Source organism: Lactuca sativa, chromosome 2, assembly GCF_002870075.4.
Source record: "Lactuca sativa cultivar Salinas chromosome 2, Lsat_Salinas_v11, whole genome shotgun sequence".
Lineage (NCBI taxonomy): Eukaryota > Viridiplantae > Streptophyta > Magnoliopsida > Asterales > Asteraceae > Lactuca > Lactuca sativa.
In genome coordinates, this window is record NC_056624.2 from 17,883,124 (window position 1) to 17,955,212 (window position 72,089).

The following is a 72,089-nucleotide window of genomic DNA, read 5'->3' on the forward strand; positions in this document are numbered from 1 at the left end:
CTATTATGAATGATAACTGATTTATAAAAGGTACTAACTTTTCATGTATTGTGTGAACTATACAAGAGGCTTATGTAGTCAAGATGATATTTGTTCTTCTTATGTGTTGAGAGTTGGACATCTAAGGCACCTTACCTAAAGTTTAACATATGTTCTTGGGTCATTGAAATTCTGCTAGATGTTTACAACTATCTATATCAGTCTAATATGAGTCTTGCACTAGTGGGGGATTGAAAGATCTTGTATACACAAGAGTCATATTAAAATGATAGTGCTAATTAACATATGATACTAATGGGTTACACTAACAACAACTTGATACAATTGATTATCTATTCGAAATTGTTTTTAATAAATATTCAATAAACTTTTATAATTAATTGAAAATTATTTATTTTTTTGAAATAATAATTTTTCATTAGCAAGTAACGTAATATATTACATCTATGATTTATTAACTCATGTACATTATTTTGGACGAGAAACACTTTTGTCTTTTAGCCAAAAGCCAAAGTTTATATTTTATAAAATAAGATTACAAAATTTATAAACTTTTGTCTTCTTTTATATATTTATAAGAAAGAATAAAAGAAGCATGACATTTTGATTTATTTAATCAAAAGCATGACTAGATTTTAAAGTCACGGGGGACAAAATCCTTTTATGACATGAGTGCCTAATTTGTTTAGGACTCATGTGTATTGTTTTAGGTTTAAGAGAGTGCATGAAAGATTTTCATTTTTAATCTTTTTACCTGCCAAAATCGTGATATTTTTGGCATACTCATTCTCTCTTCTTTTCGCTTTTACACTTGAAAGAACACTTGCATTTTTCTGTCTTTAAGTTCATACTTTAGTTATAAACTTAAAGCTTAAGAATTTGATGAGTTTTACAAGACTAGCATCTTAAATCAAGTTGAGTTCGTGTTGGTATCACAAAGGTTCCACATTCTCTATCAACTTTCAAGCCTCCCAAGAGGACCCAAAGAACTACAAAGGTTGTTACATATTCATTTTATTCTTTCGTTGTGCTTTTATCTTCCAATTACTTGCAAGATTATCCTTGGTGGGTGTAATTTGTTATATTATATTCAAAAAACACAAGCCTTCCATTTGCCATTTTACTAGTTTATAAAACTAATTTTGAAATAAAAAACAATTCAATCGAAGAAAGATGAACACGCCAATCAATCAACTCCAACATATCGATTTACAAAACCCTATAGATCTAATACCATCTAAAGAAACATAGACTTCTCCAACATCAACAGTTCTTTTACTGATAAGAAGAACAAGTTTATTTTTTATGTACTTACAATATTAAATCTGATACCATCTATTAAATCAACACCAACATATCGATGTACAAAACCCTATAACTTTGATACCATCTAAAGAAACTGTAACACCGTGAATTTCAAAATAATTTTTCGCATAATATAAAAACATTTTCATTTCATTTTCATAAAAACATCAATGTTTTTAGACTCCAATCCATATCATACAAAAATCCCAAGATCACATATCATAAAAATCTCATGCGTGTGTACAAATCAAGCCGACGCCTTCCCACGGTCATCACTAGTACCTGAAACAAACAACACTAACACTGTAAGCACAAAGCTTAGTGAGTTCCCCAAAATACCACACATAACACATATTAGCCACTCGAGGCTATAACTTTGTGGGTCCGTAAACCCTACTATGTGAACCCACTGGTTCTAACTCTGGGAACCTTCCGGTTCCAACTCTATAAACATGTACAACATAAATCACATAGAAATAATGCAGTACAACACATAACATACATATAGCATACAAATACTCTGTCACATAACTCTGATTACCTACTCAAGGTAAAGTATAGTCAGAAGACTCACCTCGCGTATCTCGATAACTTGCAAATCCCGGAAATCACTCGCGCTCGATCCTCCGAGCTATAATCCTCCTATAACACAATATATCTCTAATTAACATTTTCTCAACTAAGGTTGACTACCCTTATCAAGTCAACACTAGTCAACTCTGGTCAACGGTCAACTTTGACCAGACTCGGCGAGTGCACTAGAGCGACTCGGCGAGTCTATACATGTTCACAGACTCCCTAGGATCCTCTTTTGACACGTCGAGTACTTCCCTGACTCGACGAGTTCCACCTGGCATGAATCGCGGGGCCACCACGACTCAATTCCCCAAGTCTCAAGAACAACTCGGCGAGTTCCAGCTTGACTCAGTCCGTCTGTCAACCCTCTCTAACTCTCCCTGACTCACTGAGTCAACCTCTTAACTCGGCAAGACCACTCGCTGAGTGGTTAAGGACAATCTTCATGCTACTCGCCGAGTCTGTTCTTCAGACTCGGCGAGTCCATGCCATGCATCAACTCAATCTCGCTTCTGAGGTCAGATCCGCTCCAACAACTCATAGATCTGGCCCTCCCAAGCACATTCATCACGTAAAGTCACAAACTTGGCTACCATGCAACGCCTACAAGGCTTCTTTTGATGAAATGACCTCTAAAATGGTAACCTAAGTCTCCAACTCAAAAGGAAAGGCATAAAGCATGGCATTTGGGACTCTCTGGACCCACTAAGGTCCAGATCTAGGTACCATATCCCCATGGGACCTCTCACACACCAAATACAAGACAAACAAGGCATGAAGAAACCCTATATTTGACCATATCAAGAAAAACACGAGAATAAGCTCTGAATGTTACCTCAAATAGCTTCTTCTGCCGAAATGGGAGTAGATCCAAGCTCCCCAACTCTCCTAGTTTGGCCTTCCTCTTCCTTTCTTGCAAATACACACAAAAATGATGAATAATGACCTCTTATCTCACTCACAAGAACTCTCAGCTGCTCTGGTGCTCTCAAGGTCGAAGGTAGCCGCAATGAAGGGCCATAAGGTCCTTTAAATAGGGCTCACGATCGGGAAATTAGGGTTTCATTAAACAACGCGGACTCGCCGAGTCCAGGCGCGAACCCACGTCCAAAACCGCGATCCAACTCGGCGAGTTTGAGCTCCAACTCGCCGAGTCCCCTCACAAAACACCAAAAATATATGAATAAATAATACTTGGGAATCCGGGTTGTTACAGAAACATAAACTTCTACAACATCAATAATTATTTTACTGATTAGAAGAACTAGTTGGCTTTTTATGTGCTTACAATGTTAAATCTCACTACAATTCACTCAACCTAAATCAACTCTCAAAACATAATATGACATAGAAATTTATAGGAGAACAAGAGAAAACCCTAAGTTCTAACAAAGGAATCCTATATGTATATGAAGAAGAATAAGAGAATTATGCGTGAACTAACACTCTGAGTAATGAACCAAAAATACAATATATGATATAAATACAAGGATACTTGCCGGGTCATGTAAGACCCACATGTTTCATCTAACTTCCATAAAAAATGAGCCCAAGTCCAATACTTACATAGACTTGACACAAACTACCCGTAATGAAATAATTAACAATCTTGCACTTCCAAATATACTAAAAAGGCCCATGATAATAAAGATTAACACAAACACAACAAAGTACAATACCAATATTATCAACAATAAGATTGAACAATTTAATATCATTATTTCACCAAGTGGCTTAAAGAACGAGATGATGTTATTAACTCGGCATAAATATAATTTTTTGTCCTACTCGAACTTCTTGTTGAGGTAGTCCCTTTACAAATTTATGTTGTTGATCAAAAAAACTTCCGTTTAGGTTTAAATGTTGCTCCATAATATATATATATATATATATATATATATATATATATATATATATATATATATATATATGAGAAAAGTGAATATATATAACAGCCCCATACAAGCTTAGGTGTGGAACCAAATACCACGTCGTTTTGAGGTTGATTTGCCAATACCCTATTTTCCTACGAAATTCGCAGTACCCAATTGATGTAGCTTCTCAGTTGAACTTTCAAGATCTTCCTTTATTATTCTATCTTCATATTTAATCGCAATGTCATGATCATCTTCTCATTTTCGTAATCGCAAGGTAATAGTCTTCTTTATTGTTTTTCTAATTGCATATATGAAACCGAAGTCATATACACAGCATAACGCATTCAATTCTAAGCATTATTAAATTTTTCTGCCTCACTTATTTAATATTATTTACATATAACAAAATCTATATGAACGCATTCATTTTTGAGTTCTTCTTTGCTTGTCCCATTTGACATCGACATATATGTTTATTCAATTATCACTTTATTTACTAACCAAATCATCAAGTAATTAAAAATCAAAGTGGCACTAGGCATCATGCTAATCAATGGGGAAACAATATTATATTCAATTAATGGAGTCCAAACTAAGATGCGATCAAAATTAAAAGATTACACACAATTATTTCATGCCATTATAAAACAATAGCTTGTAATTTCACTTTTAAGATGTTGAGTGAGTTCTTATAAGTACTTGTTTTCGGTAGTATGTGCAATTTATTAGTGTTATCAAGTAATTAACTTGTAATTTCTTTCTCTTTCGTTTTTTTTTTCTTTTAATTTGACAGGATTTCTATTGTTTCCAATCTGTCTTCTCTTTGAAAAATCATTACAGGTAATTAATGGCATTATGTTCATCCTTTTGTTTAAATTTTAGTGCTTATATTTTTTCTCATGAGTACTACATACTTTGGCACTTTACAGATACTTACACATGTTGGTAGAACTCCAAGTATCAGATCGACCCTCAGAAACATGTATAACCGAAGATATTGACACTAATACCATCATGGATTTAGAAAAACAAGTAGCAGATCATTCGTTTGGAACACAAATAGATGAAGATATTGATGCAAATGGTTATTTGGAAGCAACATCTGAATCCGAGAAAATAAATGATGATGGTGTGAATCTTGGATGTGATGAAGGTGAAAATAATGATACATGTATTATTGGAAAGGTTTTCGATACACCCAACGATGCATATACATTTTACAATGACTATTCATTTTTACATGGTTTTGGTACACGAAAACATTGGATATTTAAGAACAAGTCAACAAATGAGCATTATCGGAGGATATATGTATGCAACAAAGAAGGTTTCAAACAATTGAAAGGTAATAATTCAAGTGGAAAGACAATAAAACGTCGTAGAGAGGTAAGAACTGGATGCAAAGCAATGATTCGCATTTCAAAACAAAAGGATGGGAAATGGATTGTTGACAAGTTTAATGACACACACAATCATGACTTAAGCATGACACCAACAAAGGTAATGAAGCATAGATCTCATGGGAAGTTCCACCGTACAATGGAATGTAAATCTCTTATGGTGGAACTTGGTCAATCGGGGTTGAAGCCATGTCATATTAAAAAGGCTATTAATGCATTGAAACCTTTAGATGAAGTTGATGTTACGTCAAAGCAATATGTTGATGTCTTATCCGAACAATGAAAACAATATAAGGGAAAGGAGTTTTATGGACTTATAAAGCATTTCCAAGATAAAGCATTATTGGATAACGACCATTATTTTGTCGTAGACTTGTGTGATGATGGGTGTCCTCGGAATATCTTTTGGGCTGATGGAAGATCAAGAGACGCATATACTAAGTTTAGAGATGTTGTTGTGTTTGATGTTACTTATATGACAAACAAGTACAAGATGCCATTTGCTCCCTTTGTAGGGATTAATCATCATGGGCAATCTATACTTTTTGGTGGAGCATTGCTAGAAAATGAAAAGGAAGAAACATTTGAGTGGTTATTTGAGAATTTTTTAAAATGTATGTTTACCAAGTATCCGAAGGCAATTATTACAGATCAGGATAAAGCTATGGGTAATGCGATAAAGAAAGTGTTTCCAAACACTCGGCACCGCTTTTGTGACTGGCATATTAAAAAGCATGAGTCTGAACACCTTCGACCATTTGTTACCCGTTATAGTGATTTTCAGGAATCATATAAAGATTGGGCGAATAGTGACACCATTGAAGAGTTTGAAAGCAAATGGGAAGTTATACGTATTAAGTATAATTTGGAAAATAATTGTTGGATAAGTCAAATGTATAGCCAACGGATACATTGGGCTAAAGCCTTTCTTAAAGATATTTTCTTGGCTGGTATGACAACCAGTGGACGAAGTGAGAGTATTAATTCCTTTTTTGATGGATTTGTCAATTCGAGCACCATGTTGAATGAATTCGTAATACAATATGACAAAGCAGTTAAGTCTCAAAGGGCAGCCGAAGAAGATGAGGACTTCAAGATAATGAACTCAAGAGCAGTTCTTTCATCTGTGCATCCAATTGAAGCAAAAGCAGGTGAGTGATATACTAGAAACATTTTTGAGATTTTTAAAAAAGAATGGATGGAAGCCAATAACAATTCAACTCATGAGACTCTAAAAAAAGTACAGAAGAAATAACATATCGAGTTGGGCAAATGAATATTGATAAAAAAATATTGGAGAATTGTTAGCTTCCGTTTGGTTGGTCAAATGAATGTTATATGTTCTTGTGCTAAGTATGAGATATATGGAATTTTATGCAAACATTGCCTATATGTGATGAAGAAGAGGCATGTTGAAACACTTCGGAGTCACTATATTTTACCTCGATGGACACTTAATGTTAGGTACAAAGTGGATAATAATAGTATTGGACTTGAAGAAATGAATACTGATAATGGGGTTAGTGCATACACTTTATGGTGTGTTCATTCCAACTTTACCAAAGTAATTGAACAAGCGAAATTCTCCCCTTTAAAGATAGAAAAAGTTAATAACGTATTGATAAAGCTTTTAGATGATCTAACGATTCAGGAAAAACCAATAGCATTTGAAAATTCATCGCAAGGTTATTCTGTGGGACTTTTAGAAATAAATATGACACCTCAGATATCTGTCCGAGATCCTCTTGGTCCAACTAATACGAAAGGTCGTCCGAAAAATGCAAGTAGAATCAAGTCTTCTCTAGAAATGCCGAAAAACGAACATGTTCTTACTGTCAGGGATTGGGTCATTATGCCACTAGTTGTTCAAAAAGAAAGGTAGTTATAATATTAATTTACATTTTTATGATTATATTTTTTTGAAAATTATATTAATTTGTTCCAGGTGGATGCATCGTTACAAGAAAAACAGTGACGAATGGTTGCTATTTTCTGGGATGCTGTGGGAAGAAGTTTTATGGAAAAAATATGTGCTTACCTTCTGTTTTGTTTTTTGGAATATGCTTTTGGAATAACGGATAGTTGTTATTTTTTGGAAAAGAAAAAATAGTGATGGAGAGCTTTTTTAGTTCTCGAACCTATTTTGGAATGGTTGAGAGAAACAATTTTATGTTTCTTCCTGTTTTAAATAATAATGAGCAAGTTGATGGCTAGTTATCATAAAAATATGAGCATTGCCATAAGTGTAAGTAGGTTGTTATTATCAGTGAAAAACAAAAGTACATTGCTACTACAAGTTAAAAATAAAAGTATATTGCTATTACAGGTTAAAAAACAAATGCATGATGCTATTCCAGGTTAAAAACATAAGTAGGTTGCTGTTACAAGTTAAAAACAGAATTACGTTGCTATTACAGGTTAAAAAAAAGTACCTTGCTATTACAGGTTAAAAAACAAATGCATGTTGCTATTATAGGTTAAAAATACAAGTAGTTTACTATTATGGGTAAAAACATAAGTGGTTGCTATTACAAGTTAAAAACAGAACTATGTTGCTATTATAGGTTAAAATGTATAAATAGGTTGCTCTTTCTGTAACAATGTAAATTACGTGGCAATCTTAATCAAAACAAAAATTTATAATGTGTCAAAGTTTACATTGATCACCAATGGATGCTTCTAATTTAGTTAATACAAGAAATGTAACATATGTACAACTTTGCTATTACATAAAAAAAATACAATAGAGTTGATATAATCCATTGATCTAGCACCAGCAATCAAGAAATTTAATTATATTTTCACCCACTAAATCAATTGATTGCTTCAGATTGTTAGTCTTAAGTATTTGATCTTTGTCAACTGCTATGGCAACTAGTCATGTGTTGAACATCTGGGATTCTTGTAGCTAGCAATTTGTGTTATAATCCATATTGATTCTCGTACGAGGAAATCAGTTGTTTGACTTGTATATTTGAACCGGATATCAAAATTAACTTCTCTTTTCAAACCTTATTATAAGGACAGTACTTTCACCTTCATCACATCCAAGATTCACACCATCATCATTTATTTTCTCGAATTTAGATGTTGCTTCCAAATAACCACTTGCATCAATATCTTCATCTATTTGTATTTCAAATGAATGATCTGCTACTTGTTTTTCTAAATCCATGATGGTATTAGTGTCAATATCTTTGGTTATACCTGTTTCAGAGGGTCGATCTGATACTTGGAGTTCTACCAACATGTGTAAGTATCTGTAAAGTGAAAAAGTATGTAGTACTCATGAGAAAAAAGATAAGCACTAAAATTTAAACAAAAGGATGAACAGAATGCCATTAATTACCTGTAATGATTTTTCAAAGAGAAGACGGATTGGAAACAATAGAAATCCTGTCAAATTAAAAAAAAACGAAAGAGAAAGAAATTACAAGTTAATTACTTGATAACACTAATCAATTGCACATACTGCCGAAAACAAGTACTTATAAGAACTCACTCAACATCTTAAAAGTGAAATTCCAAGCTATTGTTTTATAATGGCATGAAATAATTGTGTGTAATCTTTTAATTTTGATCGCATCTTAGTTGGACTCCACAAATTGAGTATAATATTGGTTCCCCATTAATTAGCATGATGCCAAGTGCCACTGTGATTTTTAATTACTCGATGATTTGGTTAGTAAATAAAGTGATAATTGAATAAAGATATATGTCGAAGTCAAAAGGGATAATCAAAGAAGAACTCAAATATGCTCAGAATTAAATGAGTTATGCTGTGTATATGACTTCGGTTTCATATATGCAATTAGAAAAACAATAAAGAAGATTATTACCTTGCGATTACGAAAAGGAGAAGATGATCATGACATTGCGATTAAATATGAAGATAGAATAATAAAGGAAGATCTTGAAAGTTCAACTGAAAAGCTACGTCAATTGGGTACTGTGAATTTCGTAGGAAAATAGGGTATTGGCAAATCAACATCAAAACGACGTGGTATTTGGTTCCACGCCTAAGCTTGTATGGGGCTGTTATATATATTCACTTTATATATATGGGAAAAGTGAATATATATAACAGCCCCATACAAGCTTAGGTGTGGAACCAAATACCACGTCGTTTTGAGGTTGATTTGCCAATACCCTATTTTCCTACGAAATTCACAGTACCCAATTGACTTAGCTTCTCTGTTGAACTTTCAAGATCTTCCTTTATTATTCTATCTTCATATTTAATCGCAATGTCATGATCATCTTCTCCTTTTCGTAATCGCAAGGTAATAATCTTCTTTATTGTTTTTCTAATTGCATATATGAAACCGAAGTCATATACACAGCATAACGCATTCAAATCTGAGCATTATTAAAATTTTCTGCCTCACTTATTTAATATTATTTACATATAACGAAATCTATATGAACGCATTCATTTTTGAGTTCTTCTTTGATTGTCCCTGTTGACATCGACATATATGTTTATTCAATTATCACTTTATTTACTAACCAAATCATCAAGTAATTAAAAATCAAAGTGGCACTTGGCATCATGCTAATCAATGGGGAAACAATATTATACTCAATTAGTGGAGTCCAAACTAAGATGCGATCAAAATTAAAAGATTACACACAATTATTTCATGCCATTATAAAACAATAGCTTGTAATTTCACTTTTAAGATGTTGAGTGAGTTCTTATAAGTACTTGTTTTCGGCAGTATGTGCAATTTATTAGTGTTATCAAGTAATTAACTTGTAATTTCTTTCTCTTTCGTTTTTTTTTCTTTTAATTTGACAGGATTTCTATTATTTCCAATCTGTCTTCTCTTTGAAAAATCATTACAGGTAATTAATGGCATTATGTTCATCCTTTTGTTTAAATTTTAGTGCTTATCTTTTTTCTCATGAGAGTACTACATACTTTGGCACTTTACAGATACTTACACATGTTGGTAGAACTCCAAGTATCAGATCGACCCTCTGAAACAGGTATAACCGAAGATATTGACACTAATACCATCATGGATTTAGAAAAACAAGTAGCAGATCATTCGTTTGAAACACAAATAGATGAAGATATTGATGCAAATGGTTATTTGGAAGCAACATCTGAATCCGAGAAAATAAATGATGATGGTGTGAATCTTGGATGTGATGAAGGTGAAAATAATGATACATGTATTATTGGAAAGGTTTTCGATACACCCAACGATGCATATACATTTTACAATGACTATTCATTTTTACATGGTTTTGGTACACGAAAACATTGGAAATTTAAGAACAAGTCAACAAATGAGCATTATCGGAGGATATATGTATGCAACAAAGAAGGTTTCAAACAATTGAAAGGTAATAATTCAAGTGGAAAGACAATAAAACGTTGTAGAGAGGTAAGAACTGGATGCAAAGCAATGATTCGCATTTCAAAACAAAAGGATGGGAAATGGATTGTTGACAAGTTTAATGACACACACAATCATGACTTAAGCATGACACCAACAAAGGTAATGAAGCATAGATCTCATGGGAAGTTCCACCGTACAATGGAATGTAAATCTCTTATGGTGGAACTTGGTCAATCGGGGTTGAAGCCATGTCATATTAAAAAGGCTATTAATGCATTGAAACCTTTAGATGAAGTTGATGTTACGTCAAAGCAATGTGTTGATGTCTTATCCGAACAACGAAAACAATATAAGGGAAAGGAGTTTTATGGACTTATAAAGCATTTCCAAGATAAAGCATTATTGGATAACGACCATTATTTTGTCGTAGACTTGTGTGATGATGGGTGTCCTCGGAATATCTTTTGGGCTGATGGAAGATCAAGAGACGCATATACTAAGTTTAGAGATGTTGTTGTGTTTGATGTTACTTATATGACAAACAAGTACAAGATGCCATTTGCTCCCTTTGTAGGGGTTAATCATCATGGGCAATCTATACTTTTTGGTGGAGCATTGCTAGAAAATGAAAAGGAAGAAACATTTGAGTGGTTATTTGAGAATTTTTTAAAATGTATGTTTACCAAGTATCCGAAGGCAATTATTACAGATCAGGATAAAGCTATGGGTAATGCGATAAAGAAAGTGTTTCCAAACACTCGGCACCGCTTTTGTGACTGGCATATTAAAAAGCATGAGTCTGAACACCTTCGACCATTTGTTACCCGTTATAGTGATTTTCAGGAATCATATAAAGATTGGGTGAATAGTGACACCATTGAAGAGTTTGAAAGCAAATGGGAAGTTATACGTATTAAGTATAATTTGGAAAATAATTGTTGGATAAGTCAAATGTATAGCCAACGGATACATTGGGCTAAAGCCTTTCTTAAAGATATTTTCTTGGCTGGTATGACAACCAGTGGACGAAGTGAGAGTATTAATTCCTTTTTTGATGGATTTGTCAATTCGAGCACCATGTTGAATGAATTCGTAATACAATATGACAAAGCAGTTAAGTCTCAAAGGGCAGCCGAAGAAGATGAGGACTTCAAGACAATGAACTCAAGAGCAGTTCTTTCTTCTGTGCATCTAATTGAAGCAAAAGCAGGTGAGTGATATACTAGAAACATTTTTGAGATTTTTAAAAAAGAATGGATGGAAGCCAATAACAATTTAACTCATGAGACTCTAAAAAAAGTACAGAAGAAATAACATATCGAGTTGGGCAAATGAATATTGATAAAAAATATTGGAGAATTGTTAGCTTCCGTTTGGTTGGTCAAATGAATGTTATATGTTCTTGTGCTAAGTATGAGATATATGGAATTTTATGCAAACATTGCCTATATGTGATGAAGAAGAGGCATGTTGAAACACTTCGGAGTCACTATATTTTACCTCGATGGACACTTAATTTTAGGTACAAAGTGGATAATAATAGTATTGGACTTGAAGAAATGAATAATGATAATGGGGTTAGTGCATACACTTTATGGTGTGTTCGTTCCAACTTTACCAAAGTAATTGAACAAGCGAAATTCTCCCCTTTAAAGATAGAAAAAGTTAATAACGTATTGATAAAGCTTTTAGATGATCTAACGATTCAGGAAAAACCAATAGCATTTGAAAATTCATCGGAAGGTTATTCTGTGGGACTTTTAGAAATAAATATGACACCTCAGATATCTGTCCGAGATCCTCTTGGTCCAACTAATACGAAAGGTCGTCCGAAAAATGCAAGTAGAATCAAGTCTTCTCTAGAAATGCCGAAAAACGAACATGTTCTTACTGTCAGGGATTGGGTCATTATGCCACTAGTTGTTCAAAAAGAAAGGTAGTTATAATATTAATTTACATTTTTATGATTATCTTTTTTTGAAAATTATATTAATTTGTTCCAGGTGAATGCATCGTTACAAGAAAAACAGTGACGAATGGTTGCTATTTTCTGGGATGCTGTGGGAAGAAGTTTTATGGAAAAAATATGTGCTTACCTTCTGTTTTGTTTTTTGGAATATGCTTTTGGAATAATGGATAGTTGTTATTTTTTGGAAAAGAAAAAATAGTGATGGAGATTTTTTTTAGTTCTCGAACCTATTTTGGAATGGTTGAGAGAAACAATTTTATTTCTTCCTGTTTTAAATAATAATGAGCAAGTTGATGGCTAGTTATCATAAAAATATGAGCATTGCCATAAGTGTAAGTAGGTTGTTATTATCAGTGAAAAACAAAAGTACATTGCTATTAAAAGTTAAAAACAAAAGTATATTGCTATTACAGGTTAAAAAACAAATGCATGATGCTATTCCAGGTTAAAAACATAAGTAGGTTGCTGTTACAAGTTAAAAACAGAATTACGTTGCTATTACAGGTTAAAAAAAAGTACCTTGCTATTACAGGTTAAAAAACAAATGCATGTTGCTATTATAGGTTAAAAATACAAGTAGTTTACTATTATGCGTAAAAACATAAGTGGTTGCTATTACAAGTTAAAAACAGAACTATGTTGCTATTATAGGTTAAAATGTATAAATAGGTTGCTCTTTCTGTAACAATGTAAATTACGTGGCTATCTTAATCAAAACAAAAATTTATAATGTGTCAAAGTTTACATTGATCACCAATGGATGCTTCTAATTTAGTTAATACAAGAAATGTAACATATGTACAACTTTGCTATTACATAAAAAAAAATACAATAGAGTTGATATAAACCATTGATCTAGCACCAGCAATCAAGAAATTTAATTATATTTTCACCCACTAAATCAATTGATTGCTTCAGATTGTTAGTCTTAAGTATTTGATCTTTGTCAACTGCTATGGCAACTAGTCATGTGTCGAACATCTGGGATTCTTGTAGCTAGCAATTTGTGTTATAATCCATATTGATTCTCGTACGAGGAAATCAGTTGTTTGACTTGTATATTTGAACTGGATATCAAAATTAACTTCTCTTTTCAAACCTTATTATAAGGACAGTACTTTCACCTTCATCACATCCAAGATTCACACCATCATCATTTATTTTCTCGGATTTAGATGTTGCTTCCAAATAACCACTTGCATCAATATCTTCATCTATATGTATTTCAAATGAATGATCTGCTACTTGTTTTTCTAAATCCAAGATGGTATTAGTGTCAATATCTTTGGTTATACCTGTTTCAAAGGGTCGATCTGATACTTGGAGTTCTACCAACATGTGTAAGTATCTGTAAAGTGCAAAAGTATGTAGTACTCATGAGAAAAAAGATAAGCACTAAAATTTAAACAAAAGGATGAACAGAATGCCATTAATTACCTGTAATGATTTTTCAAAGAGAAGACGGATTGGAAACAATATAAATCCTGTCAAATTAAAAAAAAACGAAAGAGAAAGAAATTACAAGTTAATTACTTGATAACACTAATCAAATGCACATACTGCCGAAAACAAGTACTTATAAGAACTCACTCAACATCTTAAAAGTGAAATTACAAGCTATTGTTTTATAATGGCATGAAATAATTGTGTGTAATCTTTTAATTTTGATCGCATCTTAGTTGGACTCCACTAATTGAGTATGATATTGTTTCCCCATTAATTAGCATGATGCCAAGTGCCACTGTGATTTTTAATTACTTGATGATTTGGTTAGTAAATAAAGTGATAATTGAATAAAGATATATGTCGAAGTCAAAAGGGATAATCAAAGAAGAACTCAAATATGCTCAGAATTAAATGAGTTATGCTTTGTATATGACTTCGGTTTCATATATGCAATTAGAAAAACAATAAAGAAGATTATTACCTTGCGATTACGAAAAGGAGAAGATGATCAAGACATTGCGATTAAATATGAAGATAGAATAATAAAGGAAGATCTTGAAAGTTCAACTGAAAAGCTACGTCAATTGGGTACTGTGAATTTCGTAGGAAAATAGGGTATTGGCAAATCAACCTCAAAACGATGTTGTATTTGGTTCCACGCCTAAGCTTGTATGGGGCTGTTATATATATTCACTTTATATATATGGGAAAAGTGAATATATATAACAGCCCCATACAAGCTTAGGTGTGGAACCAAATACCACGTCGTTTTGAGGTTGATTTGCCAATACCCTATTTTCCTACGAAATTCACAGTACCCAATTGACTTAGCTTCTCTGTTGAACTTTCAAGATCTTCCTTTATTATTCTATCTTCATATTTAATCGCAATGTCATGATCATCTTCTCCTTTTCGTAATCGCAAGGTAATAATCTTCTTTATTGTTTTTCTAATTGCATATATGAAACCGAAGTCATATACACAGCATAACGCATTCAAATCTGAGCATTATTAAAATTTTCTGCCTCACTTATTTAATATTATTTACATATAACGAAATCTATATGAACGCATTCATTTTTAAGTTCTTCTTTGATTGTCCCTGTTGACATCGACATATATGTTTATACAATTATCACTTTATTTACTAACCAAATCATCAAGTAATTAAAAATCAAAGTGGCACTTGGCATCATGCTAATCAATGGGGAAACAATATTATACTCATATAGTGGAGTCCAAACTAAGATGCGATCAAAATTAAAACATTACACACAATTATTTCATGCCATTATAAAACAATAGCTTGTAATTTCACTTTTAAGATGTTGAGTGCGTTCTTATAAGTACTTGTTTTCGGCAGTATGTGCAATTTATTAGTGTTATCAAGTAATTAACTTGTAATTTCTTTCTCTTTCGTTTTTTTTTCTTTTAATTTGACAGGATTTCTATTGTGTCCAATCTGTCTTCTCTTTGAAAAATCATTACAGGTAATTAATGGCATTATGTTCATCCTTTTGTTTAAATTTTAGTGCTTATCTTTTTTATCATGAGAGTACTACATACTTTGGCACTTTACAGATACTTACACATGTTGGTAGAACTCCAAGTATCAGATCGACCCTCTGAAACAGGTATAACCGAAGATATTGACACTAATACCATCATGGATTTAGAAAAACAAGTAGCAGATCATTCGTTTGAAACACAAATAGATGAAGATATTGATGCAAATGGTTATTTGGAAGCAACATCTGAATCCGAGAAAATAAATGATGATGGTGTGAATCTTGGATGTGATGAAGGTGAAAATAATGATACATGTATTATTGGAAAGGTTTTCGATACACCCAACGATGCATATACATTTTACAATGACTATTCATTTTTACATGGTTTTGGTACACGAAAACATTGGAAATTTAAGAACAAGTCAACAAATGAGCATTATCGGAGGATATATGTATGCAACAAAGAAGGTTTCAAACAATTGAAAGGTAATAATTCAAGTGGAAAGACAATAAAACGTTGTAGAGAGGTAAGAACTGGATGCAAAGCAATGATTCGCATTTCAAAACAAAAGGATGGGAAATGGATTGTTGACAAGTTTAATGACACACACAATCATGACTTAAGCATGACACCAACAAAGGTAATGAAGCATAGATCTCATGGGAAGTTCCACCGTACAATGGAATGTAAATCTCTTATGGTGGAACTTGGTCAATCGGGGTTGAAGCCATGTCATATTAAAAAGGCTATTAATGCATTGAAACCTTTAGATGAAGTTGATGTTACGTCAAAGCAATGTGTTGATGTCTTATCCGAACAACGAAAACAATATAAGGGAAAGGAGTTTTATGGACTTATAAAGCATTTCTAAGATAAAGCATTATTGGATAATGACCATTATTTTGTCGTAGACTTGTGTGATGATGGGTGTCCTCGGAATATCTTTTGGGCTGATGGAAGATCAAGAGACGCATATACTAAGTTTAGAGATGTTGTTGTGTTTGATGTTACTTATATGACAAACAAGTACAAGATGCCACTTGCTCCCTTTGTAGGGGTTAATCATCATGGGCAATCTATACTTTTTGGTGGAGCATTGCTAGAAAATGAAAAGGTAGAAACATTTGAGTGGTTATTTGAGAATTTTTTAAAATGTATGTTTACCAAGTATCCGAAGGCAATTATTACAGATCAGGATAAAGCTATGGGTAATGCGATAAAGAAAGTGTTTCCAAACACTCGACACCGCTTTTGTGATTGGCATATTAAAAAGCATGAGTCTGAACACCTTCGACCATTTGTTACCCGTTATAGTGATTTTCAGGAATCATATAAAGATTGGGTGAATAGTGACACCATTGAAGAGTTTGAAAGCAAATGGGAAGTTATACGTATTAAGTATAATTTGGAAAATAATTGTTGGATAAGTCAAATGTATAGCCAACGGATACATTGGGCTAAAGCTTTTCTTAAAGATATTTTCTTGGCTGGTATGACAACCAGTGGACAAAGTGAGAGTATTAATTCCTTTTTTGATGGATTTGTCAGTTCGAGCACCATGTTGAATGAATTCGTAATACAATATGACAAAGCAGTTAAGTCTCGAAGGGCAGCCGAAGAAGATGAGGACTTCAAGACAATGAACTCAAGAGCAGTTCTTTCTTCTGTGCATCTAATTGAAGCAAAAGCAGGTGAGTGATATACTAGAAACATTTTTGAGATTTTTAAAAAAGAATGGATGGAAGCCAATAACAATTTAACTCATGAGACTCTAAAAAAAGTACAGAAGAAATAACATATCGAGTTGGGCAAATGAATATTGATAAAAAAATATTGGAGAATTGTTAGCTTCCGTTTGGTTGGTCAAATGAATGTTATATGTTCTTGTGCTAAGTATGAGATATATGGAATTTTATGCAAACATTGCCTATATGTGATGAAGAAGAGGCATGTTGAAACACTTCCGAGTCACTATATTTTACCTCGATGGACACTTAATGTTAGGTACAAAGTGGATAATAATAGTATTGGACTTGAAAAAATGAATAATGATAATGGGGTTAGTGCATACACTTTATGGTGTGTTCGTTCCAACTTTACCAAAGTAATTGAACAAGCGAAATTCTCCCCTTTAAAGATAGAAAAAGTTAATAACGTATTGATAAAGCTTTTAGATGATCTAACGATTCAGGAAAAACCAATAGCATTTGAAAATTCATCGCAAGGTTATTATGTGGGACTTTCAGAAATAAATATGACGCCTCAGATATCTGTCCGAGATCCTCTTGGTCCAACTAATACGAAAAGTCGTCCGAAAAATACAAGTAGAATCAAGTCTTCTCTAGAAATGCCGAAAAACGAACATGTTCTTACTGTCAGGGATTGGGTCATTATGCCACTAGTTGTTCAAAAAGAAAGGTAGTTATAATATTAATTTACATTTTTATGATTATATTTTTTTGAAAATTATATTAATTTGTTCCAGGTGGATGGATCGTTACAAGAAAAACAGTGACGAATGGTTGCTATTTTCTGGGATGCTGTGGGAAGAAGTTTTATGGAAAAAATATGTGCTTACCTTCTGTTTTGTTTTTTGGAATATGCTTTTGGAATAACGGATAGTTGTTATTTTTTGGAAAAGAAAAAATAGTGATGGAGAGTTTTTTTAGTTCTCGAACCTATATTGGAATGGTTGAGAGAAACAATTTTATGTTTCTTCCTGTTTTAAATAATAATGAGCAAGTTGATGGCTAGTTATCAAAAAAATATGAGCATTGCCATAAGTGTAAGTAGGTTGTTATTATCAGTGAAAAACAAAAGTACATTGCTATTACAAGTTAGAAACAAAAGTATATTGCTATTACAGGTTAAAAAACAAATGCATGATGCTATTCCAGGTTAAAAACATAAGTAGGTTGCTGTTACAAGTTAAAAACAGAATTACGTTGCTATTACAGGTTTAAAAAAGTACCTTGCTATTACAGGTTAAAAAACAAATGCATGTTGCTATTACAGGTTAAAAATACAAGTAGTTTACTATTATGGGTAAAAACATAAGTAGTTGCTATTACAAGTTAAAAACAGAACTATGTTGCTATTATAGGTTAAAATGTATAAATAGGTTGCTCTTTCTGTAGTAATGTAAATTACGTGGCTATTTTAATCAAAACAAAAATTTATAATGTGTCAAAGTTTACATTGATCACCAATGGATTCTTCTAATTTAGTTAATACAAGAAATGTAACATATGTACAAGTTTGCTATTACATAAAAAAATACAATAGAGTTGATATAAACCATTGATCTAGCACCAGCAATCAAGAAATTTAATTATATTTTCACCCACTAAATCGATTGATTGCTTCAGATTGTTAGTCTTAAGTATTTGATCTTTGTCAACCGCTATGGCAACTAGTCATGTGTCGAACATCTGGGATTCTTGTAGCTAGCAATTTGTGTTATAATCCATATTGATTCTCGTACGAGGAAATTAGTTGTTTGACTTGTATATTTGAACCGGATATCAAAATTAACTTCTCTTTTCAAACCTTATTATAAGGACAGTACTTTCACCTTCATCACATCCAAGATTCACACCATCATCATTTATTTTCTCGGATTTAGATGTTGCTTCAAAATAACCACTTGCATCAATATCTTCATCTATTTGTATTTCAAAGGAATGATCTGCTACTTGTTTTTCTAAATCCATGATGGTATTAGTGTCAATATCTTCGGTTATACCTGTTTCAGAGGGTCGATCTGATACTTGGAGTTCTACCAACATGTGTAAGTATCTATAAAGTGCAAAAGTATGTAGTACTCATGAGAAAAAAGATAAGCACTAAAATTTAAACAAAAGGATGAACAGAATGCCATTAATTACCTGTAATGATTTTTCAAAGAGAAGACGGATTGGAAACAATAGAAATCCTGTCAAATTAAAAAAAACGAAAGAGAAAGAAATTACAAGTTAATTACTTGATAACACTAATCAATTGCACATACTGCCGAAAACAAGTACTTATAAGAACTCACTCAACATCTTAAAAGTGAAATTACAAGCTATTGTTTTATAATGGCATGAAATAATTGTGTGTAATCTTTTAATTTTGATCGCATCTTAGTTGGACACCACTAATTGAGTATAATATTGTTTCCCCGTTAATTAGCATGATGCCAAGTGCCACTGTGATTTTTAATTACTTGATGATTTGGTTAGTAAATAAAGTGATAATTGAATAAAGATATATGTCGAAGTCAAAAGGGATAATCAAAGAAGAACTCAAATATGCTCAGAATTAAATGAGTTATGATGTGTATATGACTTCGGTTTCATATATGCAATTAGAAAAACAATAAAGAAGATTATTACCTTGCGATTACGAAAAGGAGAAGATGATCATGACATTGCGATTAAATATGAAGATAGAATAATAAAGGAAGATCTTGAAAGTTCAACTGAAAAGCTACGTCAATTGGGTACTGTGAATTTCGTAGGAAAATAGGGTATTGGCAAATCAACCTCAAAACGACGTGGTATTTGGTTCCACGCCTAAGCTTGTATGGGGCTGTTATATATATTCACTTTATATATATGGGAAAAGTGAATATATATAACAACCCCATACAAGCTTAGGTGTGGAACCAAATACCACGTCGTTTTGAGGTTGATTTGCCAATACCCTATTTTCCTACGAAATTCACAGTACCCAATTGACTTAGCTTCTCTGTTGAACTCTCAAGATCTTCCTTTATTATTCTATCTTCATATTTAATCGCAATGTCATGATCATCTTCTCCTTTTCGTAATCGCAAGGTAATAATCTTCTTTATTGTTTTTCTAATTGCATATATGAAACCGAAGTCATATACACAGCACATTCAAATCTGAGCATTATTAAAATTTTCTGCCTCACTTATTTAATATTATTTACATATAACGAAATCTATATGAACGCATTCATTTTTGAGTTCTTCTTTGATTGTCCCAGTTGACATCGACATATATGTTTATTCAATTATCACTTTATTTACTAACCAAATCATCAAGTAATTAAAAATCAAAGTGGCACTTGGCATCATGCTAATCAATGGGGAAACAATATTATACTCAATTAGTGGAGTCCAAACTAAGATGCGATCAAAATTAAAATATTACACACAATTATTTCATGCCATTATAAAACAATAGCTTGTAATTTCACTTTTAAGATGTTGAGTGAGTTCTTATAAGTACTTGTTTTCGGCAGTATGTGCAATTTATTAGTGTTATCAAGTAATTAACTTGTAATTTCTTTCTCTTTCGTTTTTTTTCTTTTAATTTGACAGGATTTCTATTGTTTCCAATCTTTCTTCTCTTTGAAAAATCATTACAAGTAATTAATGGCATTATGTTCATCCTTTTGTTTAAATTTTAGTGCTTATCTTTTTTCTCATGAGAGTACTACATACTTTGGCACTTTACAGATACTTACACATGTTGGTAGAACTCCAAGTATCAGATCGACCCTCTGAAACAGGTATAACCGAAGATATTGACACTAATACCATCATGGATTTAGAAAAACAAGTAGCAGATCATTCGTTTGAAACACAAATAGATGAAGATATTGATGCAAATGGTTATTTAGAAGCAACATCTGAATCCGAGAAAATAAATGATGATGGTGTGAATCTTGGATGTGATGAAGGTGAAAATAATGATACATGTATTATTGGAAAGGTTTTCGATACACCCAACGATGCATATACATTTTACAATGACTATTCATTTTTACATGGTTTTGGTACACGAAAACATTGGCAATTTAAGAACAAGTCAACAAATGAGCATTATCGGAGGATATATGTATGCAACAAAGAAGGTTTCAAACAATTGAAAGGTAATAATTCAAGTGGAAAGACAATAAAACGTCGTAGAGAGGTAAGAACTGGATGCAAAGCAATGATTCGCATTTCAAAACAAAAGGATGGGAAATGGATTGTTGACAAGTTTAATGACACACAGAATCATGACTTAAGCATGACACCAACAAAGGTAATGAAGCATAGATCTCATGGGAAGTTCCACCGTACAATGGAATGTAAATCTCTTATGGTGGAACTTGGTCAATCGGGGTTGAAGCCATGTCATATTAAAAAGGCTATTAATGCATTGAAACCTTTAGATGAAGTTGATGTTACGTCAAAGCAATGTGTTGATGTCTTATCCGAACAACGAAAACAATATAAGGGAAAGGAGTTTTATGGACTTATTAAGCATTTCCAAGATAAAGCATTATTGGATAATGACCATTATTTTGTCGTAGACTTGTGTGATGATGGGTGTCCTCGGAATATCTTTTGGGCTGATGGAAGATCAAGAGACACATATACTAAGTTTAGAGATGTTGTTGTGTTTGATGTTACTTATATGACAAACAAGTACAAGATGCCATTTGCTCCCTTTGTAGGGGTTAATCATCATGGGCAATCTATACTTTTTGGTGGAGCATTGCTAGAAAATGAAAAGGAAGAAACATTTGTGTGGTTATTTGAGAATTTTTTTAAAATGTATGTTTACCAAGTATCCGAAGGCAATTATTACAGATCAGGATAAAGCTATGGGTAATGCGATAAAGAAAGTGTTTCCAAACACTCGGCACCGCTTTTGTGACTGGCATATTAAAAAGCATGAGTCTGAACACCTTCGACCATTTGTTACCCGTTATAGTGATTTTCAGGAATCATATAAAGATTGGGTGAATAGTGACACCATTGAAGAGTTTGAAAGCAAATGGGAAGTTATACGTATTAAGTATAATTTGGAAAATAATTGTTGGATAAGTCAAATGTATAGCCAACGGATACATTGGGCTAAAGCCTTTCTTAAAGATATTTTCTTGGCTGGTATGACAACCAGTGGACGAAGTGAGAGTATTAATTCCTTTTTTGATGGATTTGTCAATTCGATCACCATGTTGAATGAATTCGTAATACAATATGACAAAGCAGTTAAGTCTCAAAGGGCAGCCGAAGAAGATGAGGACTTCAAGACAATGAACTCAAGAGCAGTTCTTTCTTCTGTGCATCCAATTGAAGCAAAAGCAGGTGAGTGCTATACTAGAAACATTTTTGAGATTTTTAAAAAAGAATGGATGGAAACCAATAACAATTTAACTCATGAGACTCTAAAAAAAAGTATAGAAGAAATAACATATCGAGTTGGGCAAATGAATATTGATAAAAAATATTGGAGAATTGTTAGCTTCCGTTTGGTTGGTCAAATGAATGTTATATGTTCTTGTGCTAAGTATGAGATATATGGAATTTTATGCAAACATTGCCTATATGTGATGAAGAAGAGGCATGTTGAAACACTTCCGAGTCCCTATATTTTACCTCGATGGACACTTAATGTTAGGTACAAAGTGGGTAATAATGGTATTGGACTTGAAGAAATGAATAATGATAATGGGGTTAGTGCATACACTTTATGGTGTGTTCGTTCCAACTTTACCAAAGTAATTGAACAAGCGAAATTCTCCCCTTTAAAGATAGAAAAAGTTAATAACGTATTGATAAAGCTTTTAGATGATCTAACGATTCAGGAAAAACCAATAGCATTTGAAAATTCATCGGAAGGTTATTCTGTGGGACTTTTAGAAATAAATATGACACCTCAGATATCTGTCCGAGATCCTCTTGGTCCAACTAATACGAAAGGTCGTCCGAAAAATGCAAGTAGAATCAAGTCTTCTCTAGAAATGCCGAAAAACGAACATGTTCTTACTGTCAGGGATTGGGTCATTATGCCACTAGTTGTTCAAAAAGAAAGGTAGTTATAATATTAATTTACATTTTTATGATTATATTTTTTTGAAAATTATATTAATTTGTTCCAGGTGGATGCATCGTTACAAGAAAAACAGTGACGAATGGTTGCTATTTTCTGGGATGCTGTGGGAAGAAGTTTTATGGAAAAAATATGTGCTTACCTTCTGTTTTGTTTTTTGGAATATGCTTTTGGAATAACGGATAGTTGTTATTTTTTGGAAAAGAAAAAATAGTGATGGAGAGGTTTTTTAGTTCTCGAACCTATTTTGGAATGGTTGAGAGAAACAATTTTATGTTTCTTCCTGTTTTAAATAATAATGAGCAAGTTGATGGCTAGTTATCATAAAAATATGAGCATTGCCATAAGTGTAAGTAGGTTGTTATTATTAGTGAAAAACAAAAGTACATTGCTATTACAAGTTAGAAACAAAAGTATATTGCTATTACAGGTTAAAAAAACAAATGCATGATGCTATTCCAGGTTAAAAACATAAGTAGGTTGCTGTTACAAGTTAAAAACAGAATTACGTTGCTATTACAGGTTAAAAAAAAGTACCTTGCTATTACAGGTTAAAAAACAAATGCATGTTGCTATTATAGGTTAAAAATACAAGTAGTTTACTATTATGGGTAAAAACATAAGTGGTTGCTATTACAAGTTAAAAACAGAACTATGTTGCTATTATAGTTTAAAATGTATAAATAGGTTGCTCTTTCTGTAACAATGTAAATTACGTGGCAATCTTAATCAAAACAAAAATTTATAATGTGTCAAAGTTTACATTGATCACCAATGGATGCTTCTAATTTAGTTAATACAAGAAATGTAACATATGTACAACTTTGCTATTACATAAAAAAAAAATACAATAGAGTTGATATAAACCATTGATCTAGCACCGGCAATCAAGAAATTTAATTATATTTTCACCCACTAAATCGATTGATTGCTTCAGATTGTTAGTCTTAAGTATTTGATCTTTGTCAACCGCTATGGCAACTAGTCATGTGTCGAACATCTGGGATTCTTGTAGCTAGCAATTTGTGTTATAATCCATATTGATTCTCGTACGAGGAAATTAGTTGTTTGACTTGTATATTTGAACCGAATATCAAAATTAACTTCTCTTTTCAAACCTTATTATAAGGACAGTACTTTCACCTTCATCACATCCAAGATTCACACCATCATCATTTATTTTCTCGGATTTAGATGTTGCTTCCAAATAACCACTTGCATCAATATCTTCATCTATTTGTATTTCAAACGAATGATCTGCTACTTGTTTTTCTAAATCCATGATGGTATTAGTGTCAATATCTTCGGTTATACCTGTTTCAGAGGGTCGATCTGATACTTGGAGTTCTACCAACATGTGTAAGTATCTGTAAAGTGCAAAAGTATGTAGTACTCATGAGAAAAAAGATAAGCACTAAAATTTAAACAAAAGGATGAACAGAATGCCATTAATTACCTGTAATGATTTTTCAAAGAGAAGACGGATTGGAAACAATAGAAATCCTGTCAAATTAAAAAAAAACGAAAGAGAAAGAAATTACAAGTTAATTACTTGATAACACTAATCAATTGCACATACTGCCGAAAACAAGTACTTATAAGAACTCACTCAACATCTTAAAAGTGAAATTACAAGCTATTGTTTTATAATGGCATGAAATAATTGTGTGTAATCTTTTAATTTTGATCGCATCTTAGTTGGACTCCACTAATTGAGTATAATATTGTTTCCCCGTTAATTAGCATGACGCCAAGTGCCATTGTGATTTTTAATTACTTGATGATTTGGTTAGTAAATAAAGTGATAATTGAATAAAGATATATGTCGAAGTCAAAAGGGATAATCAAAGAAGAACTCAAATATGCTCAGAATTAAATGAGTTATGCTGTGTATATGACTTCGGTTTCATATATGCAATTAGAAAAACAATAAAGAAGATTATTACCTTGCGATTACGAAAAGGAGAAGATGATCATGACATTGCGATTAAATATGAAGATAGAATAATAAAGGAAGATCTTGAAAGTTGAACTGAGAAGCTACGTCAATTGGGTACTGTGAATTTCGTAGGAAAATAGGGTATTGGCAAATCAACCTCAAAACTACGTGGTATTTGGTTCCACGCCTAAGCTTGTATGGGGCTGTTATATATATTCACTTTATATATATGGGAAAAGTGAATATATATAACAGCCCCATACAAGCTTAGGTGTGGAACCAAATACCACGTCGTTTTGAGGTTGATTTGCCAATACCCTATTTTCCTACGAAATTCACAGTACTCAATTGACGTAGCTTTTCAGTTGAACTTTCAAGATCTTCCTTTATTATTCTATCTTCATATTTAATCGCAATGTCATGATCATCTTCTCCTTTTCGTAATCGCAAGGTAATAATCTTCTTTATTGTTTTTCTAATTGCATATATGAAACCGAAGTCATATACACAGCATAACGCATTCAATTCTAAGCATTATTAAAATTTTCTGCCTCACTTATTTAATATTATTTACATATAACGAAATCTATATGAACGCATTCATTTTTGAGTTCTTCTTTGATTGTCCCTTTTGACATTGACATATATGTTTATTCAATTATCACTTTATTTACTAACCAAATCATCAAGTAGTTAAAAATCAAAGTGGCACTTGGCATCATGCTAATCAATGGGGAAACAATATTATACTCAATTAGTGGAGTCCAAACTAAGATGCGATCAAAATTAAAAGATTACACACAATTATTTCATGCCATTATAAAACAATAGCTTGTAATTTCACTTTTAAGATGTTGAGTGAGTTCTTATAAGTACTTGTTTTCGGCAGTATGTGCAATTTATTAGTGTTATCAAGTAATTAACTTGTAATTTCTTTCTCTTTCATTTTTTTTCTTTTAATTTGACAGGATTTCTATTGTTTCCAATCTGTCTTATCTTTGAAAAATCATTACAGGTAATTAATGGCATTATGTTCATCCTTTTGTTTAAATTTTAGTGCTTATCTTTTTTCTCATAAGTACTACATACTTTGGCACTTTACATATACTTACACATGTTGGTAGAACTCCAAGTATCAGATCGACCCTCTGAAACAGGTATAACCGAAGATATTGACACTAATACCATCATGGATTTAGAAAAACAAGTAGCAGATCATTCGTTTGGAACACAAATAGATGAAGATATTGATGCAAATGGTTATTTGGAAGCAACATCTGAATCCGAGAAAATAAATGATGATGGTGTGAATCTTGGATGTGATGAAGATGAAAATAGTGATACATGTATTATTGGAAAGGTTTTCGATACACCCAACGATGCATATACATTTTACAATGACTATGTATTTTTACATGGTTTTGGTACACGAAAACATTGGAAATTTAAGAACAAGTCAACAAATGAGCATTATCAGAGGATATATGTATGCAACAAAGAAGGTTTCAAACAATTGAAAGGTAATAATTCAAGTGGAAAGACAATAAAACGTCGTAGAGAGGTAAGAACTGGATGCAGAGCAATGATTCGCATTTCAAAACAAAAGGATGGGAAATGGATTGTTGACAAGTTTAATGACACACACAATCATGACTTAAGCATGACACCAACAAAGGTAATGAAGCATAGATCTCATGGGAAGTTCCACCGTACAATGGAATGTAAATCTCTTATGGTGGAACTTGGTCAATCGGGGTTGAAGCCATGTCATATTAAAAAGGTTATTAATGCATTGAAACCTTTAGATGAAGTTGATGTTACGTCAAAGCGATGTGTTGATGTCTTATCCGAACAACGAAAACAATATAAGGGAAAGGAGTTTTATGGACTTATAAAGCATTTCCAAGATAAAGCATTATTGGATAATGACCATTATTTTGTCGTAGACTTGTGTGATGATGGGTGTCGTCGGAATATCTTTTGGGCTGATGGAAGATCAAGAGACGCATATACTAAGTTTAGAGATGTTGTTGTGTTTGATGTTACTTATATGACATACAAGTACAAGATGCCATTTGCTCCCTTTGTAGGGGTTAATCATCATGGGTAATCTATACTTTTTGGTGGAGCATTGCTAGAAAATGAAAAGGAAGAAACATTTGAGTGGTTATTTGAGAATTTTTTAAAATGTATGTTTACCAAGTATCCGAAGGCAATTATTACAGATCAGGATAAAGCTATGGGTAATGCGATAAAGAAAGTGTTTCCAAACACTCGACACCGCTTTTGTGACTGGCATATTAAAAAGCATGAGTCTGAACACCTTCGACCATTTGTTACCCGTTATAGTGATTTTCAGGAATCATATAAAGATTGGGTGAATAGTGACACCATTGAAGAGTTTGAAAGCAAATGGGAAGTTATACGTATTAAGTATAATTTGGAAAATAATTTTTGGATAAGTCAAATGTATAGCCAACGGATACATTGGGCTAAAGCTTTTCTTAAAGATATTTTCTTGGCTGGTATGACAACCAGTGGACGAAGTGAGAGTATTAATTCCTTTTTTGATGGATTTGTCAATTCGAGCACCATGTTGAATGAATTCGTAATACAATATGACAAAGCAGTTAAGTCTCGAAGGGCAGCCGAAGAAGATGAGGACTTTAAGACAATGAACTCAAGAGCAATTCTTTCTTCTGTGCATCCAATTGAAGCAAAAGCAGGTGAGTGATATACTAGAAACATTTTTGAGATTTTTAAAAAAGAATGGATGGAAGCCAATAACAATTTAACTCATGAGACTCTAAAAAAAAGTACAGAAGAAATAACATATCGAGTTGGGCAAATGAATATTGATAAAAAATATTGGAGAATTGTTAGCTTCCGTTTGGTTGGTCAAATGAATGTTATATGTTCTTGTGCTAAGTATGAGATATATGGAATTTTATGCAAACATTGCCTATATGTGATGAAGAAGAGGCATGTTGAAACACTTCCGAGTCACTATATGTGTGTGTGTGTGTGCGCGCGCATATGTTAATATGAGAACATTTTTGAGATTGAGATTGAGAACATTTTTTAGTTTATGAGTTCAAAAAACATGCCCCTTTGTTTTTTTAATTGCCTTTAGGGTATTTGGGTAATAAAAATCAATTATATCCATATTTTTTAGAAAAATCTGATATCAATATCTCATACACTCAATATCATCATTATCAATATTTCATACACTCACACACACATACGTTCTCCCCGCCCCCCACCCCACACACACACACACTCTCTCTCTCTCTCTAGATCTGGACCACCGGACCACTGGTCCTACAGAACCACCATAACAGCACCGAAATCACCAGACCAGCACCTCTTCACTCTATCCAGATCTGCTTATTTGGTATCTCACTCCACCTCTTACCTTGGAAACCACCCGACTGCCGCCTCTACACTCTCCAGATTTGTTTTTTCACCACCTCTTACAATAGAAAACTACCTACATCCACCTCCACTCTTCCCGAACCATTACCAGATCTTGCTTCACCAGCCACCACCTTCGGATCTCGTCTTGTGGGCATAAGATCTCATTTTGTTGAATCTCACCAGCCACTCATTAAATGTAATTTGAAGAAGGTGTCGCCGGAAGGCAGGATCATTCACCTGAATCATGGTTGAAACGATTAACGGAAGGCATGTCCATCAGCGAAGCTTCAAGGAATGTTTGGAGGCAAAATCACTTGGATTAAGTTAGCCATCGCCAGCCATCGCCGTCGTCGTCTTTGTTCCGTCGTTTATGTATCTGCATCACACTATACGGTATACACACTAGACATCATCACGAAGAATGTAGTTTGATCCATCTGCCTTTACAATGATTGGTACCTGACAACGCTTGACTTGATAACAAGCTTCCTTATATGGGGTTTGAACACGAAAAACACTATCAATGCCATCTCGGAGAGTATGAGAAAGAGAATTTGAATCATGGCTGTGAATCGACGCACTCTCCGCTTCACGGCCAGATAGTCGAGTTGGTGGTGAGACCGTAGTTTTGGGGGTGTTCATCATAGGGATGCATGTTGCAGGTTTACAAAGCCTTTTCGAACTCCACTTGAGGGGTAACTTATTATGAAGCATGAAGAAGTTGCTGCTCCTTACGGGAAGAAGAATAGCAGTGGAGGATTCGTACTTTGGAAAAGATAAGTAACTCCTTACAATTTTGACTTTTCAAATTAGGTTTTATTTTGCAAAAGCGTTAAAACGGATAAAAAGGCATTAGTGGAGTGGGCTTATTTCTCAAATAAATTACACATATGGATCATTTTTATATTACAAACCATTTTTATACTACATGTTACAAATTATCTTATTAATTTTATTAGATTTAATATAGGATAATGTAGAGTTCGTAAAATTTTATTTTCATATACTTTTTTTTGTGGGCGCATCGTATATTTTTTAAATACATATTTTTTTTTTAACTAATTAGTAAATATAATACAAGACTAAATATACTTTTTGGATGAGACTATTATATTTGATCATAGCATGGAGATTTTATTAGATTTAATATAAAATAAAATAAATGTGTATGAGAATATTATATCTATCCAATCAAATTTGAATTTCATGGACCATATTTATTTTTGCGTTTTCGACGTAATAGTTATTCTTGTATAATTAATCACATTTATCAACATGTATTTAATCACATATAATTTATATGGACACAGACAAAACTTGTCCATATAAATATATGTGATGAAATACATCTAATCACATGTGATGAAATACATGAGACCAATTATTCAATCAAATATTCAAAAATAAAATGTTGTCCACATAAATCATATGTGATTAAATATATTAGTCACATGTGATTATATGTATCTAATCACATGATTTATTTGGACAAAATTCGAGAAAAATTAGTCACATGATTATATGTATCTAATCACATGTGATTATATATAGGAAAAATTAGTGAATCGATAAAAAGAAAAAGAATCATGTCCACATAAATCATACGAGATTATATATATATATATATATATATATATATATATATATATATATATATATATATATATAATCACATTTGATTATATGTATCTAATCACATACAATTGATGTGAACAAGGTTCAATTTTGCGTTCTCGATTAAATAGTTGTTCTTGTTTATTCAATCAGATGTGATTATATATATATATATATATATATATATATATATATATATATATATATATATATATATAATCACATATGATTTATATGGAAAATATTCATTTTCACGTTCTCGATTCAATACTTGTTCTCATATGTTTAATCACATGTGATTAAATGTATTTAATCATATATGATTCATGTGCACAAGATTTCATTTTGCATTTACAATTCAATCGGTGTTCTTTGTCCACATTTGAAAATGAATATCGTATACATAAAATCATATATGATTTATATGGACAATATTCGTGTTGTGTTTTGGATTCAATATTTATTATCATGTATTTAATCACAAGTGATTATATGTGATTAGATACATATGAAAGTTATTTGATCGAAAATTCGAAAATGAATATTGTCTATATAAATAATATGTAATTAGATACATATAACCACATTTAATTATATGTATTTAATCACATATAATTTATGTAATTATATTTATTTAAATAAACGAGAACAACTATTGAATCACATATGATTTATATGGACAAGATTCATTATCATGTTCTGGATTCAATAATTGTTCTTAGTCAACTTCAATCATATGTGATTAAATACATGTAATCACATGTTATTATATATATATATATATATATATATATATATATATATATATATATATCTAATCACATATGATTTATAAAGACAATAATATTGTCTTTATAAATCATATGTGAATAGATACATATAATCATATATGATTATATACAAGAGAACAACCATTGAATCAAAAACGTAAAAAAAATATTTGATCACATTAATCATATGTTATTAAGTACATATAATAAGATATTATTAAATACATGATAAAATTCAATGAATGGAAAACATGAAAACTATTCTTGTTTATATAAATCATATGTGATTAAATACATATAATCATATATGATTATATGTATTTAATCGCATATGATTTATGTGATTAAAGACATATAATCACACATGATTTATGCCATTATATGCATTTAATAACATATAGTTTTGGTGGTTGTAGGTAGTGGGTGGTGGTCGCGCAGTGGAGATGCATAGTGATGTGTGGTGGTGGTGGAGTTAGGGAACGATGGTGATGTGTGGTGGTGGTGGAGTTAGGGAACGATGGTGATGGGTGGTGTTGGTGGGTAGTGGGCGATGTGCTGGAGGGTGATAGTTGGTTTGTGGTAGTTGCGGGTGGTGGTTATGGGTGGTTGTAGGTAGTGAGTGGTGGGGGTGGTGGGTTGTAGTGGTGGTGATGGATGGATGGTGGTCGTTTGTGGTGGTAAGTGACGCATGGTGATGGTTGTGGTGGTTGGTGGTTGGCGGTAAGGGTGGTAGTTTTAGTGGATGTTGGGTAGGGGTGATGGTTGCGGGTGGTGGTGGTTGGTGATAGTGAATGGTGGTGGGTATTGGTGGTGGCGTGTGGTGAAATTTGGTGGTTGTGCAGGTTGGTTGTAGTAAGTGGTGGGTGGTAACGGTGGTGGTAGGTGGAGGTTGTGGGTGGGGGTGATGGTGATGGGTGGTGGGTGAAGGTGGGGGTGGCAGTGGTTAGTGGTAGGGATGGTGGTGGCGGATGGTAATAATTGTGGTGTTTCGTGGTTTTGGTGAGTGGGATTATGGTGTTTGGTGGTTTTGGTGAGTGGTGGGTAGGGGTGATGGTGGGGAGTGGTGGGTGATGGGTGGTGGTGGGTAGTGGACAGTATTCATTTTTGCGTTCTCGATTCACTAGTTTTTCACGTTTATTTAATCACATATGATTATATGTATTTAATAACATATAAATCATATATGATTTTATACGTATAATCACATGTGAATTGATACATATAATCACATGTGATTTATATACACACGAAAAACTAATGAATCAAAAACACAATAACAAATCTTTGTTCATATTAATCATATATGATTAAATGTTATATAATCAGGTATGATTAAATGCATGAGAAAAATTATCGAATGAAGAATACGAAAACGAAATTGTCTATATAAATCATATGTGATTTGATACATATAATCATACTAGGTTAAAACCTGTGTACTATACGGGTGATAAGTTTAAATAACATATACTAACAAAAACATAGTCATTATCATGAACTTGCAAACACTCGTTTGTTTACACGTTCCAATGTAAAAACTTCTTTGTTCCAAGATTAATGCTCTCATTACTAAATATTTTCAACTGTAGAATCCATATCTACTCCTTTTATGTTTGAAATCTTTAAAATTTTTTTATGAAGTAGACTATTATAAATGACAATTTCTAAAAAATAAAATGATATGAATGATTTTAACATGAAAGTAAAATGTTATAATTCACATTAAATTAAAAATGCTATAATTAACATACAAATATTATAATTATCATTGAGATGAAATTAAATGCTATAATTGACATTAACATGAAAGTTACATGTTATATTTCAAAAATAAAATGAAAGCAAAATGCTATAATTAACATTAACACTAAAGTTGAATGTTAAAATCTAAAAAAGTGATAATTAACATTAAAATAAAAAGTTGAATGCTAGAATTGAAAAAAAAATGAAAGATATGCTATGATCAACATTGAAATTAAAGGCCAATGAAATATGAATGTTAAAATTGAAAAAAATGATATAATTGACATTAAAAATAAAAGTTGAATGCTAGAATTAAAAAAAAATGAAAGAAATGTTATAATCAACATTGAAATTAAAGGTCAATGCTATAACTGAAAAAAAAAATAAAAATAAAATAAAATAAAACGCTCCATCATTGTCGATAACATGAATGTTGAATGCTTAATTGAGAAATTGAAACTAAAACAAAGTATATTGATGATTAAATATGATAATGAAAAATAAATGATTTATAAATATTTATTAAATTAGTTTATTAAAAATATGATACATAAAAAGTTATCGTGTAAATAATAATGTATACATAAACATATATTAAACTTATAACAAATAAATAATTAAGACGTTCAATTTTTTTTATTAGATCGCCTCTATGGCAACCCATATGTTTGATTAATGCGTTATTGTAGCCTTTTAGTCAATAGTCAAAGGTAAACAAAATTTAGGAATAATCAAATGGTGTCAAATCCAAAATTATAAAATAAAAAGATCAACGATAACCAAAGAACCAGGTATATTGAGATACAAAATTTCAAGAAATAAAATTAAATGAACAGGTGTGTAATTCTTCTTTCGAATATATTGAATAGAGCGTAGCAAGATTAGGGGCATTGATACACGGGAGGAGTGAGTAATGACAAAATCTTTTATGTTGATATAAAAGAATAGCTTAAATGCTAGATATAACATTGTAATTATAATGAACTCACAATGTTACTTTCTAGTCTATGTATCTTTTTTAAAATTTCATTTACGGATACATTAGAAGGGAAAAAACCATATTTTGTATCTTAACCAAAAATTGAAATGATAAGTAAATTTTCATGATCTTTAATAGATAAAAAGGATTTATTAGAAGAGTAAAGAATTTTTATATATATATATATATATATATATATATATATATATATATATATATATATATATATATATATATATATATATATATATATATATATATATATATATATATATATATATATATTATCTCCTACATTCATCATTTCATCATTCACAAATTTTTTTTCCCACCGAGGGCACCCTCTTTTTTCAAAACGAAACCCGATGATGAAGTCTTGATGGTGGTGTTAATGTGAAGATGAACATGGCAACATCCTTATGACTTTGAAATTTTAATTTTAGTTACAAATTAGAGACCTGTCAAGAGAAAGAGATGAATGAAAAAATAATCATTGTTATTTCCTTCTTTAGTCCAAAAAGTACATTGTTACACTAAGACTATACATGATTCTTTTCTAGGGAAGATTTTTAATTCTAAACAACAATTTAGCTCAATATGCAAAAGATGAGGCTAAAATGATAGCGTATTCCCATGGTTGTTATTGCGTCCAAGTATTCTGGAATGTACTTACATAAACATTACTTTTTTATTTTTAAAATATCAACTTTATTTTAGGGAAAAAAATGTCAGAAGTGATTTTGTATGGACAAAAATGTCAATCTGTCAGGGACAAACATGTTAAAATAGAAGGAAAATTTTTAATCTTTCAACTAAAACCGATCCATGACAATTGAATGAGATTTACTTAGTCAAAACTTAAAAAGATGTTTCTAGTTATCAGGAACAAAAATGTCCAACCATCTTTTAATTAACAGTGATCTAAGATACTGTTTTATTGGTAAGTTTTGGAAAAAAAATATTGTGAGCTGCATAACAACTGCACATATTTGATGATCGTTTTTTTAGTTTTGGGACAAGAAAGAAGTTTGTAGTTGTTTCTTCTCCACCCACCCGTTAAACTCGCCTCAGTAAAAAAAATAATCACAAATGTGAACCACTGTAATTTACAAAAAAAAAAAAAATTTAAAAATTTTTTTTTGAATTAAACTCATTTAAATCTTATGTATACCCTAATTTCTCTTTCCAGTCTATTTCAATATGCAAATGATTTTGAAAAATTTCATTGTTCGATTTAAACTCATTAAATCATTTGTAAGCTATATCCCACCATAGATCTCCCCATATCTCTCCCCTTGTTTCTACTTTGTGACCAACTATTCAACATTCTTCAATATTTTTGACTATTACAAGAAAAGGTTTTAATGTATGGCCTCATTAAATGGATTTATCACCAACAATTTCAAATCGGATTATAGATAAATAGAACGTGAATCTTCATGGATGTTTGGTCTGAGGTGTTTGCCACTAAAGTCAATGCCAAATTTGAAAGTCGATCGTAATGCATCTCAAGAAAATAAGGATCTTGAATGCCAAATTGGCTCCTACTACATGAAAAATGCATGTATCTGCAAAAGGAAATATGATTAACATTTGAAGGCATTTAAAAAGAACAAATTTAAATTTTGAATCAAATATCTTTCTACAACCATAACATCTTCACCAACATCATGCATAGACTATGAAGAGTAGTTACTCCACAGCAAATATGAGTATTAACATAGAAAATGATGTACAAAATCATCATAGGCTAAAAAGATACATATGTATGTTTTCTATATTTTATAATCACAAAAATAATATATAATGAATACCTCTCCAATTATAGGACTTGAGGAAAACAATTTTAAACCCTCTTGAAAGTTTGGTGCCACATCATTTACTATATCAACAATATTTCTCTCCCTGGAAATATATAAAATGTGAGAAACATTTATTGTATAACAATAATAATAATTATTATTTTTTCAAGATGTGAAGTAAGAAAGTACTGGTAAATTTTGAGAGCTTCTACAACAACACAGAATACAGGATGCCCAGAATAGGTGAATCCATGAGAAAGTACACATAAGGAATATAAAATGTTGGGAAATGTAATTCCAGACAATGATGAGAATCACCAATTCTAACGAAACCACGGAATAAGTTATGGGATTTTATCGAGTTTATTGCTTTGTGAAGATATGACATCTGCAACTTCTGTGCTAACAAGAACAACGTATATGCAGAGGAAAGGGACTGAAATTTTTTGGCTTTTTTTTATTGTAATTCTTTTTGAGATTATATGGTATCTGATTTTAATCATTTTTATTTATATATGTTTAGTGATTATAACTTTGCTATGTAGACAAGATCGGGCTTAATCTTGTACTTATCACATCCAAACATAGTTCCAATCCTTCCAAATGCACAGATTACCGGTAAATTACAATTGCAAAATGTTATTACTTATTACTACTCAACAAAATAAAAATATAAAGTTAAAAATAAAAACTACCACTTTACCTCATAACCTATGAATAAAATATCATATTTTCTAACAACAACCTGGACCTGCATAATGGTTAAAAAGATATAACACATGTGAGAGTTATTGCTTACATTAACTATAATATAGGGGAAAATCTGTAAATTTATAAAAGCCCAACCTTCTCAAAATAACCTTCAGGTGGAGGTATCACACCTCCTGCTCCCATAACTGGTTCGATTACAATATCTGCGAATTGAAGATCTTCTAGATTCAAAGTATATTTCACTCGAGCATAAATTTTAATGGTTAATGCATGCGGTATCATATTTTATTTTGAAACATTATCCATTTGATTATACCACGGAACTTCTATCAAATATAGAGAGGTATTGAGCCGATATGTGCAATCCTAACACTAAAACCCTAAGGAGTGCTACCATACGTAGATAATCATTAGTGAATCAACAAATTCGAAACCCTATAACTATATTATTATCAACTAATTCGCAGAGCAAAATTCTGAAGAAATTTTGGGGCTTAGGATGATATATGGCTATGACGAAGTTTTGGATCACTACGACAAAAAAGTAACAGACATATAGAAGAAGAGTAGTTACTCCACAACAAATTCATAATCAAAAAGACGAATAAAAAAATCAGAAATCGAACCTGTTGGTGGAGGAAGCGCTGAAGTGATAGGTGATCTTCGGTTTCTTAAGGTTGAACTGAAACATGGAAGATAAGCTATCGAACCTAAACATGGTGATGAGTCCGAAGATTTCAATCGCTCTCTCTATTTTCTTTTCAATCGAACACTTGTGTGGAGGTGGTGGAGCGATCGATTCAATATTGTAAAGCCTAAATCCAGGAAAGTTTGTGATAATTAGGGTTTACATCAAAAGATATGGAGTGGGTCTTGCTGATTTAATGGGATTGCGCTCGATGAGCGGTTGAAGATTATATGATTAGCTGATTTTACGGGATTGATGAATACACCGGGTTCTAAAACATTTCAGAGGGGTGACTGTATGAGGGCAGAACAGGAATTTCATATAGATAATTTGAGCGGGAAAATTGGATGAGAGAGTGCTTGTGGCAGAACTGGTTTTATTTATTAGATTAGGGGATGTGATTATATGTATTTAATCACATGTAATTTATGTGACTAAATACATATAATCACTTATTACTTATATGATTATATGACTTTAATCACATATGGTGGTGGTGGGTGGTAGGTGATGGGGGTCATGGGTAATAACTGGTTGGGTGGTGGTGGTTGGTGAAGGAAGGTAGGTGGTAGTGGTGGTGAAGAGTGGTAGGCGTGGTGGGTGGTGGTTGGTGTATGATGGTTGTGTGGTTGGTGGGTGGTAGGTGATGGTGTTGTTGATGGATGGTGGTGGTAATGCGTAGTGGTGGTGTGTGGTGATGTTTCATGGTGGTGGTGGCTGTTTGTGGTTGGTGGATGGTGGTGGTTGGTGGTGATGTGTGGTGGTTTTTGTAGGTGGGGGTGGGGGTGGTGGCGACGGTTGGTGATGATGGGTGGTAGAAGCGAGATGGTGGTGATGGGTGGTGGTGGTGTGTAATGATAGGTAAGTGGTTGCGAGTGGTGGTGATAGTGATGGGTGGTGGGTGGGTGTAGGTGTGAGTGATGGTGGTTGGGTGGTAATTGTGGTAGGTGGTGGCAAGTGGTGGTTGGTGGTGATTGGTGGTGGATGGTGGTGGGTGGTGGTTGTGGTTAGTGGTGGGTGGTGGTTGTGGTTAGTGGTGTTGGTGATGGATGGTGGTGGGTCGTGGGTAGTGATGGGTGGTAGGTGGTGGTGGCGGGTGGTGGTGATGGGTGGTAAGTAGTGGTGGTGGGTGGTGTTAGTTGGTTGATGATGATAGGTGGTGGTGGTGGTTGGGTAGTGATGGTGGTGGGTGGTGATTGTGGTGACAGGTAGTGGTTGGTGGTGGCGGTGGTGGTGGGTTGTGCGTGGTGGTTTATAGTGGTTGTGGTGGGTGGTAATAAGTGGTGGATGGTGGTGGTGGTTGGTGGTGATGATGGGTCGTAGGTAGTGGTTGTGGGTGGTAGTGGTGATGAGTAGTGGAGGTGGGTGGTGGTGGCGGGTGGTGATGGTGGTGGGTGGTGATGGTGGTGGTGAGTGGTGGTTGGTGGTGGTGGTGGGTGGTGGTTGTGGTAGGTGGGTAGTGGGTGGTGGTGGTGGCGGGTGGTGGTGGGTGGTGGGTAGTAATAGGTGGTGGTTGGTGGTGGTGGTGGTTAGTGATGGGTGGTGGGGGCGGGTGGTTGTTATAGGTGGTAGGTCGTGGTGGTGGGTGGTGGGTGGTGTTAGTTAGTGAGTTTTTTAATTGTTTGTAACTTTTTTTTTATTTATATGAATATTATTTTGTAATTTTAATTAAAAAAATTATGTGGTCCAAATTTGTTCTCAAATGTTCTCGCGATAAGAAATGTTTTTGATTGAACGCTCCCTATATATATGGGAAAAGTGAATATGTGCCTATTATGTACCTAAGCTTTGATATACAAACTTTTAAACGACGTAGTTTTAAACAAAACAAATCTAATTTCATTTTCTCTTAGTTTGGTTTCAATAAATACCATTGAATTAAGTTCAATTATTGAATGAAAAAGATCAATTATATATATACTTTTATTGCAAATAATTCTTGAAGTTTCTAGAGAAAATAAAAACCAATATTTTTTAACGAATAATACTTAAGCGTTTTGTATTTTAATTGAAAAACTTTATCCAATGATTTTGTGAAAAGTTTGATTGAGTTATAATATGTTCTTCTTTTATCTTTTATTCTATTAGTTTTCATTTAGATTTTAGTAGGGTTGATTAAATGGTAGCGAATTTTAATGCTTTAAGTTCTTAGACACAATGAAAGAAAAAAAACATAAATTTGATCGATTTAGTAAGTTACATGACACTTGTGGTCATTGGAATGAAAATTTTTATATTTTTTAGGAACGTTTTAATATTCAAAGTTTAGCCTCAACACTTTAAGAAATTTACAAATTTGATCCATTTTCTAAAAACTTTCTAATTTCAACCCCTTTAATTTTTAGCCATTTTGACACTTTTGGTCCATTCAGTTAAAACTTTTACATTTTGTTCATAAAAAACACAAAAATGGTCCGGTGCAAAACCAGTGTTTTTCCGCTTCCCTTATGAATAGTAAACTTGCATGTTTTTTTTCAACTTTTCCCCTCATTTTTTAGCCATTTTGACACTTTTAGTTATTTCAATCAAAACTTTTACATTTTTTTGAAACCTTTTAATATTCAATGTTTTGCCACAAAACTTTAAGGAATTGTTAACTTTGGTCTATTTTCTAAAAACTTGCTAATTCCAGCCCGTTTAATTCTTTAACCATTTTGACACTTTTGGTCTTTACTGCCAAAACTTTTACATTTTTTCATAAACAACACAAAAAACGGCCCGGGGCGAAACCCAAGTTTTTTCTGCTAGTTATCTATGAAAATAATACAAAATACAATACAATTTCTACGATAAAAAATAAAGTATATTACACAATCAAAATAAGTATATTTTCTTTGTTTTAATTTTTAGTAGTGATATCGAAGAACAAGAAGAACTAGTCAATCATCAAAAAAAACATTTACGACATTTGAAAAATAATAAACTGTATTATAGATTAAACAATATCAAATATGTAACACAATATATCCATATATTTATCGAGAAGAAACATCACAAAAAAGTCAAGATTCAAATGCTAACACAAGGAAAGACGGGGAGTTTGGTAACATTAGCTAAACAACAAAATGAAGACTGCATTGTTTAGACTCATTGTTTGTTAAAGTTGTAAGCCTTCCTTTATTCATGAACAAAGGCGTTTTATCTAACATTAACAATTTAGCTACCAGTGCAATTCAATTATCTTAGAATAAACTATTAACTAAATCTGGTAGAACTTGATTTACAAAGATAATACATCCTTTCTCTGAAAGATGGATACTATCCCAGAACAAAAATTTAGAGTCATCATGGCATGTTGGGCTGAGTTTGTTGCATAGAAAGAGCACCTCTATCGCTCCAGTTCCACAACAACCTTTATCTGTAACCTCCAACCCTAGCAAAAGGTACAAAAATATAATAATAATAATAAGTAATTACTACAATGTGAATATGAAAAATGTAGTCTAAAATTATTTTAGAAGGTAACTCCAAATTAAACATAACTCATACTATCCGCTGTGTGATTACTTGTAATATCCACTCTAAAACAAAGGTAGATTGATCGAAAACTAATTGACACTTAGCAAAATACGATTTAGAGAAAACCGACATAACTAAAAACTTTGTAGCATCATTAAAATTTTGACATAAGTAGTCGTAAAACAATATTTTGGATATAGTGATACCATATTGGTGAGGGTTTTCAATGATGCTCATCAAAGGATTGTAGAAATCAACAAAAGCAACCCTGGACTGAAGAAGATTGCTTTCAAGAAATTTAAGTTGTTGTTTTAGCATGTCATTGAACAATTGTACTGCATTATTGTCGTTGTCTACACACTTTCTTAGTACTCCACCAGATAACGTTCTTTGAACCGGTAAACAGCCAACTGGGGGCCCGCTAAGGACAGCTATCTTTCTTGCTCCCAATTTGTGTATTTCCTTCAAATAATTTAAAACCAATCGTATGTTAATATATCTCATTTCAACGTTTTCTTTGAACTTTTATTGAATGCTTGAAGCAATGATCTCTTAACATTTATGCTCTGTCTAGTAAGAAAATAGAAATATCATATAGTTATTGATATAAAAACCATTCAAAAAATGATTGATAAAGAGTTATTACCTTTACAAAGTTTACGGCTAATTGTACCAACATTTTATTATAAGTAGGAACATCATATTGGACTCTTCTAACAGGAACAGTAGAGTAACTAATAAAAAAATCATTGGTGCTTGCTGAAATCAGGTATACACTTTTGGTAAGTATATTTTCGGTAGCATCTTCTCCAACGATCTTATTGAGCTTCCCAATGTATTGTTTGAACATCTCTAGTTGACTCGATAGTGGTATAACAGACTATTTACGATATATGCATCCGAGTTGGAACACACACACACACATAAACACATATGAGATACATTCAACAATTAGTTCAAAGGGTAGGAATGAAAATGTATTATTAAAAGAAAAATCAAAAAGCATACCGTAATTGTAGGGGTTATGGGATCATATCCACTGCCACCGGAAGCAAAACTTACACCAGTTTTAAGATCTTGGTCTTGTATGAGAGGGTCCAAATATGCTGGAAGATACTCTTTCACTCCTAGTGCATTGACTTATAATTTCATATGAAACAATTGCAGTTTTGTTAGTTGAAATGATCTATAAGTTTATAATACATGTATGGCGTATGACATTGCACTACACCCCTTCCAGTTTAATGAAAACATATATTATGCCCAATATAACAAATGAGGTTTTATTAATAAGTGCAAATTTCTTAGATTTTAGCAACTTCTATCTACTTTTGGTTATGAACTTTACAAGGGGGGCAACTATAAGAAATTGAGTTTCAAGACAAAATCTTTGGGGACGAAATTAGGTTGTTACTAAAGGTTAACCTACAAGGATGACATTTTCTTGCTAAGGTTATTATAAAAGTAGAGTGTTTTTCTTAACTTTCAATGCGTTTTTTAGAAAGACTACATATTAATAAAACGACCCAACAAGAACCGATGAAATAGTACTTTTAAATAATAAAAAGTATAAAAAGTTTATTTATTGTAACAAAATAATCTTTGTAATCCATAATGTAGATTTAATGAAATAGTTGAACGGAGCCGAGTGTGTAGTTCACATTCAATAGATTAAACTTAATTATACTAAGATGTTACGGCTAAGTTCAATGGATATAGAGTTTAATTACCATTAAACTTTTCTATATGAAAAAATATATTTTTATCTTAAATTAAATAAATGTTCTATTTAATTTTTCTAGAGTTCAATAAATTATATGAAAAAAACTAATTGAATTATATAAATTGTAGAATAATAATATGATAATTTTTGTATGCACTGTGATATGTCTAAACTTTTCTAAGTCCTTTAAAAATGATAAATTAAAAATAAATACAATGATCGGTTAATGATTAATATCATAAACGGATCAAAGATGTTTTTGACGAATCTTCTATTATGTAATTTCACCATAAGAGTATAGGTCTCATTTGGCCAAACTAACTAGTATCTATAAGGCTCAAACTGAAAAATGCTAGTTGATAGCTACAAACTTTGAAGTTATGGTTTTTATTTGTGAAGCATTGCTTAAAAGGCTAAAAGGTGGTAAGGTCACTTGAATTATAACTTTTTTGTATAAAATAAAAATTAAAAGATTGTATGGCTACAATTTGTTTTTTTAATTCTAGCTTGTTTTAAAAAGGTAAAAGCTTCTTAAAGTTCTAAAAAAATCAATGTGAATATATGGCTTAGTTGACTTTATCACTTTAGAAAATTAAATGGTTTGAATTTTGGATTATAAGTGGGAAAAGAGTGTATTGATAACTTTTGATTTAATGAAAGGTCACTTATTATCTTTTATAGTCGACCAATTTTTAAACCAACATCAAAAAAGTTAACTTAATAAGTGGATTTAGTGGCTACGACTTGAGACATACTTCCAGCACAAAAGGTTCTAAAATCTTTACGTCTACTAGATGGAAAAAGTGAGGTTGTGTATTACACGTGAAGAAAATGGCTTGCTTATATACACAATTACAAATCCATGGAGATAGTTTGCATAGAAGTTCTGTAATTTTGAAAAATATTTACCTAAAGATAGCAGTTTGAAATTTAATTACAATAAGATAGTAAACCAATTTTTTTTATGCGTTCTATTATTTTATTTTAATCTTTTTAATTAGACTTCAACATTCATACCGATCATATCATTGTTTTCAAACTATTACCATTTTTTATGGAGATCATTCTTTTTGGTGCTAAACAATCCTCAAAAAGTTAAAATTTTAGGAAACCCTAAGCTTTAACAAAATCAAATTCAACTTAAGTTTGAACCATGATAATTTTGTCAACCAAAATTTAATGTCAGATAAACATTTGACTTTCTTGCCGATCTTTATCTATGATAAAAGTGTGGTCGTGTCAACATGCCACCAAAAAAAAAAAAAGAAGGTTGGAGGAGGTTTTGTTGTCGGCATCCATTTTTTCCGGCAAAAGGAAACCATGAGGCAAGAAAAAACGCGAAGGACCACGTTTCCTCATTAATTAGTCAATGTTGACATTGTTTTTTTCGTTTATTTAATATAAAAATACGAGGCCCACCATCCTTTTCCTAGTATTTGGTGATTATATGGAAACTAACTTTATGTGGTAAATATTTTTTATTAATTATATTTTGGTATAAAACTCGTTTGCATAGACCATGATGAAAACACATGTGTAAAAGAAAAAAAAAAGGAGAGAAATACCGAAGAAGTCAGCTAGTGATTTTCCATCGGTGAACCTTCCTGTTGGTTTTCCATCAACGAAATCCTTTCCGTAGGGATGAAAATTGGCCTTAACGATAGTGTTGATATAATTATTATTACCCTGATCCAAGTAGGAGTCTCCGAATGTAATGACTGCTGGTATAGACACATTTTCAAGTAGATTTAGTGCTCCCTCGCTGTAGCATAAATAAATAGAGGAAAATAGATAGTAGACAAGAATGACATTTGTAACTGAAAGAAGCATTGGGAAACAATATATGTTCGAAATGGCATCAATCATTCGATTACGTAGAGATGATTTGATGACAGATGACTAGTAGTATTGGTTTATAAGTAGTATTTTTCTCGTTAATTGAATACTTCGTTTACCCATGGGATTTGATAAAGATGTTGCAAATCTTTAACTTAAAGTGTGGGATATATACTAGCTTAAGTTATGGGGTTATATAATATCTTGTTGTTTGAAATCCGCTGTGAAATTCAAAAGCTTTAAGCATTATTCTTCGTAGCATCTAAATTTTATATCAGTAAAGAAAAAACATTCACACACGGATTTGGAGTTATTCTGCAAAATTTAAGGTATAAACTAAAACTATGTTTTAGAAGACAGTTGTTACGCAATAATAAAGGATATAAGACCGTGGCTTATCTATCACAAAATTTACAATATTACGCATTGATTAGCTCTGAAATTATATCATGTGTAATTAACTTGGCAACCAAAGTCTTAGACCCAAATGTATGTTTTTAGAATATGTCATTTATTTAAAATAACTCTTATTTAATTTTATTTTGGATAATTTGTTGTGATTCATATTAACCAGAAGGAGGGTCCATATTTCGTATGGGTGGTGTATTTAATTATGTTGCTGCCCACTTATGTTAGTGTGTATAGACATACATGAATGTACAATAGAATATATGCATATGATTATGGTAATATGAATGTTATTTTCTGATCTTTTTCTCATTTTCAAATTGTTAGTCATCAATCTTTTTCCCCAACTGTAAGCTGCTTCATATTGAATTCAACTCGTGGTCAAAGATAAGGCATAATTACCTAGAAGCTAGAGCAGATTGTGGCAAAAAAGACTTAATTATTATATAAATAATGAAGTAATATGTTTTCTTCTTTTATTAAGAAAACATTAGACTAGAGAGAGTGGGTGTGGCCTGAACCGCACTCCCCTTTCCACATAAGCACAAACACCGCCCCTTGGGTGCGGTAGAGAGTGCAATGCGGCTTTCCAACAGAGCACTCCTTCAAACAACGTGACTGGTTCCTTTTTCTCACATTCATCTGATTGGTCTATTTTATTTATTAAAAATAAAAAAAATACCCAAGTGTAGCACCACTCCTTGGGTGTGGTATGAAACCATACTTTTGTGGTAACGGGTGAAGTGACACCTACGTGTCACTGCGGTTTCATGAGGGAGTGCGACACCACTCCCTCCAGCCTTTACCAATTACACTAAACTTCATAGTTATCTCCTCTCCTTATTCTAATAAAAGAATATATTTATTCTTCTTTTACTATTGTCACCTATTATGTCTCTTAATTAATGTTATGTCTTTTGTCAACCTATTGATTATCTATTTCATAGTTATCTCATCTCCTTATTCTAATAAAAGAATAAGTTTATTCTCCTTTTACTATTTTTACTATGAGTCACCTTTAACTATTCTTCTTTTATTTAAATCAATAATTATAATTTTATATTATTAATATATATATATATATATATATATATATATATATATATATATATATTTTAATTAACAATTTGTTTAAAACAACTGATTAATAAGCACTACAAGAAAAATAGGGGCTTTTGTGACTAAAATATCATAGACTGATTAATCAGTCTTGGATACTATGTATCTGAGACTGATAAATCAGTCTCAAATACAATTTAGGACCGATTTATATGTGTGAGTTATTAGGAACTAACCAAACTTATTTGACACTAAAAATCAGTCCCTAATATGTTTGCGTCGATTAAGGTTTGGTGAGAAACATATTGGGGACTGAATTTTAGTCTTGAATAGTCTAGTACCAACTTTGACTTTGGAGGGGAATTTATGTGGGATTGAATTTTAGTCTCTGAGAGACTTGTGCTAGTTTTATTGTGCATGCAACTTATGAAGGACTGAATTTTAGTCATTGATACAATTACACCAATTTTTCATTTGGATGGAAAAGTTTTTAAACACTAAATTTTAGTTTCTAATAGATATATACTATTTGGCATTTGAATAAAAACTTATAACTAACTAAATTTTAATATCTAAGACTGATTATCTAGTAATAGATTCTGTAAATAAGAGCCTAATGAATCAATCATGAATACTATTTTGAAAGAAACTTATTAGGGACTAAAGTTTAGTCTTGCATATAATAGCCACTTTTGAATTTGGAGTAAAATCACCATACACCGCTTCATCAGTCTTGGATACCATCTATATAGGACCGATGAATTAGTCTCAAATATCATCTAAGACTAATGTTAATGCATGTATCATTAGAGATTGACCAAACATATTCGAGACTACATTGAGTCCCTATTTTTTGCGCCAGTTTAGGTTTTGAGGGAATCATATTGGGGAATAATTCTAGTCTCAAATAGTCTAGCGTTAATTTTAACTTTTGAGGGAAACTCATTAAGGATTGATGAAAAAATTAGCGCTCATGAAAAAAAACATGAAAACTAAAATCAATTTCCTTTTTAAATCGCAAACAAAAATTGAAAATTAGCCAAATCAAAATCAAGCAAGAAAGAGAAAGACAATGAAATATAAGTTTTAACAAACGGAGACGTTGTCAAAATATAGGAGACATGACCGACAAAGATCATCAATGAGTTCTATACGGGAAGATGAAGTTGCTTCACCAATCCTCTCCATTTATATGTTGAACCGTATATATTTTAGAACTATACATTTATGTTTTATATTTTAATTCCAAACAAAATTTTAAAAAGAAAAGCTCCACACACATTTTATAATTATACATTTATGTGAATTTCATCAAACTACAGGGGCTATATATGTAATTTAATCTAAAAACGTTATTTTAGGAAGGAAACGAATAAAAAAATAACAAATTTTTTTATATCCAAATTTTTAAAACTCCGACTCTATATCTTATGTTTATGTTCCAAAATTTTAAAGAGCCAAAAATGTATTGAGGCAAAAAGAACCCTAAGTGTTGTTTCATAATTATTGTTGTTCACTATTTGGATAAAACCGAATTGTCAAATTAGACAATTTGGATTGCACTATTTGGTTCAGATATTCGAATTTTTTGTTTGGTTTTTCAATAAAACCGAATTATTATTTTGAATTTCGATTTGGTTTTTGGTTTATAAAATAAGAACCAAATATTTCAAAAAAACCGAATAAATATTTATTATTATATTTATCATATATATCTATAGTTATTTATTAATTTTGTAATTTATTTTTTCAAATAGGTCCAAAACGTTTCACCCGATAAAAAAACATTAATATGCATTTTCTCTCAAAAGTTATCTATCTATAAAATATTTAATTATAATATATGTTCTTAGTAGTTCTTTATAAATATCAAATCACAACTAAATAATTTGTTTTTGTTTCTTGTGTAAATTTAGGTAATGTTATAATTATATGTCGTTTTAAAATGTTTTGAAAACCGAATTATAAAAACCGATCCAACCGAATTGTAACTAAATTGGATCGGATCAAAGTTGAATTTAATTTGGACTATTCGAATCCATGTTTTGAAAACCGAAATCAATTTGGATTCACTTGATTGGATCGGATCAAACCGATCCATCCAAACGAACACCCCAATTTATAATCATAAAACTTAATTCCAGCTCACCTCCTTGGTTGTGTCTACTGCTAAACCGTCACCTGCTCTTTTCTATTCCGCCCTTCTTCTTTGTCTACTACATTGGCAAGATTCTATGTCTCTACATCGGCTCTAACAGGCATGTGAAATGTTTTCTAGTCTTCCCTTGATCCTCTATTTTCCCTTTCCGATTCTTGGGTTCATAATTTTCATAATGTTTTAATGGAAATTCTTGTTAGATACAGGAAAGTGGTGGTTATGGAGAAGGAAAATAAGAGGATTGGGGATGATACACCATGAGTCGGCAATTGCAATTGTTAAAAGACTTTAATCTTCCCATTTGTTTAATTACTTTTGATTTTCGCTTGGCTATTTTATAAGCACCCTACATGTAAATTAATCAGTACCTCCTCTCCTCAAATACACTATTTCAAAACATAGAAAGCGATTTAGGGTTCTATCTCCCATTTAAGTGTTATCTTATGAAATCAACTAATTAGATTCATGGAGGTGGTTCTATGCGACTAGATATTTGAAGTTATTTGTCTTTTTTTTGCGTTTCAGTCTCTTGCAAAATACGTTCTTTGAACTTCTCATTCGTCTAACAAGGAGTCTCTCTCTCTCTCTCTCTCTCTCTCTCTCTCTCTCTTTTCTCTTTCTCTTTGTGTGTGTCTATATATATATATATATATATATATATATATATATACACACACACACACACACAAATACATATATGTTTTTTTAAAAATTTTTGATTTATTGATCTAATACGTAGACTAAAACCAAATGACAGAGGTGAGAGACGTTCTCCTTTAATAAGTTAGATTTCACCAAACATATTAATCATCATCACTGTAAAATCCAAAACACCACACCTGTTTTGTTTTTTTTTTTCTTTTTGAGTTAAATTTTTAGGCTTGAGTGGAACAATGGTTCACTGAACTGGAGGAACATATTATATTAAGAAACTATAAACAAAGATTATACAAGATAACATATCTGATCATAATCTCTTGTATACATACAGATCAAAATTCCTATTATAGACGAATCCATTTTTGATGATAGAAAGCGAGCAACTCAAGGAGTTACCAACTTCTAAAGATGTCAGTACTGATGTTCAAAATAAGGTAAATCTTGTATTTTAGGTTCTGGAACAGATGGTTTTAAAATATAAAACAATACCACTTTGCTTTTGCTCATATTTCGAACTTTAATTATTGAATGGTAGTTCCACTTTTTGTTTCCTTTTAAGAATTTTAGATTTAAATGTATGGTTATACTTTATAGAGGGTAATTACTAAATTCCTTCATGAATTACTACTAAAGTTAACTAAGACAACTTTGTTGTAGTTGATTTCCATGCACAGCAGGTGTAAAAAGAATTTTCTATATTTTTTATGGCTAAAAATGTTTCAGATTTGGAGAAGGTATAGAGTTGCTGCTACAAGTTCCTATCTGCGATAAAGTGGTGTAGGTAAATGAATGATATTACTTTTCAGCAATGGTCTTGGTCAAAGAGAGAAGCCATCGACCATGTTTCCTTTATCTTAGTCTTCGTGCATCTTCTTTCATCACTAGCAATTGATGCCTCCATCCACAAGTGTTGCTTCAGGTCTTTTGTATCTTCATGAGGGTTGTCAACGAAGGATTATTCATAGGGATATTAAGGCCTCTAATATTTTGCTTTCATAGGATTTTAAACTGAAGGTAATCAAATAAAATTACAAAGGTTTAGACTATGCTTTTTGTTAGTTGTTTTCTTACGAAGATATTTTATTTTTAGTGATTGCTGATTTTACTAACATTAAAGTTTTTAACGGAATTATAGATTTGCAGAATTGCTACTAGATCAATGGATGCACCTCACTGTATCACAACTTGAAGGGACATTAGGTATGTGAACAAACGAATGACATGGTTTTTTTGTACTTTTATAGATAGTTTGTGGCATGATGGAATCAGGGAAGGAATGGCATGGTTGATTCTATTGGAATTAACAAAAATCTGTGTGTTTTCCCCAATGGAATGGGATGAACGATTACTTTCATCCCTTAGGCATGTTTTCTCTTAATCCATCAAGAAATGGAATATAAAATTGGAATGTAACCCATATTTAATTTTGTAGTTCTTAATAACACCAATCCTATTATATAATTCATTATGTTTAACTAAATACCATTTTCTAAATAGCTAAATAAATATAATTTTTATTACAACTTATTCGGGTTTTAATGAGCCTTTAATATATTTAGTTATTTATTATTTAATTAAATTTCATTAATTATAATTAAAATAATCTATAGAACAGGGATTGAATTATATATTGTATTTTACTAATAATATAAAAAAATTCATACAAAAATCTTTTCCATTTTTACATGACAACATATCATGGAATGCAATCTCTCATTCCATTACCTTGTCCATCCCATTCATTTTCTCATTTCATTCCATCCAACTAGATAGATTTTTTAGAATTTGGCTTACAAAGTACAATGCCATAATCTGTTTCGGGCACCTTCTCTCACAATTGACGATTTCTCACAATTGGCAATCGTCAGGTGATAGTTACAGAAACGAGAACCACAACACCATGAGAACCACACATCTAGTTGAGCACATTACCAGGAGAGGATTGATCACGTTTGAATTAGTTCATTTGTGCTAGGTAAATGGGTCTGAACATGTCTTAATTGGATATTGTGTTTTGTTAGGGAATTGATATAATATGATGAAAAAGTTAATGTATTACATTTGTTTAGCATTGGAATATTTTTTATATTTGACATATTACATATTGTGAAGTAAATTGTCTTTTTTTGTGTATGATGTTATTTTGTATTATGAGACATTAATTGTCATTTAATTTAAAAAATTAGTAAATTTGTGAAAAGTATATAACTATATTTAGTTTAAAAGACTTAACATTAAGACACGTAAATCGTGTATCTTTTTTTGTTATTAAAGACTAATATGATTTAAGTTGAACTTGAAGAAAAGACATTGGAGACTGAACATGATAGTATTAAAAACTAATATTTTGTCTTTGATAGATAGTATCAAGGGTTGATACGAAATAAACTAAAGATTTAAGTGAAAGTATTAGAGACTGAATGATATAGCATGAAAGACTGATATTCTGTCCCTAAAAGATAGTATAAGGGACTGATATGGCATAAAAGTTGGGATTCAAAGAAAACACATTAGAGACCGAATAAGATGGTTTCAAAGACTGATCTTCTGTCTTTGATACTTTCATATATTAGGGACTAATTTTCAGTCCCGAATACATAAAAAATCCACTATCTACGAGTAGGTTTCAGGGATTAGCTGGGGACTAACTAAATCAGTTTCTAATTCTCATCAAAGACTGATTATATCAGTCTCTGATACCCATTTTTCTTGTAGTGAAGTTTGAGTTTTTGTTATGAAAGTTTAATTAATTTTATAATAGTGATTTTCACGGATTATAAACATATGTCATTAAAATAACCAAAAATCCTTTTCCATAATTTTTGTAGTTGGAAATATCATTTTTTCCATTAATAGGAATCACTAAAAATAAAGAAACAAAATTGATTTCGAATGTGCATTATGGAATTGGATTTGAAATTTTCTAAACAGAGATGTTGCATTCCATTTTTTAGTATCTAATTAACATCGAGAATGTCAAATTAAGTTATTTTAGTACTAATATAATTAAACACTTGAAAAAAAACTATCACCCAAGTAACTATAGTTGCTTATGTACAGCTAGGTGTCAAGATTCCAACATATAACAGCCACCGCAAAGGACTAAGATCACTTATTGCAGATTAATCAATGATTTTTCGATTAAAATAAATATTATGTGCAAAAATGATTGCGTTAACGTGCATTACCATTATGAATTAGGCAAATCAAATATGTGTTTTGGGTTCAAGTGTTGATCTTCATGTGGTAAAAAACATAGGTGATAGGGTCAACACCTTCCTTCTTTTTAGCTTTTGCTATCTACAATCTAGCCCAAAAAAAGTACTTCTACATAGCAACATAAAGATCATAGATATGTGATCTTGAAAGTCACTTTTAAAATGTGTGTGGTTAAATGTTGAGAAACTTCTACAAGAAAGAGTCATACCAGCCTTCGTAACATCCTCAGTTTCATATTTTTTGTCTTGGCCAAAATCCAATCTTCGGCGCTTTTCTTTTTCTAAATTCGAACATTTGGTATAAAATATATTCATATTAAAAATCCATAATTGCAAATAAAAAAATACCAGTTGAACTAGCCTTCTTCATTTTCGAATCTAACATCTCACTCAACCTCTGACTGCCAACTCATAAACTTTTTCATGGTTGTATTGTAACACCATGTTTCAAGTCATTTCATAATTCGGGGGCGTGACCCGACGATCAAGAATCATAAGGCTTCGGGTTTTGGGGAAAGAGAGGTTTAGACCCATTTGGATGTGGGTAATGTAGATTATGTGATCCAAGAGTTCGGTTGTACTTTGGAGTCAAAGGGTGAAATACGAAAAGTGTTTCAGGCTTACTTTAAGAATTAAAGATTTTAGTTCAAGGTGTTTTAAGTCAAAATAAATTAGATAGGATTGTAGAGCTCCTGAATACCTTTCCATGGATATAATGATCGTCAAAAACGAAGAAGTTATGACCGTTTGAAGTTATAAAGATTTTGGGGTAAGTCGAGTACATGGGGCATACGGAGCGAACATTAGGCGTACTAGGCATAATTGATCCTGGATGACCAACCCAGTACGTGGGGCATACATAGGTCAGATGCAAACCCTAATGTGAGGGTTTTGAGCCATATTTAAGCTCATTAACTTCCCCAAACCATTTCCATTCTCAACCTTCATCCCCTCTAAACCTAAATTCAAAAACCTATCCCCATTAGGAAGGATATGGTGCATTTGGAAGAAGAATAACTCATTGGAGAAGTGTTGGTTGCCTTAGAGCTTGCAGATCCAGACTTTTTTTGTAATGCTTGTTCCAGGTATTATTTGATTTTCTAAGTTATTTTAGGGTTTTAGACTGGAAATCGACGAGTTGGGGAACTCCAACTCATCAAGTAGAAATCATTTTTGGACGTGGGACTTAGGATCTACTCGATGAGTTGGAAGACCCAACTCGACGAGTAGACGCTATAAAGGGAAACCCTAGATTTCAGGGATTTGTACCCTACTTAAAGAACTTATAGCTCATTTGTAGCCTCTCTCATCGTCCTTACAGCCTAGAGAAACCCTAGTTCGAGCCTTATACCTTCGTGAGTGTGTGAGAGACCTTTGGAGAGTGATTTTGGTGTGGTTGTGAAGGATTTTGAATGTAACATCCGGATTTCCAGGTATAATATTTTATGTATTTTATTTTGAGGCATGAGGAGTGACTCGACGAGTTGGTGCCTCAACTCGTCGAGTAGAGACGTGAATGGTGACGTGGATTAATGAATGGACTCGACGAGTCAGCGCTGGTGAAGGAAACCCTAATTTCTCGGGCTTGTGGCCTATTTAAAGGCCGTTATGGCCTACCTTTGCGGCCACCTTCCCCAGAGAGAAACCCTAACCTTCCTTTTCGTTATGTAGAGAGAGAGAGAGATTCCATTTTGAGCATTCTTGTGCATTTTGGAGGAAATATTGGAAGAGCTTGGTGGATCTAATCAAGAGAAGGATGTGGATCTTGCATTCTTTTGTCATTAGCTTCTCTTTTGAGATAAAAAGCTCTTACCCTGGCCACATTTTTGTTAGATCTCATTTTGGGGAGTTTCTAGGGTTTTCTCCAAAATCATCTTGTGTCTTTGAGTTATTTGAACATGGTTGAGGTTAGAACCTCAGAGCTGGACTAGAGAAGGTATTAAGAGTCCAATGATTCGAGCTTTATTGAGCTGGAGGCAAGCTCATGTGCATTTAACCTTTCTTGGGGCTTGTAATGGCGTTATGAAGCATATATGCCATGCATGAACATAAATATCGAAGCTTTACGTGACACTCAAGCCTAGGGATTCTAGATCTAGTGTTTGGAGTGATAGATTTGCCCAAAAACATCTGAATGGGAGTATGGACTGGATGGACTCGCCGAGTCCATGTGTAGACTCGACAAGTCGATTAGGATTTACTTGATAAAGTCTGATTACGCTGTAACTCGACGAGTAGACGGGTCTACTCGACGAGTAGAGTTGGTTTTCATAAGGCCTCTGAGGTAACGAGGGGACTCGACGAGTCCTCCCGGTGCACTCGGTGAGTTGAGTCAACATGGACTGTTGAGTCAAGTTGACTTCCGTTGACTTTTGGAGTTTAGACCAACTATGAGTAATGGAGACCCTGGAGGGGTAGAATAGTCTTTTAGCCTTACCATGAGTTAGAGAGGGGTTAGTAGGAGCATATTAGAATAATTGGTCTAATTAGAGATAATCACCATGTGTATTAGGCGGAGGTTGTTTCGGTGATTCGTGTACAAGGTGTACTAGCTTGCTTACTTCGAGGTGAGTCTTCACATTATACTTTACCTAGAGTGTTAGCTATGTGTGACCAGAGGGTCTTATGTGCTTTCTTGAGTTATGCATGTTTGTGTGATATATATTGTATGCTACATTATTTGTTGGTTAGACTGGAACAGAGGGTCCAACGAACTCTTAGGCCGGAGGGTTCTCAAACAGACCGGACCAGAGGGTCCAACGAGTTGTGGGACTGGAGGGTCCCACTTAGACACATTGACCAAGACGGTCTTCCAGAGTTGTAGCCTTGAGTGGCTAATTATTTGTACATGGTATTTTAGGGAACTCACTAAGCATTCGTGCTTACAGTGTTATGTGTTTTTGTGTTTCAGATACTTCCGAGGATCGTGGGAAAGCACCCGCTTGATTGTACTCACACCCACCGAGCCGGATATATATGTTTTATGGATCCTAGATTGTAATAAATACTTTTGAAAACTATATTGTTGATGGATAATTGGTGTTTTGAGAAATGTGATATGTGTTTTTATTATAATAAAAAAGGAAAATTTTGTTTCAAAATTTACGTTGTTACAAGTTGGTATCAAAGCCTTGGTTTGAGGGATTCGGATACACCTCTGGGTATCTTAGGACTCAAACTGAGGATTTGAGAAAAAATTTCAATAAAAAAATGATCTTTCATAAAAACGAGTAAGAGTTTTCAAGAGAAAAGCGGAAAGGAGTAGTGTGTACAATCAGCCAGCGCCCGAGCGGTGATTTCCCAAAATACCCTTATTTTATGTGCTACAAGATATTATGAGATATATATTATGCATGCTAGAAAGTAGGTTAGGTATTTCATATCCTAGGACTAGAGTGGCCTAATTTGTGATGCCTTAGACTAGGAATTAATGTTGCTGTGAGTCTCTGATTATTTTGTGTTGTGTTTCATATAGGGACATCATGGTGGGCACGCGCCACAACACAGGGGGCAGTGGTACCAGTGATGAGGAGATTCGCAGGATGATTCATGAGGAGGTGGTCGCAGCCATCTGAACAGAGATTCCCGAGATGTTTGGGTATATTAAGACCACCTTGATTAAGACATTTGATGAGTGTTACACTGTGATTACCAAGGCAGCTGCTGTTGCAGCCACCACAGCTGTCGCTGTTGCCAAGCCACCACAGCTGTCGCTGCTGCCAAGCCACATTGGGGTGACTCATTGCTATACCAGGAGCTCAACAACACAAATCCAGCGGAGTTTGACGGGACTCAGGATCCGATTGCCGTGATGAGATGGATCTATGACATTGAGCGGTGTTTCTACACTTGTTCTTGTCCGGAACATTTGACGGTATAGTTCGCGCTGAACTAGCTTCACTTGGGGCCGAAGGACTAGTAGAAGTTTGTGATAGCCAGCTTCACTCCTATAGCATCTTGGGAGAGGTTTACTAATATGTTTCGAGACGAGTATGTTCCCCCGGTGGAGAGGGAATGGTTGGCCCAGGAGTTCTTGTCCCTCAAGCAGAGGATAGAGTTTGTGACAGTGATTACAAGGATGTTCCATGAGAGGGCGATGTTCTGCCCTGAGCACGTGTCTACCAAGTAGGAACGAATGAGCCGGTACTTGAACATACTGAGGAGGGATATACGTGAGTTTATGGCGAGCTCGACATACCGGACATTTGATGAGCTTTAGGAAAATTCCCAGAAGCGGGAGATTGAGCTGGAGACTCAGGTCAGAGAGGAGGCGGAGTCTCAGGGGAGGGATAAGCGACCGACACAATATCAACCGGCAGCCAAGCGCGCAAAGCCCGCTGATTCGAGATCTGGGGGCCATAAGGGTCGCATTTGTGGAAAGTGCAGCAAGAATCATGAGGGGGGGTGTCGAGTTGGTGTTTGCTACAATTATGGCAAGGAGGGGCATATCGTGAGGGATTGCCCCCAAGGGGTTTGCAGTTTGTTTCCACTACAACTAGACTGGCCATCAGAAGGCCGAGTGCCCATAGCTGCTTCAGGGATCAGCACAGGGATCTGCCCCTACTACTACATGAGCTACAGAGAGCCGACCAGTGAAGGCCGAGGTACCGAAGGCTCGCGGGAGAGCTTTCCAGCTGACAGTGGAGGAGGTCCGCGCAGCACCTGATGTCATGGCCGGTATGTGTTCTTTTATTTATTTTATTTGAGTTATGTTATTCTTATATTGTGTTATGCTTAGATACTTTTCTTGTGAGTTCTATACCTGCCTTGGTGTTATTTGACTCAGGTGTGAGTCGATCCTTCGTATCATTAGCATTTAGTTGTCACATTAGTATCCGACGAGAAGCACTAAGTCGACCTATGAGAGTCTCCATAGCCGATGAGCATGCGGTGTTTGCGACTGATGTGATCCTGGGATGTGTACTTGAGATTTTTGGAGTTGAGTTTCCAATAGATCTGGTACCGATCGCGATGGGGGATGTCTGTGTCATTGTGGGCATGGACTGGTAGAGTCGATTCGGAGCTATGATCGACTGCGAGTGACATTTGGTGACCATACGAGACCCTAGTGGGGGAGTGCTTACAGTATACGGCGAGGGTACCCGATTTTGGTAGGCATTTTGCTCGGCCGCTAGAGCGAGACAGAGTCTGCAGCAGGGTTTTAAGGATTTTGTAGCGTATGTTTTCGATACGCGAGTTGCTATCGTGAGATCGAGTTCTATCGCTGAGGTTCCGATAGTGAGGGAGTTTCGAGATGTTTTTCCCGAGGAGTTACTGGGTGTGCCTCCCGAGAGGCAGGCGGAGTTCCGGATCGATTGGGTCCCGGGAGCGGCGCCTATTGCTGTAACACCCAAAGTTTTGAAGGCCAAGAAAGGAAAGAAAAACCCTAATTTTAAGGGGAGACTCGGCGAGTCCGAGCGGGATCCGGGTCGAGGTGTAAGTGACCAACTCGGCGAGTCGGCCAAGGAGACTTGGCGAGTCTGGTTTGTGCGAGGAAAACCCTAATTCCGGGAATTTGTATCCTATATAAAGGGTGTTATGTCCCTCCCTCAGCCTCCATATCATCCTAGAGAACCTGTAAACCCTAGATTTCGTGTGAGCTTCCATCATTTGAGAGAAATAGATTTGGAGGAAGGAAATTTTGGAAAGGAACTTGAAGATCAAGAAGGTTGCTTCAAAGGAGAGGTGGATATCCGAAATCTACTTCAGTTTGTGTTCATCTTGGAGGTATTAAGCTCCCATTTTCCCTTCTTTGCATCTAGATCTATTTTGTTATGAGATTTGGGGGTTTTATGGTTGATTGAGACCCAATTCGAGTTAGGGGCTTAGATATGTTGTTGCCACTTTAGATCTGGTGTTGGGATGGTCAAATATGTCATAAAGCATCAGGAGATGAGTAGGTTGTAAAGCCCTTTTGTCTTTAAACCAAACCCTAGTATGTTTTGAGCTTAGATCTCTTTAGTTATACGTAAAGTTTGCAACTTTACGTGGGGATTGAGCTTTGGAAGTATGGATCTATGGTTTGGAGTCCCTGCATGACTCAAAAGTCCTTTGCATGTTTGGAGATGTGAATGGACTCGGCGAGTCCTTTGAGTGGACTCGGCGAGTAGCATGAAGATTTGGAGAAACTGGACGAGTGGGATGAACAACTCGTCGAGTCAAATGATTTTGGGCAGGAACTCGGCGAGTTGGATGAACAACTCGGCGAGTATGTTAAAGGTTGTCCTGGAGTCGGCGAGTCTGTTCTTGGACTCAGCGAGTCAGGTCGCGAAATCCTAAACCCTTCGAGTTGAGACTCGAATCAGTGAGTCGAATGGAGACTCGGTGAGTTGGACAGGTCAAGACTCGGTAATCGGTAGAATTGGCGAGTCATGGACTAACTCGGCGAGTCGAGTCGCGAATAGAAGGACTCTGATAATATGAACTCGGCGAGTCAATAGGGTGACTCGGCGAGTAGGGTTGACCTGGAAGGTTGACTTTGACCAGGACTTTGACCTTGACCAGAGTGATTTGGTTGTCTTTCGGGGGTCAGTTAGACTCAGTGTTGCATTGTTATCGTTAGCTCGGGGAGCGGGTGGAGCAAGAGTTCAAAGAGTTGCCGGGCAGCGGCTAGTAGGATCATCAGCAAGTTCAGCCAGTGCAGGTGAGTTTCCCTTTGTATGAATGGGTCTACGGCCACAATGCCGGCCCATGTAGTTATGAGTAGAAGACCCGGGGGTTAGCCCTAGGCACAGTATGCTAGTATGATATCCGGGACGAGGTCCAATGATAGAGGGCGGGTGCCCAAGGAATGGTTTATGTGATAGTTTATACTTGTTGTCTGTGTGATACTTGTATGTGCCTGGTAGGGAGGTGAGTGTGGGCGAGGTCCCGTATCTCACCAATAGCAGAGTGTGGATGGTGTTCCACATCTCAGTAGCAGCAGAGCAGGGGCGAGGCCCAAGTTAGGGAAGGAGTGAGGGTGGGCTGGGCCCGTACCTCACTATCAGCAGGTGTATGGACGGGGTTCCATGACTCATCAGTAGCAGGACAAGGGCGGGGCCCATAGATAGGCGAGGCCTTAGGACAAGACCCGTTAGTATGTGTTTAGATTATGTGATGTGATGTGATATGCTTACGTGCTATTATATGTTAGTGGGCGAGGCCTAAGTGAAACAGATCTGTATCCGAGCGGGGCTCGAAGCCAGGCGGGGCCTGGAGTGGCGGGCGAGGCCCGAGGTAGGGGCGAGGCCCAGGATAGCGGGCGTGGCCCAGTATGTGCGGTATGTGGTTATGCATGGTATGTGGTAGGGTGGGGAACTCACTAAGCTTCGTGCTTATGGTTTTCAGTTTTGGTTTCAGGTACTTCCGGTAGCGGAGGGAAGAGCTCAGGGTGATCGCATGGCACACACCATAGTTTAGACAGCCTGGGAATGTTTACTCTGATAACGAACATGTATTTTGGAAACTAATACTCTGTTTATGTTTTGAAATGATGAATTTGCTTAAAGTAAGGTTTTATTAAAAGAGATTTTTAGGCTAAAATTTTGGGACGTTACAAGTTGGTATCAGAGCCTTGGTTTGAGGGATTCGGACATGCTTTCGGGTGTGTCTGAACTCAAACTGAGGAATTGGTATAGAAGTTTTCAAAATGAAAAGACAGTTTTGTAAAAGGAGAGTTTTGGGAAAGAAAACAGTTTTAGAAAAGCAAAAATAATTCAGAAAGAAAAGAACTTTGAAAAGAGAAAAAAAGGGGTGTGGTGCATGCAATCAACCGAGCTCAAGTAAGTACCCCAAAATACCCAGACAAGTTTATGTTATGATTATCAGTTGATAGAACAGCATGCTAGATTAGGACTATGGATCTAGGGATGATGCCTTATGTGCCTATTATATGTGCTTTGAGTTGCATGATAGTGCTGATTAGACAGTAGTAGGATAGCCTGTTTTGGTTATGCCTAATTTATGAGTTTTTGTTGCATGCTAGTTCAGATTTTTGCTATGTGTGTATGATTGCTTGAGTATGTTGTGGTTAGATTTTCCCCTTGTCTGAATGCTGCTTGCTTTGTGCATTGTGGGATTTTGAGTGATGGGAGTTAGCCATTAAGTGGATACGCCACGTCACATGTGATCAGGGTTGAATAATCTCAGAGTGCTGGATTTGGCCCTATTGCGCAGCTCTCGTCTGAGTCTAACCGTTGTAGGGACGAGTCTTTTACTCGAAGGATTATCTGAGCCTTGTCACATGTGATGGTATCTAGGTGATGGCTAATTGGCATCGCGAGGAGGCCTTCAGCAGCTGAGGACTGGTTTGAGTTGAGTCAGAGGATTCCCTAGGGCCAGCCTAGGATGAGATAGTGCTGGGAGCAGTAGTAGTGGATAAGGGACCTGGTGGAGTCAAAGCAATTCCGGAGGAAAGTACGGATAGATGTGGAAGGTAGTATGGGCCCGTACTACTGAAAGCAGAGGATCCGTACTCGATTCGGGAAAGGCTGAGACAAGACCGGGAACCTGGTAGAGTGTGTTTGGTCTCGCATCAGTGAAGAGTATTCTGATAGTGGTTGTGGCATATTGTCAGCATGGTGACGTTGCGAGAGAGACCAGCGGGCGGATCAGGTGCCGGAGAGGGATCAGGCTCGGGTTCAGGGGCCGAGCAGCTCGAGGAGCGAATGAGGGAGTTGATATCCGCCGAGGTTACGCACAGTATTTTGAATCAGACTCCTGTGATCTTTGGCACGGTCAAGGAGGGTATATTGGAGATTTTGGATGAGAGGCTGGGAGCCTTCCATACTGAGATGATGGCTTTGATGGGAGCGCATACCTTGACATTTCGGGAGTTCAGGGCTTGCGGGGCACCAGATTATCATGGGGCTAGGGACCCCATCGCTAGCAGCAGATGGTTGGCTGATGTTGCCAACGCATTCCGTACGAGCCGGTGCCCTGAGGGGGACAAGGTCAGACTCGCTTCCTGTCTTCTGAAGGACAGAGCGAGGGATTGGTGGGAGGAGATTGGTCATGCTTTGGGGGATGATGTCGCGTTGGACGTGATGACTTGGAGCGATTTCTCGGCCAGGTTCATGGTGGAGTTTTCGCCGATTATTGAGGTGCAGCAGTTGGCACGGGAGTTTCAGGATTTGACGCAGACACTGAGACTGTGGCGGAGATCACCGCCAAGTTCAGGGAGAGGGCTCTTCTTGTACCGCAGTATGTTGCGGATGAGGAGATGAAGAAGGCCCGATACCATGAGATGTTGAGGGATGACATTAGGGAGTTCGTGAGCAGATCCAACTGTAAAACGCTGGAATATATGATTTCTCGGGCTAGAGAGAAGGAAATTGATTTGGAGCAGATCCGGAAGAGGAAGCCGGATGAGGTTCAGGTAGCTGCAGGTTCGAGCAAAAGGCCCAAGGGATCAGATTCGAGGTCGAGGGATTATCAAGACCACAGCTGGTGCAGGAAGTGTGGCAGGGCGCACGGGGGCACGTGAAGGAGTGGTAGCGGTGGTGAGTCTGGCTGTTTCAAGTGCAGTCGGACTGGTCATTTCAGCAGTGATTGTACTGTTACCACCTCACAGGGATCAGACCTGTTATGTTTTCAGTGCAACCAGCGGGGCCACAAGAAGGCCCGGTGCCCCAGTTTGTTTTCAGCAGGACGGGTGATGGCACCTGCCCTTGCAACTTTGAGGATCACAGACGGCCGTCGGGGCCGTGCAGAGGCGCCTGCGGTAGGAGGCAGAGCTCTTCAGATGACTACCTTAGAGGCGCGATTAGCACCGGACGTTATAGGTATGTGATTGCTGTTTTCAGTTCTTTTATTTGTGCATGATTATATTGTTATGGTTCTGCATCATTATCGGTATGAGTATTTTATTTTTGAGCGGTTGATTGTGATCGAGTTATATGCCATCTGCATACCTTGGATATTCGAATGGTAGTGAGGGGGTGTGCCCTATTGGAGAAGGTTACATAGGATGCAATAACTGTAGCATGCCTGGGAGGGAATTGGTATGTCTCGTTAGATCGGAATTGTATAGTGTTAGAGATGGATTGGTTAGATCCGTAGCTATGGTAAGCTTGGGTTCCTCAGCAGATTGATTATGGAATGGTAGCAAGGATTTCTTTTGAGTATTGAGCAACAAGGGGTAAGCAGGATCGAAGTGGGGGAGAATCCTCCGAGTGTGCAAAGGTAGGAGCACGCAGATCCAGGATGAGTGTGCGACCTCCGAGAAGGAAAAGAAGTAGTTCAGCATTTGATGGATTGAGGATTTCAGGGTTGGAAGTTTGAGAAACTCCCCATCAGCTAGTGTGTGCGATGGTAATGGTTAGTATGTGGTTGGGAATTCAGGTTGTGGATCGCCCGTAGGACTCGAGGGAGTCGGAATGAGGATCTTGAGAGCTAATGGCACGTGGTTGCCTTCGTATTAGCAGTCAGTGGTGGAAGTGTTGTAAGACTACGGGGCAGTCGTAGCATTCACTAGCAGTCAGCAATGGAAGATGATGTAAGGCTATGGCTAAGCCATAGCATTCCTTAGTAGCTTCGTTAGCGGAGTTGGGGCAAGGCCCTTATCTCCTAGTGACCAGATAGGAATCAGGAATGGGTAGTGGATGAGAATGATAGGGAGTTTGCCTGTATAGCCCTAGAGAGGTGAGACCTTGGGAGAGGCCGCTCTAGGATATAGTTGTGTGAGACCCGTGGGCGAGGCCCGTATGAGATTAGCAGTGTAGATGAGACCTGGGAGCAGGGTTGCTCAGTAGTATGGTTGGGTGAGACCCGTGGGCGAGGCCCAAGCGAGAGTGATTAGACTAGTGGGACTAGAAGGATAGAGGTGGGTGGGACCCGTGGGCGAGGCCCATGAGTTTTAGCAGCACAGGTGGGACCTGGTAGGGACCTTAGTGTCAAATTAGGGGATTGGGGATCCTAGGTTTGTAGTGCCTGAATAGCAGAATAGATTGAGCAGTTATAGGTGGTCGAAGTTTCTTCGGAAGTCGCTGGGAGCGACTAGTGGTGGTGTTGGGACTAGCTACCGGTGGGAGCCGGTAATCCAGGCATTGATAGGTTGGTAGGGACCAAATTGGTCTCAGTTCATCCGGAAGGAAGACAAGGAATAGCAGAATTTTCAGTCAATGGTACTACGAGCAAGCAGTGTATGGTGGAATTTAGTTAGTTGAATCGAGGGGTGCTCGGCACCAAGTTTTGGTAGAGAGGAGTGTCAGTGGTTATTGATGGTGATGACTTGTACTGGAAATAGCGGGGGTGATGGGGTTTGTGAAGGATAGGGCCTTCACAGTGACAAAGGAAATAGTTGGTTATGGAGCTTTGCCTTGGGAAGGCAAGGAATTGTGCAAGGAAAGAAGGGGTGAACCCCTATAGGTTCAGTGCAGTACTCGGTGAGTACCAGAAGGATTGTCGGTAAGTAAGTTGTGTTTCCAGGATGTTCAGGGTCAGGGTGACCTGAGTCTATTATTCGCAAGGATTTGTGTTAGTCGGAATGACCGAGCGGGAGGCCAGCGAAGGTAGGCAGCTGGTGTTGGATTAATTGGTGAGTTATTGGAGGCATATCGTAGGCGGTGGGCCATAGCAAACTTCGAGGACGAAGTTTAGTTTAAGTGGGAGAGAGTTGTAACACCCAAAGTTTTGAAGGCCAAGAAAGGAAAGAAAAACCCTAATTTTAAGGGGAGACTCGGCGAGTCCAAGGAGGAACTCGGCGAGTCCGAGCGGGATCCGGGTCGACGTGTAAGTGACCAACTCGGCGAGTCGGCCAAGGAGACTCGGCGAGTCTGGTCTGTGCGAGGAAAACCCTAATTCTGGGAATTGTATCCTATATAAAGGGTGTTATGTCCCTCCCTCAGCCTCCATATCATCCTAGAGAACCTGTAAACCCTAGATTTTGTGTGAGCTTCCATCATTTGAGAGAAATAGCTTTAGAGGAAGGAAATTTTGGAAAGGAACTTCAAGATCAAGAAGGTTGCTTCAAAGGAGAGGTGTATATCTTAGATCTACTTCAGTTTGTGTTCATCTTGGAGGCATTAAGTTGCCATTTTCACTTCTTTACATCTAGATCTATTTTGTTATGAGATTTGGGGGTTTTATGGTTGATTGAGACCCAATTCGAGTTAGGGGATTAGATATGTTGTTGCCACTTTAGATCTGGTGTTGGGATGGTCCAATATGTCATAAAGCATCAGGAGATGAGTAGTTGGTAAAGCCCTTTTCTCCTTAAACCAAACCCTAGTATGTTTTGAACCTAGATCTCTTTAGTTATACGTAAAGTTTGCAACTTTACGTGGGGATTGAGCTTTGGAAGTATGGATCTATGGTTTGGAGTCCCTGCATGACTCAAAAGTCCTCTACATGTTTGGAGATCTGAATGGACTCGGGGAGTCCTTTGAGTGGACTCGGCGAGTAGCATGAAGATTTGGAGAAACTCGACGAGTGGGATGAACAGATCGTCGAGTCAAATGATGTTGGGCAGGAACTCGGCGAGTTGGATGAATAACTCGGCGAGTCTGTTGAAGGTTGTCCTGGACTCGGCGAGTCTGTTCTTAGACTCGGCGAGTCGGGTCGCGAAACCCCAAACCCTTCGAGTTGAGACTCGAATCAGTGAGTCGAATGGAGACTCGGTGAGTTGGACTGGTCAGGAATCGGTAATCGGTAGACTCGGTGAGTCATGGACTGACTCGGCGAGTCGACTCGCAAATATAAGGACTCTGAACATATGAACTCGGTGAGTCAATAGGGTGACTCGGCGAGTAGGGTTGACCTGGAGGGTTGACTTTGACCAGGACTTTGACCTTGACCAGAGTGATTTGGTTGTCTTTCGGGGGTCAGTTAGACTCAGTGTTGCATTGTTATCGTTAGCTCGGGGAGCGGGTGGAGCAAGATTTCAAAGAGTTGTCGGGCAGCGGCTAGTGGGATCATCAGCAAGTTCAGCTAGTGCAAGTGAGTTTCCCTTTGTATGAATGGGTCTAAGGCCACACTGTCGGACCATGTAGTTATGAGTAGAAGACCCGGGGGTTAGCCCTAGGCACAGTATGCTAGTATGATATTCGGGACGAGGTCCAATGATAGAGGGCGGGTGCCCAAGGAATGGTTTATGTGATAGTTTATACTTGTTGTCTGTGTGATACTTGTATGTGCCTGGTAGGGAGGTGAGTGTGGGCGAGGTCCCGTATCTCACCAATAGTAGAGTGTGGATGGTGGTCTACATCTCAGTTGCAGCAGAGCAGGGGCGAGGCCCAAGTTAGGGAAGGAGTGAGGGTGGGCTGGGCCCGTACCTCACTATCAGTAGGAGTATGGACGGGGTTCCATGACTCATCAGTAGCAGGACAAGGGCGGGGCCCAGAGATAGGCGTGGCCTTAGGACAAGACCCGTTAGTATGTGTTTAGATTATGTGATGTGATGTGATATCCCAAGATAGATTTGAGGTCCGGATACCATCAGAAGAGAGTCCTCGAGGAGGATGTTCGGAAAACAACCTTCAGGACTCGCTATGGGCACTACGAGTTCGTGGTGATGCCTTTTGGGCTCACCAACGCACCGACAGCGTTCATGGATCTCATGAACCGGGTGTGCAGGCCTATGTTGGATCGTTCGGTGATCTTTTACATTGATGATATCTTGGTGTAATCGAGATCCAGAGCGCAACATGAGGAGAATTTGCGAGAGATTCTCGGAGTGTTGAGATTGGAGAGGCTTTATGCCAAATTCTCCAAGTGCGATTTCTGGTTACAGGAGGTCCAGATCCTAGGTCACCTCATTAACCAGAATGGGATATTGGTCGATCCGGCCAAGATTGAGGCAGTTATGAGGAGGGAAGTGCCGAAATACCCTACCGAGATCAGGAGTTTTCTGGGTTTGGTCGGCTACTATCAGAGATTTATCAGGGATTTCTCCAAGATTTTCGCCCCCTCACCAAGATAGATTTATCGATGATCTGTTCGATCAATTGTAGGGTGCATCTTGGTTTCCCAAGATAGATTTGAGGTCCGGATACCATCAGAAGAGAGTCCTCGAGGAGGATGTTCGGAAAACAACCTTCAGGACTCGCTATGGGCACTACGAGTTCGTGGTGATGCCTTTTGGGCTCACCAACGCACCAACAGCGTTCATGGATCTCATGAACCGGGTGTGCAGGCCTATGTTGGATCGTTCGGTGATCTTTTACATTGATGATATCTTGGTGTAATCGAGATCCAGAGCGCAACATGAGGAGAATTTGCGAGAGATTCTCGGAGTGTTGAGATCGGAGAGGCTTTATGCCAAATTCTCCAAGTGCGATTTCTGGTTACAGGAGGTCCAGATCCTAGGTCACCTCATTAACCAGAATGGGATATTGGTCGATCCGGCCAAGATTGAGGCAGTTATGAGGAGGGAAGTGCCGAAATACCCTACCGAGATCAGGAGTTTTCTGGGTTTGGTCGGCTACTATTAGAGATTTATTAGGGATTTCTCCAAGATTTTCGCCCCCTCACCAGATTGACCCAAAAGGGCGTTGCTTTTTCTTGGGGTCTTAAGCAGCAGAACTCTTTCAAGACTCTTCACTAAAAGTTGTGTGAATCCCCGATGTTAGCACTTCCTGAGGGGGTGGAGGATTTTGTGGTTTATTGTGATGCATCCATATCTGGGTTAGGTGTGGTGTTAATGTAGAGAGGGCATGTGATAGCCTATGCATCGAGGAAGCTAAATCCTCATGAGATAAGGTATCCCCCACGATCTAGAGTTGGGGGTGGTGGTGTTCACCCTCAAAATCTGGCGCCACTACTTGTACGGGGTTCGGTGTACCATTTACACGGGCCATGAGAGCCTGAAATATCTCATGGTTCAGCCTAACCTAAATATGCGCCAGAGGAGGTTGTTGGATGTGGTGAAAGACTATGATTATGAGATCCAATATCATCTGGGCAAGGCTAACGTGGTAGCCGACGCCCTAAGCCGCAGATCAGAGTTTTCCCCGATCCGTGATGTATGTATGAGGATGACCATCATGACGCCGGTATATGATACCGTACGAGATGCCCAGGTGGATGCCATGAGACTAGAGAAACGCAAGAGGGAGCGGGTGATAGGGCAAGTGTCTGACTTTGACAGTCGAGGACTTATGACTTTTCGAGGGCGGATTTGGGTGCCCTATATAGGCGGAGCTCAGCGTATACTGACGAAGGAGGCGCATAGATTGAGGTTCTCGATCCACCCCGAGGCCACTAAGATGTATTTGGACCTGAAGAGAGATTATTGGTTACGTTGTATGAAGAGGGACGTTGCCTGAATAGTTGAGAGATGCTTGACCTGCCGTCGGGTCAAGGCGGAACACCAGCGTCCGCATGGTCCATTGCAGCCTCTGGAGATTCCCCAGTGGAACTAGGAATAGATCTTGATGGATTTCATCACCAAGTTAGCGAGAACTGCGTGTGGAGTTGATGCGATCTGGGTGATTGTGGACCGGCTAATGAAGAGTGCTCACTTTCTTGCTATCAACAAGAGCTCTTCTCCGGAGCGTTTGGCTGAGATCTATGTGAGGGAAGTGGTAACACGACATGGAGTGCCGATCTCTATCGTTTCAGATCGAGACGTGTGTTTTACTTCCAGGTTCTGGAAGAAATTTCACGAGGAGTTGGGCACACGCTTGCATTTCAGTACTGCGTATCTCCCTCAGACAGACGGCTAGAGCGAGCGGACGATCCAGACGCTCGAGGACATGTTGCGGGCATGTGTCATGGACTTCAGAGGAAGTTGGGACACCTACATACCATTGGCTGAGTTCCCCTACAACAACAACTATGCCTCCTTTCGAGCTCCTGTATGGGAGGAGGTGTCGGACTGCCATTTGTTGGGGAGAGGTGGGGCAGGGGGTGAAGAGCAACATAGAGATAGTGCTGAAGACGACCGAGCAGATTCAGCAGGTCAGACAGAGGTTACTGATAGCCCAGAGTCTCCAGAAGAGTTATGCTGATAGGCGGAGATCCGAGCTAGAGTTTCAAGTCGAAGATTTCGCACTCCTGATGGTATCTCCATGGAAAGGGGTGATCCGGTTCAGGAAGCGGGGCATGCTGGGGCCCAAATATATCGGCCCTTTTAGAGTGACCACTAGAGTAGGTAGGGTAGCATACCGGTTGGAGCTACCTATAGAGTTAAGTCAGATTCATAACACCTTCCACGTGTCCCAACTAAGGAAGTATTTGGCCGACGAGACGGCAGTAGTACCGCTATAGAACATTCAGGTGGATGCGAGCTTGAATTACATTGAGTGGCCGATCGCGATTTTAGACCGAAAGGTGAAGGTTATAAGGAACAAAGAAGTGCCCCTGGTTCAGGTCCAGTAGCAACATCGGAGGGGATCCGATTTGACTTGGGAGCCAGAGTCAGAGATGCGGGAGTAGTATCCCAAGTTATTTGAGAGTCAGGACTTCGAGGGTGAAGTTTGATTTTAGTGGGGGAGAATTGTGACATCCGGATTTCTAGGTATAATATTTTATGTATTTTAGTTTGAGGCATGAGGAGTGACCCGACGAGTTGGTGCCTCAACTCGTCGAGTAGACACGTGACTGGTGACGTGGATAATTGAATGGACTCGAAAAGTCCGTGATCCGACTCGTTGAGTCAGCGCTGCTGAAGTAAACCCTAATTTCTCGGGCTTGTGGCCTATTAAAAGGCCCTTATGGCCTCCCTTTGCGGCCACCTTCCCCAGAGAGAAACCCTAACCTGCCTTTTCGTTGTGTAGAGAGAGAGAGAGAGAGAGAGAGAAAGAGAGTCCATTTTGAGCATTCTTGTGCATTTTGGAGGAAAGATTGGAAGAGCATGGTGGATCTAATCAAGAGAAGGTTGTCGATCTTGGATTCTTCTATCATTAGCTTCTCTTCTGAGGTAAAAAGCTCTTACCCTGGCCACATTTTTGTTAGATCTCATTTTGGGGAGTTTCTAGGGTTTTCTCCAAAATCATCTTGTGTCTTTGAGTTATTTGAACATGGTTGAGGTTAGAACCTCAGATCTAGATTAGAGAAAGTCTTAAGAGTCCATTGATTCGAGCTTTATTGAGCTGGAGGCAAGCTCATATGCATTTAACCTTTCTTGGGGCTTGTAATGGCATTATGAAGCATATATGCCATGCATGAACGTAAAGATCGAAGCTTTACATGACATTCAAGCCTAGGGAGTCTAGATCTAGTGTTTGGAGTGATAGATCTGCCCAAAAACATCTGAATGGGAGTATGGACTGGATGGACTTGCCGAGTCCATGTGTAGACTCGACAAGTCGATTAGGGTTAACTTGATAAAGTCGATTAGGGTTTTCATAAGGCCTCTAAGGGAACGAGGGGACTCGACGAGTCCTCCCGGTGCACTCGATGAGTTGATTCAACATGGACCGTTGACTCATGTTGACTTCCGTTGACTTTTGGAGTTTAGACCAACTATGAGTAATAGAGAACTTGGAGGGGTAGAATAGTCTTTTACCCTTACCAAGAGTAGGGGTTAGTAGGAGCTTATTAAAATAATTGGTATAATTAGAGATAATGACCATATGTATTAGGCGGAGGCTGTTTCGGTGATTCGTGTATGAGGTGTACTAGCTTGCTTACTTCGAGGTGAGTCTTCTCATTATACTTTACCTAGTGTTAGCTATGTGTGACCAGAAGGTCTTATGAGCTTGCTTGAGTTATGCATGTTTGTGTGATATGAATTGTATGCTACATTATTTGTTGCTTAGACCGGAACTGAGGGTCCAACGAACTATGAGGCCGGAGGGTTCTCAATCAGACTGGACCAGAGGGTCCAACGAGCTGTAGGGCTGGAGGGTCCCACTTAGATACATTGACCAAGAGTGTCTTCCAGATCTATAGCCTCGAGTGGCTAATTTTTTGTACATGGTATTTTGGAGAACTCACTAATTATTTATATAGAAGGAGAACTCGTCGAGTCATTGCTAAACTCGACGATTAGAGACGTGGATGAGGACAGTTAAAGAGATAGGGACTCGACGAGTTGGCGGCCCAACTCGGCGAGTCAGGTCAACTGGAAGATGAATTTGACTTGGACTTGGTCAGGGGTAAAATGGTCATTTTACCCTAAGAATAGATATCAGACTCTAATTAAGTGTTTTGTGGGGATTATAGCGGGAGGATTTCCGGAGCAGCAGTTGACAAAGATTTCCCGCACAGATTATCTGCAGCTACTCGTTCGAGGTGAGTTACCTTCCAGTAGGGGTGGGTCTACGGCCTGCCGGCCCACCAACAACGGTATTTGGTAGATAATTGTCTTTGTGATACTTATCTTGGTATGGTTACGTGCTTTGCTCATGAGATATGCCTATGTGGTGTGTTATGTGTGTTAATGGTAGTGGTAGGGATTAGTCTTTCCCTGGCATCGGTCCTTAGGATCGAGGGGGTAGGTCAGTACCCAGTTATGCGTGACTGTATGATTATATTTTGTTATTGTATGTGATAGCTTATTTTATTTCCTTATTTTTATTACACCTTTTGTTTGCAAATAAAACGTAATATAATGGAAAAAGGGGTATCGATCCTCGGGGAAATGGTTGTATTCAATCACCAATGCAATCTATAAGAACTATTGTAAATAAACTAATTAACTACAATTAAACTAAAAGGGGGGGGGGTCTTAGACTACTTGAAAACTAAAAGACTTGAATAACTAAAAGCTTGCAATTAAGCAAGATAGTGAGATGCTCAAATATTGGAGAGAGTTGGTTAACTAAGGCAATGCAACACAATGAACATTTGTGTGTTTATCATGAGGATTCAACATGTAGCTTATCATTCATCCCAAATTTGTTATAGCAATCATGAAGCATGATATGCCAAGATTCCTCTTAGGTAGTATGGAGGTTGGGGAAGCCCACAACATACCTTCTTAATCAAGATCAAGGGTTTAATTGAAGTAATTGAACCCATTAAGTTAATTAACCTTAAGAAAGAAGGAATCCCCAATTCCTAGAGGATGTCAATGCTTACACATCCATAAAGAAGCTATGATTCATAAACTAGAGATGATTTTTACCATCATAAAGCCTTGTTCTAAGTTAATTCAATGATTCAATGCAAAACCAAAGAAATAAACTAACAATAGCTCATTCAAGTGCCAAGCTCATGATCAAAGCATTAAACAAGCATAAGAAATATGATCTAGAACCATAAAGATAAGATAATTGATAATCTAGCATGAATCCTTCAAAAACCCACTAACATTCAAAGGTTTTAACCAAAGTTAACCAATATAGAGAAATTAGCCACTCATGACAACAAAATAACAATCACAAAAGTCTAATTGCATAAAGAAACTACTAATATCTTGAAAAGATGAAAAGAAATGAGTCTTGAGCTTCAAAATCGCCTCCTCCAGGTCTCCAATGGTGAAAAATCGAGAGTGTCCTGATAGATCTGATCCCCCAAGGTTATGATGTGCCAAATGACAAAAATGCCCAAACTGGGCAGTTGCACGGGTACCCGCGCGACAGAAATTTCACCCGCGTAAGTGTTGTTGTAATGCTTTTGGCTCTTCATTTCTCCACTCCACCCTTCAACTTCCAAGGATTCCTTTGGTCCCCTCCATATCCATGTGACCAATCATCATTTAGCTTCAAATGTGGATGCTCCAAGCCCAAAATAAAAGTCTATGACCCATCTTCACAAGCCCAAAATATCCAAGTCTTTAGCTCTTAAGGCCCAAATCTTCTTTTATGGATCCGCCAAACCCAACAATGCCTCGAGAGCCCACTAAGCCCGTCTCCAAGCTAAAACATAACCGCAACAAGCTCCAAAATCCTGCAAAATTCCTCAAGCAAAATAAAAAGTCTCCGATACGATCCATGATAAAGAAAATAAAGAAAATAAAGAATATACAATGCAATACTAATAAAAAGAGCTAAAAATCTAAAATAAACTAATCAAAATAAGGAAATAAAAGAAGCTATCAAATCACCCCAAGCTTAAACCTAACTTGTCCTCAAGTTAGAACAAGACTAAAATAAAGCTCGGGATGAGCTAAACTAGAAAGGAAAAAAGAAAGATACCACAGAACTTGGTCAACATCAGTCAACATGGTCAGAATTAGTCCTTGATGGACCCTACGCATCTTCAAAATGTTCCCCGCTTTAGATCCATAAACCACATTCTCAACCACTTGATGGGCGAATAGATCACGGCCGGATGTAGTCGCGGTGTGCAAGACAAAGGAAACAGAGATGCACCCATTGGGGGCACTTTAAATCATCAATGCAGATCATAATGCATGAAGGAAAGGCGCCTCTTCACACACTATGATTCCTACATTTGTTAGGCTAAAGTGTTTAATACGAAATAGGGTTTTGCAGCACGGCCTCCGGGCAAACATCCGGTTTTAGAGGCTTCTCCCTTGTACCGTCCTTTACACCTTACCGTCTCATCGTCGGAGCCTTTTCTCACCAAAAATCAAAAATAAAATAAAATTCTACTTAACCTAAACCTAAACCTAACAACTTAAATCTTCAATCTTGAACTTCTTTTATTTGGTCTTCAGCCTCTTTTGTTGCTTGACATTCAGCTTTCTGGTTTTTTTTTGAGAAGTCTTGAACTTGGAGTCTTGTTCTTTTTTTTGTTACCTTTTTTCTTCATTTTTCTCTTGAATCATCTTTTATCGTTTCTTATTGTCTTCACTTT

General features: G+C 35.8%; 7 protein-coding genes and 1 long non-coding RNA gene across 9 annotated transcripts; 7 read left to right on the forward strand and 1 right to left on the reverse strand.

The window, feature by feature from the left end:
* Window positions 1-10,107: 10,107 nt before the first annotated feature.
* On the forward strand, window positions 10,108-12,516 carry LOC128132274 (protein FAR1-RELATED SEQUENCE 5-like). Its single transcript, XM_052768780.1, has 3 exons — window positions 10,108-11,719; window positions 11,815-12,445; window positions 12,513-12,516. The coding sequence occupies exons 1-3, from the start codon at window positions 10,108-10,110 to the stop codon at window positions 12,514-12,516; spliced, it is 2,247 nt and encodes a 748-aa protein (XP_052624740.1).
* A 2,999-nt stretch (window positions 12,517-15,515) lies between these two features.
* On the forward strand, window positions 15,516-17,135 carry LOC111906440 (protein FAR1-RELATED SEQUENCE 5-like). Its single transcript, XM_052768781.1, has 2 exons — window positions 15,516-16,233; window positions 16,348-17,135. The coding sequence occupies exons 1-2, from the start codon at window positions 15,516-15,518 to the stop codon at window positions 17,133-17,135; spliced, it is 1,506 nt and encodes a 501-aa protein (XP_052624741.1).
* Window positions 17,136-20,916: 3,781 nt separating this feature from the next.
* On the forward strand, window positions 20,917-22,038 carry LOC128132275 (protein FAR1-RELATED SEQUENCE 5-like). Its single transcript, XM_052768782.1, has one exon. The coding sequence runs from the start codon at window positions 20,917-20,919 to the stop codon at window positions 22,036-22,038; it is 1,122 nt and encodes a 373-aa protein (XP_052624742.1).
* A 4-nt stretch (window positions 22,039-22,042) lies between these two features.
* On the forward strand, window positions 22,043-23,985 carry LOC111906358 (protein FAR1-RELATED SEQUENCE 5-like). The gene is made up of 4 exons (XM_052768783.1): window positions 22,043-23,256; window positions 23,324-23,390; window positions 23,737-23,796; window positions 23,962-23,985. Exons 1-4 carry the CDS (start codon window positions 22,043-22,045, stop codon window positions 23,983-23,985), a joined length of 1,365 nt encoding a protein of 454 aa, XP_052624743.1.
* Window positions 23,986-26,327: 2,342 nt separating this feature from the next.
* Window positions 26,328-27,323, forward strand: LOC128132276 (protein FAR1-RELATED SEQUENCE 7-like). The gene has a single exon (XM_052768784.1). It carries the CDS (start codon window positions 26,328-26,330, stop codon window positions 27,321-27,323), a length of 996 nt encoding a protein of 331 aa, XP_052624744.1.
* A 129-nt stretch (window positions 27,324-27,452) lies between these two features.
* Window positions 27,453-31,493, forward strand: LOC128132277 (protein FAR1-RELATED SEQUENCE 5-like). The gene is made up of 3 exons (XM_052768785.1): window positions 27,453-27,939; window positions 28,036-28,106; window positions 31,434-31,493. Exons 1-3 carry the CDS (start codon window positions 27,453-27,455, stop codon window positions 31,491-31,493), a joined length of 618 nt encoding a protein of 205 aa, XP_052624745.1.
* An 8,506-nt stretch (window positions 31,494-39,999) lies between these two features.
* Window positions 40,000-43,961, reverse strand: LOC111906529 (GDSL esterase/lipase EXL3). Its single transcript, XM_023902302.3, has 5 exons — window positions 43,688-43,961; window positions 41,408-41,538; window positions 41,046-41,279; window positions 40,606-40,861; window positions 40,000-40,313 (listed from the first exon to the last, which is right to left on the reverse strand). The coding sequence occupies exons 1-5, from the start codon at window positions 43,950-43,952 to the stop codon at window positions 40,123-40,125; spliced, it is 1,077 nt and encodes a 358-aa protein (XP_023758070.3). The 5' UTR covers window positions 43,953-43,961; the 3' UTR covers window positions 40,000-40,122.
* A 4,406-nt stretch (window positions 43,962-48,367) lies between these two features.
* LOC122198022 (uncharacterized) lies at window positions 48,368-50,394 on the forward strand. 2 transcript variants are annotated; one of them, XR_006191828.2, is made up of 4 exons: window positions 48,368-48,677; window positions 48,967-49,257; window positions 49,379-49,443; window positions 50,112-50,394. It is a non-coding gene; the product is annotated as an uncharacterized LOC122198022 (long non-coding RNA). The 2 variants fall into 2 exon arrangements; XR_008229933.1 differs by lacking the exon at window positions 48,368-48,677 and having other exon boundaries at window positions 48,695-49,257.
* The last annotated feature ends 21,695 nt before the right edge of the window (window positions 50,395-72,089 follow it).

Bases quoted from the DNA above. Each gene is read 5' to 3' on its own strand.
- LOC111906529 (XM_023902302.3), bottom strand. From the start codon at position 43,952: ATGCTTCTTTCAGTTACAAATGTCATTCTTGTCTACTATCTATTTTCC. The intron at 41,280-41,407 runs GTATGCTTTTTG...TATCGTAAATAG, and splicing joins CCATAACCCCTACAATTACG to TCTGTTATACCACTATCGAG. The intron at 40,314-40,605 runs GTATCACTATAT...ACCTTTTGCTAG, and splicing joins TGAAAACCCTCACCAATATG to GGTTGGAGGTTACAGATAAA.
- LOC111906358 (XM_052768783.1), top strand. From the start codon at position 22,043: ATGGGTAATGCGATAAAGAAAGTGTTTCCAAACACTCGGCACCGCTTT. The intron at 23,257-23,323 runs GTAGTTATAATA...AATTTGTTCCAG, and splicing joins CTAGTTGTTCAAAAAGAAAG to GTGGATGCATCGTTACAAGA. The intron at 23,797-23,961 runs GTTAAAAAAAAG...ATGTATAAATAG, and splicing joins GAATTACGTTGCTATTACAG to GTTGCTCTTTCTGTAACAAT.
- LOC128132277 (XM_052768785.1), top strand. From the start codon at position 27,453: ATGGGTAATGCGATAAAGAAAGTGTTTCCAAACACTCGACACCGCTTT. The intron at 27,940-28,035 runs GTGAGTGATATA...AAAAAAGTACAG, and splicing joins TCCAATTGAAGCAAAAGCAG to AAGAAATAACATATCGAGTT. The intron at 28,107-31,433 runs GTTGGTCAAATG...TGGTGGTTGTAG, and splicing joins GAATTGTTAGCTTCCGTTTG to GTAGTGGGTGGTGGTCGCGC.
- LOC111906440 (XM_052768781.1), top strand. From the start codon at position 15,516: ATGTTGGTAGAACTCCAAGTATCAGATCGACCCTCTGAAACAGGTATA. The intron at 16,234-16,347 runs GTGTTGATGTCT...ATTTTGTCGTAG, and splicing joins TGATGTTACGTCAAAGCAAT to ACTTGTGTGATGATGGGTGT.
- LOC128132275 (XM_052768782.1), top strand. From the start codon at position 20,917: ATGTTGGTAGAACTCCAAGTATCAGATCGACCCTCTGAAACAGGTATA.
- LOC128132274 (XM_052768780.1), top strand. From the start codon at position 10,108: ATGTTGGTAGAACTCCAAGTATCAGATCGACCCTCTGAAACAGGTATA. The intron at 11,720-11,814 runs GTGAGTGATATA...AAAAAAGTACAG, and splicing joins TCTAATTGAAGCAAAAGCAG to AAGAAATAACATATCGAGTT.
- LOC128132276 (XM_052768784.1), top strand. From the start codon at position 26,328: ATGTTGGTAGAACTCCAAGTATCAGATCGACCCTCTGAAACAGGTATA.